We start from the raw sequence: 72,089 nt of genomic DNA on the forward strand, positions 1-72,089 counted from the left end.
ATTTAAAGTATGTCTGCATCATTTTGAAAATTGCTGTTGCACCTTTGCCTAAAGTCTTAATCCTTTTTTTGCGTAACTTTGTGCTTTACACATACTGCAATTATGTCAAAGCCAAAATTTGTGCTACTCAGTTATACGAAATTCGTGTTTGATAACACGAGTTCACATGCATATAGAATGCCGAAAAACTTTTACACTGCTACGGCACGATTTTTTAAAATGGTTTAGAAAGTTTTCCACTCTGAGATATTTTCGAACGGCTTTCGTCCGCTTTATATTCATAATCATCCAATTCCAGTTTTCTGCAATTGTTCAGATTGTTGTTTTTCAGTTTTCAACAGCGTTTATTCAAGTTTGTAAAATTTCGTTTTTTAAACGGCTCTGTATATACGAGGAAAAAGAATATACTGCATCAAGTTTTCGTATATCCCTAAAACCATTCACTTTATTCACTGAAATGTTTGTGTGTTTTTTGCATTAATTCGTGACTCGGCGGGACTTACATTCAAAAATTCAAATCGACTTTTAATACTATTTATCTATTCTATACCTACATACTCTAATATGTGTATTTTAAAATTATAAAAAGTCATTTCTGATGACGGGATAAACAAAAAGCACTCGTGTTATCATATCATAACTGAACTTCACCTCTTTCAACAATTCGTTTAAGTCGTTAAGAACCTCAAGTTTGCCAATTGTTTGAAAAAAAAACCTTTCAGATCTTTCTTACCAGCAACAAACATTTTTATCGTGCGACCTTGATGATAAAACTTTTGTCAGATAAAAGAAAAATCCCACAGCACGCAAACTTATTTGCGGGGAGTAATGATGAATAGACATCTAATGATTCACGTTCCAAAACAACCAACCACTTGTCTATTAGAATTACGTGAGGCTCATCGATTGGTTCAAATGATTTACGGTCAGATACCATGTCTTAATAAACTTCTGCTGAAACAGCATTAAAACTTTTTTTAACATTAATCAGGTAAATATTAATGAAATATTCAAGTTTGCTTGTTTATTTGAATGATAATGACTACAGGGCAAATTTTAATCAGTAATGTGGACGTGCTGACGTGACAGCACAGCACAATTTTGCTAACGTTGTGGTAACTGAGAACGCTCTTCCTATAGTCCAGGGGTGTGCAACCTTTTTCGTACGCGGGCCAAATATCAATAACCGGGTGAAACCGCGGGCCGCACCTACTTTTAACACAGGCTTTCTATTAGTTGCAGGCACAAAATGATGTCTTTTTGTTATTGATCTCATGTCATCATTGGGGGTCCTTGCAGAAATGATGAGTTGAAATGCATAAATTCCTTAAAACTGTAATTCAAATATACTGTCACACCCAATTTGAACGAATTCAGTGAGAAGTTTGTGGCTGGATTCTTTTCCCGACTACTTTTATCCAAATTTGCTTAAATGGAAGTGCTAGCAATTCTAAATGACGCTCATTTTAGAAAAAAAATATGTTACCGAAAAGTGCCATATTTGAAGCCATGGTTTTTTTTCAAATGTGGAAAGTTATTTTGATTGAGATGTTTTCTGTAAAATACGCCAAGATTCATTTCAAATAATTTGCTGTCAAATCTTATTCTAGGTTGGATTTAGACAAAATCAACCGAATCCGATAGATTGTAACCAAAACTCAGTTAGCTTTTGTATCTTTTAATATTATTTTTTTTAAACTGCTCTCCAGTTGCGTCCGCGGGCCGCACAATTTTCACTTGCGGGCCGCCCTTTGCACACCCCTGCTATAGTCCAAAAGAATTGTTGCGAAGTTCTTTATTATATTCAAACTCGCTGATATGATTCTAGCCAAATATATATTCTAAAAAATGTAGTACTTTCTCAAGGCAGAGACCTATATCAGCTGTGAATTGGAAGAAATAAAACGTCAAAAATTATACACACCCATATTATGCCTAACATACAACATTGATTAAAAATACAAGTTTGGTCCACCCCACATCAATGATACGAAAGTAATGAGCTGAAATGGACAAGTGTATTCAGCTCAGTTGCTATTGGCAATTTACTGATATGAAATCATCTTTAACAGTGTCCACTGACCAGGATTATGGTTGTCACAGTACCCTCTTCGGGTCCATTAGAAAAAGCCCAAATATTTGCCCCCGGAACGGAATCATACAGTGGTGGGGAGACGCAAGTCACCTGTAATCAGCCCAAAACACACCAAAGATGAATAACTCAAAAATATATCAGCCAGTTTGTTTCAGGTATTTTATTGCGACTAAAATTACCGAATTTGATTGGTTTTAAATGCCACAATAACTACGTCAATTATGTGCTCAATACGATATAATTATAATATTAACAAGAGAGCTATGCTCAAATATATGGACACGTAGAGTCACATAATTTTGATGACGTCATAGCGAAAAAAGAAGTAATAGCCTTCTGGAGAAAATTTTTATCTTTAACCACTAAAAATTACAAAGCAATTGGTCCAGTATTCGAAGAGTAAAGCGACTTTTTAAAAACGTGTCAAGCGGTACTGAGTTAGCAGCCAGGCAGCATCTTACCTGTACACTGTAGGCCATATACGGTAATTGATCACAGAACAGTTGTTCCCTTGCAAATTTTATGTTGTTTACACTTTAGGACAGATAATTGATCACAGAACAATTCTTCCCTTTCAAATTTTATGTTGTTTCCAGTAGACTCTCATCAAAATAAACAAATATAGTAGGCTACAAGTGCTACAACGCTTGCATTACTGCACTGGTAGGACCGTGAAAGAATAAGTTACGGTAATTTCATTGTGGTAAGACACCGGTACCGGCACCAGTATCGTACTTACGTACTGAGCTACCAGTACCGGTTAGCAGTCAGCCAGCATCTTACCTGTACACTGTAGGCCATATACGGTACCGGTAATTGATCACAGAACAGTTGTTCCCTTGCAAATTTTATGTTATTTACACCTTAGGACAGATAATTGATCACAGAACAATTCTTCCCTTTCAAATTTTATGTTGTTTCCAGTAGACTCTCATCAAAATAAACAAATATAGTAGGCTACAAGTGCTACAACGCTTGCATAACTGCACTGGTAGGACCGTGAAAGAATAAGTTACGGTAATTTCATTGTGGTAAGACACCGGTACCGGCATCAGTACCAGTATCGTACTTACGTACTGAGCTACCAGTACCGGTACCGAACCTGTAGGTCTGATATTCCGTTCCGCATACGATAGGCTATAAAACTTGCATTGCAGCATTAGTAATACCGCGGAAGGAATAAGTCAATTTCACTGCGTTACGGCACCGGTATGGCAACTTACCAGTACCGACCTACAGTAGCTGTTGTACTGAGCAAGACAATCGATCGCGAAACCGCTTGAAATAAGTGTAAAACAGTGTTCCCATGAGTAAAAATAAATACCGCGAAATTTTGTATGAAATATCATATCTCATAGGATTCATATAAAATTTAAGAATAAACAAAAGTAATAGCCTTCTAGCGAAAAAATTAATCTTCAACTACTGAAAATTTCAAAGCAATTGGTCCAGTATTCGAAGAGAAAAGCGACTTTTTAAAAACGTGTCAAAGAACAAGAACAACAACAAGAACAACAAGAACAACAACAACATAATATTGAAACGATCGTTATGTCCACTACGTGTCCAATTACTCCAATCGGTGGAAAATAATGACTCCGAGGAAAAATGCGATCCACGCCGTTGTGACTGCTTTTCTTTTACTTCCTGCAATAACTAAATGAAATAATTAGATGTTTGTTTATTTTGAGCAACCCCATACTATAAGGTATTTTAAGTGGTCTCTACTAGAAATATCTCAGCTAAGCAAAACTGCACAAACAAATTGTTGCGAGGGAGAATGTGCTCTGGGCCCTCGTGGGATCTTGAATCCCACTTGATTCAAATTTTAAATCCCGGCAATTTATGAGACCAATGGTATGTATATTGCACATGCATATAGAATGCCGAAAAACTTTTACACTGCTACGGCACGATTTTTTAAAATAGTTTAGAAAGTTTTCCACTCTGAGATATTTTCTAACGACGTTCGTCCGTTTTATGTTCATAATCATCCAATTCCAGTTTTCTGCAATTGTTCAGATTGTTCTTTTTCAGTTTTCAACAGCGTTTATTCAAGTTTGTAAAATTTCGTTTTTTAAACGGCTTTGTATATACGAGGAAAAAAATATACTGCATCAGGTTCTCGTATATCCCTAAAAACATTCACTTTGTTCACTCAAATGTTTGTGTATATTTTGCATTAATTCGTGACTCGGCGGGACTTATATTCAGAAATTCAAATCGTCTTTTAATACTATGTATCTATTCTATACCTACATATTCTAATATGTGTATTTTAAAATTATAAAAAGTCATTTCTGATGACGTGATAAACAAAAAGCACTCGTGTTATCATATCATAACTGAACTTCACCTCTTTCAACAATTCGTTTAAGTCGTTAAGAACCTCAAGTTTGCCAATTGTTTGAAAAAAAAAACCTTTCAGATCTCTCTGACCAGCAACAAACATTTTTATCGTGCGACCTTGATGATAAAACTTTTGTCAGATAAAAGAAAAAACCCACAGCACGCAAACTTATTTGCGGGGAGTAATGATGAATAGACATCTAATGAGTCACGTTCCAAAACAACCAACCACTCGTCTATTAGAATTACGTGAGGCTCATCGATTGGTTCAAATGATTTACGGGCAGATACCATGTCCTAATAATCTTCTGCTGAAACAGCATTAAAACTTTTTTAACATTAATCAGGTAAATATTAATGAAATATTCAACTTTGCTTGTTTATTTGAATGATAATGACTACAGGGCAAATTTTAATCAGTAATGTGGACGTGCTGAAGTGACAGCACAGCACAATTTTGCTGACGTTGTGGTAACTGAGAACGCTCTTCCTATAGTCCAGGGGTGTGCAACCTTTTTCGTACGCGGGCCAAATATCAATAACCGGGTGAAACCGCGGGCCGCACCTACTTTTAACACAGGCTTTCTATTAGTTGCAGGCACAAAATGATGTCTTTTTGTTATTGATCTCATGTCATCATTGGGGGTCCTTGCAGAAATGATGAGTTGAAATGCATAAATTCCTTAAAACTGTAATTCAAAAATACTGTCACACCCAATTTGAACGAATTCAGTGAGAAGTTTGCTGCTGGATTCTTTTCCCGACTACTTTTATCCAAATTTGCTTTAATGGAAGTGCTAGCAATTCTAAATGACGCCCATTTTAGAAAACAAATATGTTACTGAAAAGTGCCATATTTGAAGCCATGGTTTTTTTCAAATGTGGAAAGTTATTTAGATTGAGATGTTTTCTGTAAAATACGCCAAGATTCATTTCAAATAATTTGCTGTCAAATCTTATTCTAGGTTGGATTTAGACAAAATCAACCGATAGATTGTAACCAAAACTCAGTTAGCTTTTGTATCTTTTAATATTATTTTTTTTAAACTGCTCTCCAGTTGCGTCCGCGGGCCGCACAATTTTCACTTGCGGGCCGCATTTGGCCCGCGGGCCGCCCTTTGCACACCCCTGCTATAGTCCAAAAGAATTTTTGCGAAGTTCTTTATTATATTCAAACTCGCTTATATGATTCTAGCCTAATATATATTCTAAAAAATGTAGTACTTTCTCAAGGCAGAGACCTATATCAGCTGTGAATTGGAAGAAATAAAACGTCAAAAATTATACACACCCATATTATGCCTAACATACAACATTGATTAAAAATACAAGTTTGGTCCACCCCACATCAATGATACGAAAGTAATGAGCTGAATTGAACAAATGTATTCAGCTCAGTGGCTATTGGCAATTTACTGATATGAAATCATCTTTAACAGTGTCCACTGACCAGGATTATGGTTGTCACAGTACCCTCTTCGGGTCCATTAGAAAAAGCCCAAATATTTGCCCCCGGAACGGAATCATACAGTGGTGGGGAGACGCAAGTCACCTGTAATCAGCCCAAAACACACCAAAGATGAATAACTCAAAAATATATCAGACAGTTTGTTTCAGGTATTTTATTGCGACTAAAATTACCGAATTTGATTGGTTTTAAATGCCACAATAACTACGTCAATTATTTGCTGCAATACGATATAATTATAATATTAATTACTCCAATCGGTGGAAAATAATACCTCCGAGGAAAAATGCGATCCATGCCGTTGTGACTGCTTTTCTTTTACTTCCTGCATTAAATAAGTGAAATAATTAGATGTTTGTTTATTCTGAGCAACCCCAAAATTTTAAGGTATTTTAAGTGGTCTCTACTAGGAATATATTAGCTAAGCAAAACTGCACAAACAAATTGTTGCGAGGAAGAATGTGCTCTGGGCCCTTGTGTATCCACGAATCCCACTTGATTCAAATTTTAAATCCCGGCAATTTATGAGACCAATGGTATGTATATTGCACATGCATATAGAATGCCGAAAAACTTTTACACTGCTACGGCACGATTTTTTAAAATAGTTTAGAAAGTTTTCCACTCTAAGTTATTTTCGAACGACGTTCGTTCGTTTTATGTTCATAATCATCCAATTCCAGTTTTCTGCAAATGTTCAGATTGTTCTTTTTCAGTTTTCAACAGAGTTTATTCAAGTTTGTAAAATTTCGTTTTTTAAACGGCTTTGTATATACGAGGAAAAAAAATATACTGCATCAGGTTCTCGTATATCCCTAAAAACATTCACTTTGTTCACTCAAATGTTTGTGTATATTTTGCATTAATTCGTGACTCGGCGGTACTTACATTCAGAAATTCAAATCGTCTTTTAATACTATTTATCTATTCTATACCTACATACTCTAATATGTGTATTTTAAAATTATAAAAAGTCATTTCTGATGACGTGATAAACAAAAAGCACTCGTGTTATCATATCATAACTGAACTTCACCTCTTTCAACAATTCGTTAAAGTCATTAAGAACCTCAAGTTTGCCAATTGTTTGAAAAAAAAAACTTTCAGATCTCTCTTACCAGCACAAACATTTTTATCGTGCGACCTTGATGATAAAACTTTTGACAGATAAAAGAAAAATCCCACAGCATGCAAACTTATTTGCGGAGAGTAATGATAAATAGACATCTCATGATTCACGTTCCAAAACAACCAACCACTTGTCTATTAGGATTACGTGAGGCTCATCGTTTGGTTCAAATGATTTACGGTCTTAATAATCTTCTGCTGAAACAGCATTAAAACTTTTTCTAACAGTTTCTATCAGGTAAATATTAATGAAATATTCAAGTTTGCTTGTTTATTTAAATGATAATGACTTCAGGGCAAATTTTAATCAGTAATGTGGACGTGCTGACGTGAATGAAATAACCATCAGTGACAGCACATTTTTGCTGACGTTGTGGTAACTGAGAACGCTCTTCCTATAGTCCAAAAGAATTGTTGCGAAGTTCTTTATTATATTCAAACTCGCTGATATGATTCTAGCCAACTATATATTCTAGAAAATGCAGTACTTTCTCAAGACAGAGACCTATATCAGCTGTGAATTGGGAGAAATAAAACTTCAAAAATTATACACACCCATATTATGCCTACAACATTGATTAAAAATCCAAATTTGGTCCACCCCACATCAATGATACGAAAGTAATGAGCTGAAATGGACAAGTGTATTCAGCTCAGTTGCTATTGGAAATTTACTGATATGAAATCATCTTTAACAGTGTCCACTGACCAGGATTATGGTTGTCACAATACTCTCTTCGGGGCCATTAGAAGAAGCCCAAATATTTGCCCCCGGAACGGAATCATACAGTGTTGGGGAGACGCAAGTCACCTTTAATCAGCCCAAAACACACCAAAGATGAATAACTTAAAGTATATATATCAGCCAGTCTGTTTCAGGTATTTTATTGTCACTAAAATTACCGAATTTGATTGGTTTTAAATGCCACAATAACTACGTCAATTATGTGCTCAATACGATATAATTATAATATTAATTACTCCAATCGGTGGAAAATAATAACTCCGAGCAAAAATGCGATCCACGCCGTTGTGACTGCTTTTCTTTTACTTCCTGCAATAAATAAATGAAATAATTAGATGTTTTTTATTTTGACCAACCTCAAACTATAAGGTATTTTAAGTGATCTCTACTATGAATATCTCAGCTAAGCAAAGCTGCACAAACAAATTGTTGCGAGGGAGAATGTGCTCTGGACCCTTGTGGGTCCACGAATCCCACTTGATTCAAATGTTAAATCCCGGCAATTTATGAGACCAAATTGGTATGTATATTGCTAGCAACTATCAGCAGCAGTAATTGCATCAGTATAACTTATGAATCAATGAATACGGGATAAAAATAATTTTACTTTTGAATGGTTCCTGTTATATTCTGGAAGGATGTAAATAAATTCGCAAAAGGTTATACGGCATTAAATTTAAACAAAACAACAAATTTACAAGCTTCATTTTTTAATATATAGAAGATTGTTAGGTTATTATTAATGAATTTTTTATATTCGATTTTGATGATAACGAGGCCGGAATGAACTTTCTTTAAGCAAAGAGAAGTTGTCAAACTGAGTAAGGGACTTTTCTTATCAATAACTGGTATCAAAATAATTTCGGAACGGGATTGCGAGTCGGGCCAAATCAAATTTCGTCCGGTAGTCAGTATGCTTGTATTTAGAAAACATGGAACAGAAAAGCCAATCAAACGCATAATCAAATTTAATACCATTTGATATTTCACAATTATGCTCATCTAAATTTCACTTACTGAATGAAACAACCTATTAAAATTAAATATTTTATGGCGTTAGTTCTATTGTTATTAGTTGATCTGTACTAAAAACGAAACTAATCTGTACTGAGTAATCGTAAGCCAAAAGCAGACAGCCAAATGCAAAACAGGTTTCTCACCGTTTCCGCCGTCGTTATCATTACCACCATCATCATCAAATATCAAAACCAGCGCGTTTGAAATGGTTTGCGGAGAAGATTTTTTGGTGGTGAGAGGAATCTCATCGTCGTCGTCATCCTCGACATCTTGGTTATCACTATCATTCTTTGCTAAGTTAGCTCTAACAATAGAATCGTACTCTAGAATTGATCTGTCAATATTATAATGGGTATATAAGTTATATATTATGTAATACAGTAATTTGTTTTGTAACTTTAAGTTCCACATATTTTTCATGTGAATAATAATTATTGAAATATTAGGAATAGATTCAAATAGATCAAATGAAGGCAACAATAAATTATGGAATATTAAATGACTTATTAGCGATGTCTCGTGAGGAGAGCATGTCAGAACGAAAACATACACAACAACGCATTGTTGATGTATTATATGACGAAGAACATTGCAAGTACTGAAATGGCGTACCCAGTAGCAAAGCCGTTCACAAAACAAAACATTTACCTGTTGAAGACAGCTGATAGAATATTACTGGCCTAACAGATTGGAGCGCATTTTGCAACAGTCGTTAAATAAAAATGACATCGTCTGACGAACAACAGGAACAACAATGCATTTATTGAAACGTGAAAACTAGTGACATATCTTTTGTCTCTGAATGTTGAAGATACGCATCCTTGATAACATCTCGTAGTATTTGATAAATCACACAGAAGTACAGAACACTGAAAAAAAAATTTGACTGTGTTTAATCTAGGGAACAAAAAAGGTACAAGCACAGTTCCTTTTTTAAATTTCACAAACCTGTATATAAACTGCTGCATCTTCCTTCGAAGCAAGTAGTTTGTCTGCAAATTGAAACGCTTGTATGCTGAATCTGTTTTCAAGAGGATTATCTGATGAATATTTTTCCATCGTAGGATCCTCGAGACATCTGAGAAAATAATAGCCCACTATGTATGACGGAAACAGCTTAGTGCCTGTGTTATAAGTTTCATTCAATATAATAAATTTCAACCAAACGGCTGAATTTACAATATTTGCATAATAATTATTGACTGGTAATGAAATAAAAACTTCTTCCATCATTACTTGAATGATGAACCGCCTCAACCTTCAAATGATATGATCTTTGCATGACATAATATAAACCTTGTTCAGATATGTGCACTAAATGAACATTCACGAAATATATAAACAAATTACCCAGCTGATATAAAGGGATATTCTAAAGTTGTTGGAGTTATCGTCTCGGTTGAAAACGCTACGCATTCTTCTGTGAACAAAGTCAAATCGCCCCGCCCAACCGCTTGAAGTGCAAAGTATATGTCATCATCGATAGAAACTTCTACTGGGTATTCAGCTGGACTATAGGCTGTCTGAAAAATATGAAAAAAAAACGTTTGCTATGTCTTCGTGTAGAATTTGCAAGCTAAAAAATTGCGTTTGTATAATAATCTTGAGAATGGGACTCAATCTACGCTACATCATAATCAAGTACCAGCCTTGCACTCGTGTGTTCAGGTGTCTGTTGTCATTCGCAACTAAAATGTTGAGTCTGTCTGTGGGTTCATCTGACTCTCACAATAACTGATATGAATTTCTTTAACATATTTTTACAAAACTTACCTTGAAACTTTCTGTACGGTAAATATCAAACGAAAACACAAATGTTCCCATTCCTTCAATAGAAACCTCATTTTGTACATTATCACCAGTAATCGGAACTTCAGGTACAAAAGATCCGGTTAAATTTGATGATGCTGGTAAAGTACAAACAACTGATATCTGTACCCATTCACCTCTCGTTATGACAGAGCTGGATCCAGCAGTATCTTCTTTGTAGACATAAATGACGGCTGCATATTGGATGCCAGCGGCACTGGACTGCCAATGCAAATAGACTTTTATACTTCGAAGAAATGTTTTGAAGCCACATTAAAAATAATTGCACGGCTTCAGCATTAATTAAAAATTTGTATATTTTTTGATTGATTTTTTACAACAACCAATTGATATAGAATATAGATAGACTAAAACAAAGATATAACTCTTAGTGTCTAAATGGGAAATGCTTCATCTATATGTGTATAATGCAGTATACTTTTTCGGTATGTACAGCCTCTAATAATAATTTTTATTTTTGAAGTTTCTTCCCCAGTACGCTTTCACGAAGGAAATACTCAGGCTTGCAATATATGAAAACTCCATGTTTATTGTCGAAAACTTCTTTTGAATTTGCGTATATTCAAACATAAAGCATAAAGAACATATATATAGACGTCACATCAGTTTTACCTCAGTTGTCATTCCGCATTGCCCACTGGTCAATGAAAGATGCTGTTGGGAAGTTCCTCTGGTTGACTGACATTCTGAATTTAGATTATTGTGTTCTCCAGCAAATATAACTTCTTCTGATGCACAGTTTGCAATAGGTACTGATGTTCGTTGTAAGACCGTCACATTCCACCGTCGAGAAGGCTGTAAAAACGACAAAATGTCCTATACGATTTGACGTCACGCACTCGTTACCACATATTCCCGAACACTTGTAGCATGTGGCTTATTGCCGATAGGCGAAAATTTTGGTTGGGAGGAAGATCTAAACAGCAAACCTACCGCTGTACTTGAATTTTGTTTTCGCATGCTTGAACAAACTGGTTTAAACTAGGAAAGACCGTTACATATGGTGCGAATCTTCAGGTATGTCAGATCGCTTTAAATATCACACACCAGAGATAGAGTAGCAAGAGAACGTTATTCTGTCATTTGCTTTCTCACATTAGTTTACAATAACACAAACGATGAGTGAGTGAACAAAACTAATATAAGTAGGGTGTGGTTACATTATACAGCCTATAGATTATTCGAAGATATTATGAAATCACTTACGAAGACAAGTTCTGTCATTGTCGTGTATTGACCAACAATTTAAATCGCATAAGCAGCTGTGCGAGTTGGTATCAGTTATGCAAGTGTTACTGCACCCACCATAGTCGACATCGCATGGATCAATATTTACTGAATTAAAAAGAGCAATGAAATACCAAAAGATTACAATTCTAAAATTTTGTTCACCTACTGTTACTGGAGATATATTTTTACCAAAAACACTCACCAGTTACAGTTATAGTGAAACATCTTTGTTCAGAATGTAGCCTGAAAGAGTGTAAATAGAAAACTCGTTAGAATCAAATATGTATTTTGGCGTTATATCAAAAGGATTTATTTTACCCTTTAGAATCCACTGCGTAGTAGCAAACTGTGTGATCGCATGATTGATCGGATGTTGCATCCCAAATCATGTTCGACGAAAAAAGATCGTTTCCATGATCAGTTATCTCGGACTGGTGCAACCCCAGAGGCCCAATGACAACAAACTGTGTTATGCTGAATAGCGATTTTCGAAGATTATAAAGAGACGATTATAATGATTTCAAATGAAATATTGGACATCGAAAGTAGTCTTATTTATTTCAAGCATTGTGTAAATCATATTGCTCGTGTTTGCTATTAAACTATGTCATATTTGCTATGCCATATTGGAACATATCGCTTTATTTCTGAAGGACAATATCATCAAGATTTTTGTCAGTCTAATGAATTAGTCAGAATATATAAAAGTAGTTACATTTTTAACCAACCCATATACCAAACTTTAGAAATATTTTGTTCGAATCGAAAACATTACCTTCCTCCAGAACCGCTTGGGTACGCATAGAGGGTCTCGTTGAACGTTTCGGTATCAGATATTACGAAAGTTTCTCCGTCTTGAATAGAATATGGTGGATACGTTGGGTTTATGTTGCAAGACGCCGCCGATGATACTGAAAATCAAATTGTATATCAAATTTAATATTATCATGATCAAGGTTGATAATATTAAAAAATAAATCTTACTATCAATGATAAATTGTAGAGGAATTTTACTGAGCACATTTGATGTTGTAATGGTGCTTCCATCAACAGTTATTGTTTGTTTTGGATGATCCTCTACCATCAAAGCAATTGCGACCAAGTAGTATCCTCCACCTCACCTCCATTATACTCAAGTTTACAGGTTTTCTCAAAAACAAAACAAATGGTCTAAATTTACTTCGGTCAAATTGGATTACTTTAATGTATGGAAAATTGGGCTGAAATTAGAAGCAATACCACAAGTTACCAATAATATCGCATATAGCTCGCCTGGTCGTAACTTAAACTTGACCAATTTGCAGATGTACTTAAAACGATAAATAAGGAAAATTTCAAAAATGCATGCTTGTTCTAGCTAAAAAAAAAAGAATGGATTTATTCCTTCATGAAGGAAATCGGAAAGGAATACAGCCTCTTAAAAATATATCTCAGAGCAATGCTCAAGAATGAAAGATGCTGGTTTTTTGAATGATAAATTGAAGCCATCTTTCCGAAAATATCGAAACCATGCCGCTTAAGTCTGCGACTTAAAGGGTACAACAAAAATCAATTGAATGATCCAATCTTATGAACGACTGGCACAACAATAGAAAAAACTTTCAGCCAGCTCATGTCGATCATAAACTAACCACCCTTGTGTACAAGCAAGTAATACATCCATATGTGAAACACAGTATGGGTTTTTTAAATTAACTGCAAAAATTCAGTTCAGCCCGAATCTGTACTACCAGTAGTTAGCATGGTCGTGGCTTCTTCTTTGGACGATGAATCGTCTCCACAACGACGATATATAAGATGTGCGACACTGTCTTTAGAATTGCAAAAAAAGACACACGAGAAACACATTGTATACTGTAGTATAATCAGCCAATTATTTCTTATAAACAACAACTTTATATTTGACGAGAAACATTGTCTTCAAATTGAAGGAAGAGTAATGGAAGAGTAAGCCAACATGGGCATAACCTAGAACCATTGAAAAAAGGTCTATCAAACCACAGTATAATTGCCGCTTCATTGATGATCGTTTCCTTTTTTTATTACATGGCAAAGGAAAGCATTTATAATTTGTTACCCATGCACTGGGGTGGCAAATCACTGGTCCACGGGTCACGAAAATAACCCACCGTGTGATCTGCCAAGTCACGAATTAACCCCAAAAACATACTCAACTTTGAATCTATTCTTTTGAACAAATTCCTAGATATAGCAAGGAAGATGACTAAATAACAAGACAATAACGATTAAGAATTTTTCTGTGTTTAAGCAAAGCAAATATTTGGCGCAAGTTATCTAGCACTTTTCACATCCGCCTATCCTAAATTATGATTAAATGTGCTTAGCTCTATTTTGGTAAGCTGTCACGCGACACTTTGTTTAAACAACTTATCACAGTATTCAAATGAGTAAAAAACTTTTTAAGTTTTATGTGTTGAGTGTTTGAACTGAAAGATCGAGAAAGATCAATTTAAGCAGTGGGTAGTAAGTATGGCCAAGCCATAGACTTGCGTAAGTGTATTTTTCCATCCAAGAAATAGCAATGTACAATCACTCCCATGGATGGCAGACCTCTTGATTAATGGATCAAAAACTTTTTTTGTGTGTTAAAGTAAGACTGTAGGTAATGTATATTTGAAGTATGTCTGCATCATTTTGAAAATTGCTGTTGCATCTTTGCCTCAAGTCTTAATCCTTGATTTTGCGTAATTTTGTGCTTTACACATACTGCAATTATGTCATAGCCAAAATTCGTGCTACTCAATTATACGAAATTCATGTTTGATAACATGAGTTCACATGCATATAGAATGCCGAAAAACTTTTACACTGCTACGGCACGATTTTTTAAAATAGTTTAGAAAGTTTTCCACTCTGAGATATTTTCGAACGGCGTTCGTCCGCTTTATATTCATAATCATCCAATTCCAGTTTTCTGCAATTGTTCTTTTTCAGTTTTCAACAGCGTTTATTCAAGTTTGTAAAATTTCGTTTTTTAAACGGCTTTTTAGATACGAGGAAAAAGAATATACTGCATCAGGTTCTCGTATATCCCTAAAAACATTCCCTTTGTTCACTCAAATGTTTGTGTATATTTTGCATAAATTCGTGACTCGGCGGGACTTACATTCAGAAATTCAAATCGTCTTTTAATACTATTCTATTCTATACCTACATACTCTAATATGTGTATTTTAAAATTATAAAAAGTCATTTCTGATGACGTGATAAACAAAAAGCACTCGTGTTATCATATCATAACTGAACGTTACCTCTTTCAACAATTCGTTAAAGTCATTAAGAACCTCAAGTTTGCCAATTGTTTGAAAAAGAACCCTTTCAGATCTCTCTTACCAGCAACAAACATTTTTATCGTGCGACCTTGATGATAAAACTTTTGTCAGATGAAAGAAAAATCCCACAGCATGCAAACTTATTTGCGGAGAGTAATGATAAATAGACATCTCATGATTCACGTTCCAAAACAACCAACCACTTGTCTATTCGGATTACGTGAGGCTCATCGTTTGGTTCAAATGATTTACGGTCAGATACCATGTCTTAATAATCTTCTGCTGAAAAAGCATTAAAACTTTTTCTAACAGTTTCTATCAGGTAAATATTAATAAAATATTCAAGTTTGCTTGTTTATTTAAATGATAATGACTACAGGGCAAATTTTAATCAGTAACGTGGACGTGCTGACGTGAATGAAATAACCATCAGTGACAGCACATTTTTGCTGACGTTGTGGTAACTGAGAACGCTCTTCCTATAGTCCGAAAGAATTGTTGCGAAGTTCTTTATTTTATTCAAACTCGCTGATATGATTCTAGCCAACTATATATTCTAGAAAATGCAGTACTTTCTCAAGGCAGAGACCTATATCAGCTGTGATTTTAACAGTGTCCACTGACCAGGATTATGGTTGCCACAATACTCTCTTCGGGGCCATTAGGAGAAGCCCAAATATTTGCCCCCGGAACGGAATCATACAGTGTTGGGGAGACGCAAGTCACCTTTAATCAGCCCAAAACACACCAAAGATGAATAACTTAAAGTATATATATCAGCCAGTCTGTTTCAGGTATTTTATTGTCACTAAAATTACCTAATTTGATTGGTTTTAAATGCCACAATAACTACGTAAATTATGTGCTCAATACGATATAATTATAATATTAATTACTCCAATCGGTGGAAAATAATAACTCCGAGCAAAAATGCGATCCACGCCGTTGTGACTGCTTTTCTTTTACTTCCTGCAATAAATAAATGAAATAATTAGATGTTTGTTTATTTTGACCAACCTCAAACTATAAGGTATTTTAAGTGGTCTCTACTATGAATATCTCAGCTAAGCAAAGCTGCACAAACAAATTGTTGCGAGGGAGAATGTGCTCTGGACCCTTGTGGGTCCACGAATCCCACTTGATTCAAATGTTAAATCCCGGCAATTTATGAGACCAAATTGGTATGTATATTGCTAGCAACTATCAGCAGCAGTAATTGCATCAGTATAACTTATGAATCAATGAATACGGGATAAAAATAATTTTACTTTTGAATGGTTCCTGTTATATTCTGGAAGGATGTAAATAAATTCGCAAAAGGTTATACGGCATTAAATTTAAACAAAACAACAAATTTACAAGCTTCATTTTTTAATATATAGAAGATTGTTAGGTTATTATTATTGAATTTTTTATATTCGATTTTGATGATAACGAGGCCGGAATGAACTTTCTTTAAGCAAAGAGAAGTTGTCAAACTGAGTAAGGGACTTTTCTTATCAGGAACTGGTATCAAAATAAAAAAAATTAATTTCGGAACGGGATTGCGAGTCGGGCCAAATCAAATTTCGTCCGGTAGTCAGTATGCTTGTATTTAGAAAACATGGAACAGAAAAGCCAATCAAACGCATAATCAAATTTAATACCATTTGATATTTCACAATTATGCTCATCTAAATTTCACTTACTGAATGAAACAACCTATTAAAATTAAATATTTTATGGCGTTAGTTCTATTGTTATTAGTTGATCTGTACTAAAAACGAAACTAATCTGTACTGAGTAATCGTAAGCCAAAAGCAGACAGCCAAATGCAAAACAGGTTTCTCACCGTTTCCGCCGTCGTTATCATTACCACCATCATCATCAAATATCAAAACCAGCGCGTTTGAAATGGTTTGCGGAGAAGATTCTTTGGTGGTGAGAGGAATCTCATCGTCGTCGTCATCCTCGACATCTTGGTTATCACTATCATTCTTTGCTAAGTTAGCTCTAACAATAGAATCGTGCTGTAGAATTGATCTGTCAATATTATAATGGGTATATAAGTTATATATTATGTAATACAGTAATTTGTTTTGTAACTTTAAGTTCCACATATTTTTCATGTATATAATAATTATTGAAATATTAGGAATAGATTCAAATAGATCAAATGAAGGCAACAATAAATTATGGAATATTAAATGACTTATTAGCGATGTCTCATGACGAGAGCATGTCAGAACGAAAACATACACAACAACGCATTGTTGATGTATTATATGACGAAGAACATTGCAAGTACTGAAATGGCGTACCCAGTAGCAAAGCCGTTCACAAAATAAAACATTTACCTGTTGAAGACAGCTGATAGAATATTACTGGCCTAACAGAATGGAGCGCAACAGTCGTTAAATAAAAATGACATCGCCTGACGAACAACAGGAACAACAATGCATTTATTGAAACGTGAAAACTAGTGACATACCTTTTGTCTCTGAATGTTGAAGATACGCATCCTTGATAACATCTCGTAGTATTTGATAAATCACACAGAAGTACAGAACACTGAAAAAAAAAATGACTGTGTTTAATCTAGGGAACAAAAAAGGTACAAGAACAGTTCCTTTTTTAAATTTCACAAACCTGTATATAAACTGCTGCATCTTCCTTCGAAGCAAGTAGTTTGTCTGCAAATTGAAACGCTTGTATGCTGAATCTGTTTTCAAGAGGATTATCTGATGAATATTTTTCCATCGTAGGATCCTCGAGACATCTGAGAAAATAATAGCCCACTATGTATGACGGAAACAGCTTAGTGCCTGTGTTATAAGTTTCATTCAATATAATAAATTTCAACCAAACGGCTGAATTTACAATATTTGCATAATAATTATTGACTGGTAATGAAATAAAAACTTCTTCCATCATTACTTGAATGATGAACCGCCTCAACCTTCAAATGATATGATCTTTGCATGACATAATATAAACCTTGTTCAGATATGTGCACTAAATGAACATTCACGAAATATATAAACAAATTACCCAGCTGATATAAAGGGATATTCTAAAGTTGTTGGAGTTATCGTCTCGGTTGAAAACGCTACGCATTCTTCTGTGAACAAAGTCAAATCGCCCCGCCCAACCGCTTGAAGTGCAAAGTATATGTCATCATCGATAGAAACTTCTACTGGGTATTCAGCTGGACTATAGGCTGTCTGAAAAATATGAAAGAAAACGTTTGCTATGTCTTCGTGTAGAATTTGCAAGCTAAAAAATTGCGTTTGTATAATAATCTTGAGAATGGGACTCAATCTACGCTACATCATAATCAAGTACCAGCCTTGCACTCGTGTGTTCGGGTGTCTGTTGTCATTCGCAACTAAAACGTTGACCGTCTGTGGGTTCCTCTGACTCTCACAATAACTGATATGAATTTCTTTAACATATTTTTACAAAACTTACCGTGAAACTTTCTGTTCGGTAAATATCAAACGAAAACACAAATGTTCCCATTCCTTCAATAGAAACCTCATTTTGTACATTATCACCAGTAATCGGAACTTCAGGTACAAAAGATCCGGTTAAATTTGATGATGCTGGTAAAGTACAAACAACTGATATCTGTACCCATTCACCTCTCGTTATGACAGAGCTGGATCCAGCAGTATCTTCTTTGTAGACATAAATGACGGTTGCATATTGGATGCCAGCGGCACTGGACTGCCAACGCAAATAGACTTTTATACTTCAAAGAAATGTTTCGAAGCCAGATTAAAAATTATTGCACGGCTTCAGCAGTAAATAAAAAATTGTATATTTTTCGATTGATTTTTTACAACAACCAATCGATATAGAATATAGATAGACTAAAGCAAAGATATAACTCTTAGTGTCTAGATGGGAAATGCTTCATCTATATATGTTCCGGTCCCAGTACGCTTTCACGAAGGAAATACTCAGGCTTGCAATATATGAAAACTCCATGTTTATTGTCAAAAAATTCTTTTGAATTTGCGTAAAGAACATATAGACGTCACATCAGTTTTACCTCAGTTGTCATTCCGCATTGTCCACTGGTCAATGAAAGATGCTGTTGGGAAGCTCCTCTGGTTGACTGACATTCTGAATTTAGATTATTGTGTTCTCCAGCAAATATAACTTCTTCCGATGCACAGTTTGCAATACTGATGTTCGTTGTAAGACCGTCACATTCAACCGTCGAGAAGGCTGTAAAAACGACAAAATGTCCAATACGATTTGACGCCACGCACTCGTTACCACATATTCCCGAACACTTGTAGCATGTGACTGACTTATTGCCGATAGGCGAAAATTTTGGTTGGGAGGAAGATCTAAACAGCAAACCTACCGCTGTACTTGAATTTTGTTTTCGCATGCTTGAACAAATTGGTTTAAACTAGGAGACCGTTACATATGGGGCAAATCTTCAGGTATATTAGATCGCTTTAAATATCACACACCAGAGATAGAGTAGCAAGAGAACGCTATTCTGTCATTTGCTTTCTCACATTAGTTAACAATAACGCAAACGATGTGTGAGTGAACAAAACTAATATAAGTAGGATGTGGTTACATTATACAGCCTATAGATTATTCGAAGATATTATAAAATCACTTACGAAGACAAGTTCTGTCATTGTCGTGTATTGACCAACAATTTAAATCGCATAAGCAGCTGTGCGAGTTGGTATCAGTTATGCAAGTGTCACTGCACCCACCGTTGTCGACATCGCATGGATCAATATTTACTGAATTAAAAAGAGCAATGAAATATCAAAAGAGTACAATACTAAAATTTTGTTTACCTACTGTTACTGGAGATATATTTTTACCAAAAACACTCACCAGTTACAGTTATAGTGAAACATCTTTGTTCAGAATGTAGCCTGAAAGAGTGTAAATAGAAAACTCGTTAGAATCAAATATGTATTTTGGCGTTATATCAAAAGGATCTATTTTACCCTTTAGAATCCACTGCGTAGTAGCAAACTGTGTGATCGCCTGATTGATCGGATGTTGCATCCCAAATCATGTTCGACGAAAAAAGATCGTTTCCATTATCAGTTATCTCGGACTGGTGCAACCCCAGAGGCCCAATGACAACAAACTGTGTTATGCTGAATAGAGATTTTTGAAGATTATAAAGAGACGATTCTAATGATTCCATTAAAATATTGGACATCGAAAGTAGTCTATTTCATTTCAAGCATTGTGTAAACGGTCATATTACTCGTGTTTGCTATTAAATTATGTCGTATTAGCTATGCCCTATTGGAACATTATTACATTGTTTTATTTATTTCTGAAGGACAATATCATCAAGCTTTTTGTCAGTCTAATGAATTAGTCAGAATATATAAAAGTAGTTACATTTTTAACCAACCCATATACCAAACTTTAGAATTATTTTGTTCGAATCGAAAACATTACCTTCCTCCAGAAACGCTTGGGTACGCATAGAGGGTCTCGTTGAACGTTTCGGTATCAGATATTACGAAAGTTTCTCCGTCTTGAATAGAATATGGTGGATACGTTGGGTTTATGTTGCAAGACGACGCCGATGATACTGAAAATCAAATTGTATATCAGTTCTAATATTATCATGATCAAGGTTGATAATATTAAAAAAATAAATCTTACTATCAATGATAAATTGTAGAGGAATTTTACTGAGCACATTTGACGTTGTGATGGTGCTTCCATCAACAGTTATTGTTTGTTTTGGATGATCCTCTAACATCAAAGCAATTGCGACCAAGTAGTATCCTCCACCTCCATTATACTCAAGTGTACAGGTTTTCTCAAAAACAAAACAAATGGTCTAAATTTACTTCGGCCAAATTGGATTACTTCAATGTATGGAAAATTGAGCTGAAATAAGAAGCAATACCACAAGTTACCAATAATGTCGCATATAGCTCGCCTGGTCGTAACTCAAACTTGACCATTTTGCAGATGTACTTAAAACGATAAATAAGGAAAATTTCAAAAATGCATGCTTGTTCTAGCTAAAAAAAAGAATGGATTTATTCCTTCATAAAGGAAATCGGAAAGGAATACAGCATCTCAAAAAATATATCTCAGAGCAATGCTCAAGAAGGAAAGATGCTGGTTTTTTGAATGATAAATTGAAGCAATCTTTCCGAAAATATCGAAACCATGCCGCTTAAGTCTGTGACTTAAAAGGTACAACAAAAATCAACCGAATGGTGCAATCTTATGAACGACTGGCACAACAATAGAAAAACTTTCAGCCAGCTCATGTCGATTATAAACTGACCACCCTTGTGTACAAGCAAGTAATACATCCATATGTGAAACACAGTATGGATTTTTTAATTTAACTGCAAAAATTCAGTTCAGCCCGAATCTATACTACCGGTAGTTAGCATGGACGTGGCTTCTCCTTTGGACGATGAATCGTCTCCACAACGGCGATATATAAGACGTGCGACACTATCTTTAGAATTGCAAAAAAAGACAGACGAGAAACACATTGTGTACTGTAGTATAATCAGCCAATCATTTCTTATAAACAACAACCATATATTTGACGAGAAATATTGTCTTGAAGGAAGAGTAATGGAAGAGTAAGCCAACATGGGCATAACCTAGAACCATTGAAAAAAGGACTATCAAACCACAGTATGATTGCCGCTTCATTGATGACCGTTTCCTTTTTTTATTACATGGCAAAGGAAAGCATTTATATCTTGTTACCCATGCACTGGGGTGGCAAATCACTGGTCCACGGGTCACGAAAATAACCCACCGTGTGATCTGCCAAGTCACGAATTAACCCCAAAAACATACTCAAATTCAGTGATAAAATTGATGATAAACTCGGCTTTAATTCAAACCAACAACATACCATAGCAGTGGTTCTCAAACTTTTTAAGCCGCGCCCCCTTTTTTAGAGTTCTTATGGTCTGGCGCCCCACCTCAAAAACAACCAGCTAACAATAAGCAACAAATAACAGATAGTAAGGCGAAGGTATGTTTTATTCAACAAACACGTTGGAAATACGTGGATGGAATGTAAAGCGCAATAGCTCTCTACAATCTCTTAACAATAAAAACGTGTATATATCCAAAAGTAACGAGCAAGATCAAATCTAACAAATATTTTTATTTAGCTTCACGCCCCGTCAAAAAATTGTCTACGCCCTCTTGTGGGGCCCGCCCCTTCGTTTACAAATCAATGTACTATAGTATTTCAGTATGCAGCTACTGGCAACAATACTGTTACAACGTTTAGGACATAACAAAACAATTGATCTATTCATTCCTTGCAAAGTTCCCTTACGGAGTTAGATGAACCAGAGGGGTCCGCAGAATGTTTTGGAGGTATACATGAATTAGATACTACTTTGGAGTTCGTTTTTCACAGCGTTCAATGTCGTCAAACAACAAAATTGACTTCAATAAACGACCACGGATATCTAAAATAACAAAACCTATCGAATAATATAATTCTCTCAGAGTAGAAATATTTTGAAACAATGAAAGATTTGTCGTATCATTATAAGTGTTTTTGTTGATTTGTATGCATTTGTATGCGAACCTGTGTTTTGGCACGTGAGTTTCATAAAGTCAAATACGAGTTTTGACATAAATGCTGTACGCGTATGCTCAAAACTACAAAATACCTACCAAGGATATGACTCGCAGAAATAATGCAACAGCAAGTTTCGCAGTGAAGTAAACTGACTAAATATATATGGCCCACAGTCTTTTTATCCACATTTGTAACCCGTTAATTAACAGCGGTTCACTAAGGGTGCGCCGCTTTTGAATCACGTAGAATATTTGCCTCCTCTCTTGCTACGGTATCCTTGTATTTATTATACACATACTGGTTCACTAGCGCAAAAGCATAGTAGAAGACTAAGTAGGTTTTAATGACAATTCATTTTCTATTATTCTAATATTTTTTTTATTTTTTTATATCAATATCGTTGATCGGAGAACTATATGCAACTCGACAAATTTAGGACACTCCCTATGATGAGGTAGGTGATCTGCCTGCTTTATACAATGTACACGTGGAAGTCCAAAATCTCAAACTAGCAACGTCATATTCAGGCGAAATAGTACAAAATTACAGAATAATGTTTGTTAGTTGCATATTTGAGCTGGGGACAGCTGTTGTGTTGTTACAAGGAAAATGTAAACACAGAGCAAAGTACATACCTCTACTAAAGTAATATAAGGAAAACTTCCACATACATCTCCGCATTCGTCACTACCAGTGGCATACCTGCACGTCACATCATCATTGTCATCGTCAAGAGCTTGGATTATTATGGTACTGGGGCATCCCAGCTGTAACCTTGAGGGAGAAGAATTCAAACCTCAATGAGTAGACATTGAACAATTTATTGATGTAACTCAAGCAGAAACATTTATTACCTTACTATTGGTGCATTGAGAGTTCTTGGTGGATTGTTAACATTCCCAGTATCGCTTCTAATTCCGAGGTCTATTCCTAGCAGACCAACAGACCAGCGACCGTTACTTCCACGATATAAACCACCAATCCAAGCACCGCTAGCAAAGCTGTAAATGATACAAAAATGGAGGCTAATACCATAGAAGAGCACAATTTTTAGAAAATAATTCAACGCAGTTTTCTCAAACATCCGATATCATCCATAGCACTCATAATAATTTATGAACTTAGTAACTGCTTGTCTTAAGTTACTGACATCTGCATGACAATTGTATTTTTTGCCATAATTGCTTTGACAGCAAGGAAGACGTCTTCAAAAACCATATGTTGAAATTGAATCAGTTTTGATGTAGAGAATGTGACAAAAAATCTAAACTTAAGATGTAACAACTATAATTGTTCATAATGAGGCATATGAAAACTGCATTGTAACTTACATGATGTCAAAGTTCGATGACGATGTGATATTAGCGCGAAAGCTATTATAACCATACGCCCAATTTTCGTCAGGCTCATAAACAGTGCATTTGATTGCAGTAGAATGGGGGAAATCGTAACTAGATGCTCCATAAAGCGACCAACTTCCTCCATCATATGCTTCGACTTGACTTAAAATCATACCGTCGTCGCACACTGGATTATTGGAGTCTCTTCTCCAACCAAGACGATAATTCATTTCAATCTATGAAAATAAGGAGGATGGAGAATGAGGACTTAATTTATTTAGGTAAAGATATAATATATTAAGGCAGGGGTCGGGAACCTTTTTGGTCAAGAGAGCCATGAAAGGTACATATTTTCAATTGCATTTCCGCGCGAGCCATACAACAATTTTCATTACCTAATAATGTCTTGACTTTTTACTCAAAAGTCAACACATACAATGTCAATATATTTATTGCGACTTTTGATGCTGCGTGTTGTCGCTCAGGGCCTCAAACGACTTCTCACATGCAGCACAAAGTGAAATCAACGATACTCATCACCTTTTCTTTTGAGCATCTCCGTAGTGCTTAAAAAATTAGATTCGCTGGTCCAACCTGAATATTACAAATAAACAGTAGGCCTACAAACTGACGGAATACCTTCCTTTATCGTCCCGCGACTATATCGCTTCGTAATATGTTCCAGAATCCCCTAGTTTGTCACAATGTCTGTCTGGTATTCTCTCGCATAATATAGACATGTCCAGGGCGCGAGTTCTCAAACGTATTGGCAAATTTTCTACCAAATTTGGCTATAAAAATGTTTGAAATCTGGTAACAATAGTAAGCTCAAAGTCTTAGAATATTTAATTTTTTTGGGAGCCATGGGTTCCCGTACTTCCTTCCCGTATACAATATTCTGTCTCCGCAATTTAGGTTGCGATCTATGCGTCTACCTCCAATCATGGTTTCCTGAAAATAGAGCAAAATCTATGAAAATTAATTCTAACCTCATGATCATTTCCATTTGAGCTTATGAGCTTCCACGATGCTGTACCTCCACGAAAATGTGAACCTCCAACGACCGGGAGCGTTGTGCAAAGAATGGCGCACAAGATACCAGAAAGCATTGTATATTCTTCTAACATAAACAATTTAAAATAATATGTATTCTGCAAAATAAAAATGCTCGATATTAAGCGTGAATTAAGGCTCTTATCAATCAAATATCGCATGAATTCCGTTTCAGAAATTTCTATCTCATTTATCTTGAATATGTTTGAAAAGATGGTATTGATCTGACCCGTCCGATGGCACAGTTTGTAGAGCAGGATTGTTATTATCGAAGTTTTAAGATTTGTATCTCTGCCCTATTTTCAAGTGTTGCCTCCAAGATGACACAAAAAGACTGGAAGTTGCATAAAATTATATCAGAAATATACAGCTACATTTTGATATAAGCCAAAGCTCAAATCCCTCATTGTTCCATTCAGTTGATGGCAGCTGATGAGAGAAAAGTTGGATGCATTTTATTTTAAAATAATGCTAGATCACTTTTTAAATTTATATACAAATTCTATGTTTTCAACGTTGCGCATTTTGGATTGCTAAGGAGTCAGGTATCTGTCTCAAAGACAACGCAAAGTGAACTAGAATAAATTTGTATCCCGGATTAATATTGCCATTGAGGTATCAACTATACGTAATCCAACTGTAAAAAGAAAAAGTACTTGCCCCTTTTCTTATTCTGTTCTCGTTTTATTTCGAAAACTCGCGCAACTCCTGTGTAATCATTAACGTTAACTTTTGAAATTCACTCAAGATGTTTCAAGCCCATCTCGCAGTCATGCTCAGTTTACAAATAATTTTACTTTCTTTTGTTTTATACCTTAACACCTTTTTGAAATTTTTTTTATGCGAAATAAACACATGGCAAATATTTACAATTTTAAATTTTGGAACAAAAAATTAAATGAAAATATAGGAATAGCGGGCAATTGTTTTCAAGCTTTTTCAAATGATGAAATATTTTCATGCCACTGCAATTTTGGATAATTTTGATAGTATAATATATTTCCGGAAAGAAATTGGAATGAATGTACCAATAAATAATATTGTATTGTTGTCTTGAATACTAAGTAAGCTATGAGTTCATTTTATACATTGGCTCATAATATTATTTTATAAATTAATCATTAGACCAATGTTACATATGAATTATATACTTCAACTTGACAGGTTTTCACCTCATAGTCGTTAGGAGGTAAAATTAGCGTACTTATTGGTCGTGAATGAATCATTTTACTAAATTGTTGTTAATTTTTGTTACGATTCTTATTATTATTGTTGATGCTGTTCTTTCTCATTAATTCTGGATCAATCAATTTAAAATATTTCGTCTTAAAAATGGTATACACGTGGCTAAAAGCCAATTACTTTTTCTTAATTTTTTGCTTTTTCGTTTTAATTAAAGGGAACTTATTTTGACATTTGACTTTGGTATTCCCGAATATTAGTAGGCTAAGTCATTTTTCGACAAATCCGATGCTCAGCTACAGCATCAACAGCATAAATTGCTACGATGTGGACTTGATTTGTAAGTTTCGTTTGAATGATAAAATACCAGGTTTACTTGTATGTTGCATAAGCTACTGATGCACTGCTATTAGTTATTCGACTTTTGAGCCCATGAAGTTGAGCATTGCTCTCTTGTCTTTACAATAATCGAAATGCAACTAAGCAGTGAAGTTTCGCCTTTTTCCGAACTGTCATTATAGAAATAACAACAAAGATAGGTTCGAAAAGTTGTCGCTTCAATGCCATGTTTATTTTATTATCACTCTCGCATACTAGAGAAATAAAATCACACATATGATTAATAACATCTATATTCTCCATATTTATGTAAAGTAAACATTTGGCGCCAAAAGCTGTCTGGAACTGTTTACATCTTTCTTTTCTGATATTGATAAGATAGAATTTTTGTCCTCCTTCTGTCCTACAAAATCCTCGTCACGCGATACTACTTATATTTGCAATATTCAAATGAGAATCAAGGTTTGGAACCGGAGGTTGGCGATTATAAAAATCGTGCAATCGGCTGTAACTGAATCATGAATGGCCAATCTAAATTTCCTTCATATCATTTATCCATAGTAGTGCGGCTCAATGCACATTCACTTATACAGTTTAAGTTTTGAGAATATATAATATGATAATGGAAACAACATATATATTATACTGTATATGAATGGTAGAGTTGTAACACAGGGGAATATTTTGTAGAATGTTTTGTGTTTCAGCCGCACCCGCGTGGAATTGAATTCACCAGTAACCATATTTTGAACATGGTCCAAATCCTTAATTCTTCGATAGATATTGCATTGCTCTTATCTAACATGAATCAAAGGGAATTCTCATAATATAGATTTGATCAAAAAAGGTCAATAGCTCCAAGTTTACATTTAATTTTAATCGCGTTTGTCTCTACCATCTTCTATTCATGTTCCATTATATTTTGGTGTTGGCCTACTAATTTATTCGATGATGAACACAAAAAATTTGGATAATATTTATGTAACCTTTTTTGATAATTTTCCACACAAAGTAACACACACACAAAATATCCCAACCGCTGGTGAGAGGTTCACATTCCACATTTTCCCCGGCGGAAACAACAGTGAAGATCACCCTCTTCAGGTATCAACGGTAACTGGAAATTAAGCAATATCTTGAAAACAACTTCAGGTAGCATTGTTAAGCGGAAATTGGGTTGAAACGCAACATTCAGGTCTGAATTTTTCTGGTAATTGTCTTTTTCATTTGATCTTTATCGATTTTTTCTGACCAAGCCAAGCCAAGCCGGCCTACTTCAGGGCATTGGACCATTGCTTGAAAACTAATGGTCCATACTCTACATACCAAAAATGCTGTTTATTTGATTTTATGTTGTTTTATGACTCGGCGGTGTGGCGCATCGTCGTCATGTTCGAATCCCGTGTGGGGTTGATTATGTGCGAGAGAATTGCTAGACTCCTCGCCGTCGTAGAGTGGTTCACGTAACCGCTGGTCGATTACAGCTTTCTCCACCATCAAGTTCATGCATCTGAAAACTGGCTAACTAATCCCATACCCGACATGGACTGGTAGCCGGTCGAGAGGCCGTGGTTTGCCATATGAATAGGCGGTATTATCGGCTTTCCTCTCCCTCGGGATAAATAGGTAAATTCTATCTTATCATGGTTAGTCAAAAATGAAAATGTATATGTTACAGGTTTTAGGCTGTCTATACCAGAGTTCCTTAAACGACATCCGTTAGGAATTTCCAAGCTTTCTGCGACCCATTCTTATTCTCATATATATATATATATATATATGAAAAAGGATATGAGATGAATGTTGATTGTTGGTATTTTCCATGAAATCTAAAAAAGTATATATATATATATAGGGGGTTTTAGATTTTATCATTTCCGCAATCAAGCGAGTTAATGGGACCTCCGTAAAAAATACAATAATCTAAAATTAATAATATTGGTGATAATGATAATGCATTTTTATCAAACTTTCAAACAGCTCGTGTTAACCCCGCTTCATTGATCAAAATAGTTTATTTGGTAAATGAAGTGGATAATTTCATTTTAAAAATTTCAAGTGCCACGTTTATATAAAAAAAAGAACCACTCAAGTTCTCTATTCCCAGTAATAAACATCCTTATCGCCTGATATTGATGATAAAAGTATTTGTCTGATAAAGGTTAAATTTAATGACAGGAAAAATGTTTGTAGACAGAGCTGACGAATTGACAACTCACGTCCACGTTGATCAGAAAGAACGTTCATTCACTTGCATTTCAGTGTATGTTGTGATAAAGTTTAAGGCTCGATGCCATAAGCCAGAACGTGGTACGCAGTTTGGTAAGAATGTATTTATAATGAATCCTAATTCCTAATAACTCACGTTTATATCGAAATGAACTAAATCAGCATGTTCATTCACATAAATGTGTGCCAAACTTCGTGAAAAATTTTTTCGGAACCAAAGTTGACACTCAACTGAAACGTCTGGAATTGAAGTCAAACCAAGTTTTGCATGACGTTTTTCGCATTCCACGTTTCCCAAAATTCATTAGAGTTTTACATTCGCCTCCAAGGAGAGAAATATCCAGTTTTGTTGTGAAATGCAAAAAATGGTATGCACATTTACATGATTTCATTTTTAGCGACTAACTTTTTAGTTATTTTCAAACTCCAAATAGTATGGCAACGGAAAAGAGTCTTTGGTACTCCATGACTCATGAGTGGAGAAATTATGTCCAATATTATATAAAGGCGTAATTAAAATAGGCGGTTATGGATATAGTGGAACCATCAAAAGGTAATAAGAATAATTATCCACAATTTAAGTGATTAATTAGTCATCAGAGAAATATTTACTCAAATTATCCAATATTTGCCTGTTTAAGTGTCATTAGGGAAATATTGCAGTCATTTAAAATGAGTCATCTATTTTATGTCTATTTTGAACATTTTCATCGCGCAACGGTGATAATACTATTTGTTAAATATAAGTAGAATGCTAATATATTTGCCCAGACATTGCTGACGTAGGAGTTCACCATGTTCCAATAACATGAATGGATGAAAGACAGTAAACACTTCAGTAAGATTTTAAACACGTACAAGGGCGTAATTGTCTGGGTCAAATATTGTTTCAAATGTCAGTAATAGACTCCATCTCACACCGTAGATTACAGATGTGCTTGAGTGCAAATGTAAGTTGGTGCAAATATCTGTGGGTGCGAATGTCCGTCCGTTGATCCAAAGGTTCAAGGTTGCAAATGTCCGTGAGTTCAATTGTACGTAGGTGCAAACGTCCGTGGGTGCGAATTTCCATGGGTGCAATATGCAAGTAGGTGATAAAATCTATGTGTGCCAGTGTCCACGGGTGGAATATCCGTGGGTGTAAAAGAATATAGGTGCAAATGCCTGGGTGCAGTTTGCGGGTGCAAATGTGCGTGGGTGTAAAGATAATAGAACTATCTTGCAAATACTGAATCAGGCGAAGGGTGCTTGGAGAAAAAAAGCTGCAGTGACCAAATAGCTACATTGCCTGGGCATATTTCTTATGATATTTGAAAATTTACGCTATGCTATGAGTCGGTAGGAATTTTCCCATGCCCGAACAATTCTCATTAATGCAGCATACACGCGGCATTTTAATGAACTTATAGCAGGGGTGGGCAATTACTTTCCTGTGTGGGCCGGTTCCAGATAATAGATTTGGTTACCGGGCCAAAGGCCCATAATACAATATGAAACTACGAATAAAAAAAAAATTCCAGTACTGAAATTGACGTACCGGACAAAAGGAAGGAACAAATGTTGCAGCATTTACGGCCGCACGAAAAAATCCTCGAAGGTAGCTCTCTGAATGACGTAATTTGCAGGCCTAAATGCTGACATATCAGGCAGACATATCAACCTAATCTTTACCGACTGTTGGTGACGAATGCCATTGTGGCGTTAGTGTGACGCCTCAGTGAGCTCCCAACAGTGTGGGTTGCTGGTCGTCTTTCAGTTATCTTTACTGCAAAACGATGATTCCTGAATTTGTGTAGAACCACGAATATTCGCTGAATAACGATTGAAGGTCACAAATGGACCCGATTGGTAAAAACGCGATCGGATTTGATTTTAAATTGGGTCTCCTAAACCAATCTTTTCCCGACCTATGGGTCGCGACCCTAAACTGGATCGCCTCAAAATATTTGGTATTGAGGTGCTGTTCGATAGTAATTGTATAGCTTTGTGTTAGCGAACACCCGACATGTTTTCGTCCATTATAATTTCTCAACAAGTTTCTACCACAAGCGATGAATGCTTCCTTCGAGCATTCTCAACTTGCTTCTTCACTTCCGTTGTATTGACTAATTAGACCAGTGTTTCCCGAGTCCGCGGAGCGTTTGAACAAGTCCGCAACGAGCCAGAAATTCACTGCGGGCCGCAAACGTTTTAGCGAAACTTAATCATCAGCTGCGTTACGATTTACGTTAGAATTTACATAGAACATAAAAAAAGCAAGTTTATTCACATAACATTAATCGAGTCAAAAATTAATGGATACTGAGTAAGGCTGAGCATATATTCGAATATTCAATTCCAAAATTTTGTAACATGTGACGCGACAGGTCACATGCGCGTCGCTTAATCAAACGATTGGATTTCACAACTCACTTGCGGATTTCTGACAATAACACGAGTCGGCACGCGCGTGGATAGATAGATACCTAAGTGGTGTTTCTCGCGAGCTCGAACAACGGGAAGTAATTTTTTTCTGGTGGGTGGCAACCTTAATTTTCTAAATTGAAAAGCGACAATACAAAATACTAAAAATGAAACTGAGAACACCAAGTTTTGTTTCAAAATAAAAACGGCTTTTTAGACATTGCAAATCGCAAAATTTCGGGTGTTACTGTATAGTATACGTGTATCAGGGCATTTAACCTCACTATTTTTTGCTTTACTGCCTCCACACTGGTAGGTACAGTACCGGAGCGCCGTAAATGTTTTACGGACAGCTCAGATTTGTCGAATTCACAAAAATACGAATCAAAAACAAAATATAATCGGGCACCACGCATTTTTGTGTCCACTGATTGTCATATTTTTAAGTATGATTGCTTTTATTTCGTCAACACAGCCGCAGATTGAAATGATCAAAATTAAATTAATATTAAAGCAATGCGATATTTTTTTTTTGATTTACTAATATACTTAATTATATTTTTAATAAATTCTGAATCAAGCTGTACCTCCTGGAAATTTATAACAGATAGTAGGATTTTTCTAACGGCGATAACAAATTCGCAAGATCGCAAAAAATATGTATATATATATATATATCAAAACTAAATATAATTGGGCAATATATTCTCACATTATTATGTTCGCGGATGGCCGTGGAATTTTAAAGAAGTAATGCTTTCATCTTGTTATAAGTCGACGCGACCGCGAGTGACCACGAAGTTTATGACAACAACAGCATTTAACGTTCTATTTGAAAATATACAGCAAATATTTATTATCGGGATTTCATTCTCGGAGTTTGGAACTGGAGTTTCAGAGAACTGGGTGTATGGACGTGTCTAACTTCCTGCTGCCCGAGACGAGTTTCTGATAATAATGCCCCTATTCCTCCCATCTTCACCAATTATTTGGGGGATGAACAAATTAAAGAAGTTGTTATACATGAGGGGGGGGGGGGGAGGGATGTCACATGTGTTGAAGTTATAGTTTCGTTGCTTAGATCAGGGGTTCTCAAACTTTTGGTGTCACGGAGCCCGTGAAGAGGTTGACTATTATTCACGGAGCCCCACAAATAAGTTTCAAAAATAAAACTGACAAAAACACATTGTTGCTTACCGATTAATGTTCCTGAGTAAATTAAAATTACTTTCCTTAATTTAAAACTGCTATTTAATTGGGTTAAAACAAGGCATGAATAAATCTGAATTTCACAGATAAACTATATATCATGAGGCCGTAGATTTGACACTTGACAAACACATTAATAAATTCGTTGTCCAATTCCATTCCTTTTGATAATTTTGGAAGGCTTAGAAAGTCGCTGATAACGTGCGCGACTGCATTTCGTTAAAATCGCCAATTGTTTTCGTCAGCGTGGCGTGTTTTTAAGACTGTAAACATCTTTACGTCGGTGTTTATATTCCCAAATTTCCCCTGGCTTAGGCACGTGTTGTTCCACGAGGACGACGATTTTTTGTTCTCGTACGGAATTGTGGGTTCATTGTAAAAAACTTTAGTATACTCATATAATCATTAGCAACGAGATGCCGAAAATAATTAATGAAGAGGTGAATCCGCAACCCTAATTTCGGCATTATAAAGTATTAAAACTAAAATCGAAAACGGAAAATAACACCATAAGTTTTGTTTGAGCAGACCTGCGACAGACTAAAAACGATTTTTCATACATTGTAAATCACAAAATTTGATGTTATGTTGGGTTTTCTTTGGAAATCATACAATAGTCACTTAAATCGAAACACAGTCAACTGTGCGCGCGATGTCCCTTTTTATCCATTGTGAAACTACCGCCAGGGCTGCATGCGCGTTTTTCGCGGTATGTGACGACATTTCAGATACTTAATGAAATGTATTTCACTCAATTTTTATTGTAATAAAATTACATTCAACCCAATTGAACCAAAACAAGGTATTTTAAATATGCCCGCATTCTTCATGGATTGCGCAATTGTAAATATTGAGATATTCGTAAGGGCGATATCTTGATTAAAAATAGTCTTGAGTGCTGAACGAAGAAACCCTAATACGACAAATCCTAATATTGCAAAATGCGATCTAATCCATTTTCAGTTGGCAGTTTAGCACTTACTTTATGTTATTTTAGAATAGTAATCTCTCATTTTAGTAATCGTAATAGTAATTTCGACTCAAAGGCGAGTAACGATGAACACAAATAAATTATTATGACAATACATTATAAATGTTCGCATCGGCCACGGATTTAATATTATACGCAACAGAAAACTCGTTATCCAATAAAAAAGTCTTTTTTTAAAGAATGACCTAATTGCGAAGTATGCTCCACGGGAATTTCTGATTCCAATTCTAAACCCTCTCCTCCTTTTTAAAAATCCTAGCTGCGCACCTGCTTATAGTTAATGTCATATTTGAATTACCGCCTCGTTGCCATATTTCGACGCTACTATTGTCAAATTTTATGAAGACTTCTTTGAAAAGTTACAATATTATCCGAGTCAGTATTTTAAAAGTTATCGAATAGCTCGCGGAGCCCCTACGTTTCTCTCACGGAGCCCTAGGGCTCCGTACGGAGCACTTTGAGAACCTATGGCTTAGCCTTAGATGACTTAATTGAATAATAATAATACATCCATTTCACTTTTACTTGGCCTTCATTCTCATGTATAACAACTCTATAATTAGTTTATCTGCAAAAAACTCGTCGTCATGGATTGAATATTGTGCGACAGAAAAGGCCATTTATACACTAAAAAAGTCGGCTCGTTTAACAAACGCTTAATTGCGGCGAATTTTCGATTTTAAAATTCTGTTGTGTTTGGTTTTATTATTTCTTCACACAGAGTAAGTGCGGTTGCAATAAACGCACGTTGGGTCCGCAAAGGTTTTCGCCGGTGAAAAAATAGTCCGCGACCAAAAAAGGTTGGGAAACGCTCGAAATTAGAACTAATGTCAACGGTGAAACAACATTTGACTCGCTTTCGTTTTCTAGCAATTAGTCTTTTTTCTTTCGAAATTTGGGAGTGACTAAAAATAACCCTATGATAACTTTTTCTGCACAAGCCTTAGTTTAGACCCGATCGGTTCTCCAGTCCCGCACAAAACCAATTACGAACGTTTATTTACGTTATACGCAAATACTCTTATACAAAACGCGACCACGATAGATAGACAATGTGGAAGAATTTTCAGAACTCAGCAGTAATAAAATATATTTATATAAAAATAGGGTCCTTTAGCGAAACACCAAGTAAAAATAATTTCAAACTTTTTGATTCATATATGAAGCAGTTAAAATAGAAAGTTTGTTTAAAACGTGCTAACATTTAATATTTACAAAACTAATGCCAAGAATGAAATTCACAATTTTAAAAAAGTTTTAAGGCAAAACTGTGATATGTGACTGAGCCCTGGATCACTATTTGATCATGATTTAGGACTTTCAATTCAACAGATTCTTTGTGACCAGCATGGAGTGGAAGCATTTGATCAGACGCTGAAAAAAAACTTTGCCATTGACTATAAGTTTTTCTTCAATGCTAAAACACCGATGATAACAATAGTCTCAGTAATTGCTGGAAGGGCACTGTAAAAAAAAAAATTGACAGAGCAATGGAAATGGATTTTGTCACTGAATAAAATTATAATAAAACTCAGTGGCTACCATAAGCTTGTTTCTCTCAATTTTGGTAAATTCAGGAGAATTAAAAAGACGGAAAAAAACAATCATATTTTCAAACAAATATTGTTATAAGAGACTTAAACGTAGAGATTCTCTCACAACAATGTTGTTGGGCATTTTGTTACAATGATGCTACTTATAATAACTGGAATTTTTTACATTTCATATACATTCAAAACCTCCAACAGGTCTTTTTAAACTTACAAACTGTATTCAACAGAACTTAGAATTAGTCACATATCAAGAAGTCTCGAAAATCAAGAAAAACAAGAAGATCGACAGTGAAATGACTTAGGGCCTTGGAGTATACAAGAGTGGAAAATATATTGGTCATATGATGCACCATTATTTTAAAATATTCTGTGGCTTGGTCTGATGAAAAGTATATGAGAATAAAAGTTTTGTTGATAATTACTAACCTACAGAATGCAAAAATCCACCAATATAAAGAGCAGCTCCAAGAATCAAAAACGAAAAAGGCGAGAGTGACACTGGCCCCTGCATGAGCCGCAATAGCTGAATAGTTCAGTATAAGGAAGTTGAGGTAAACAATGTGAAATCTCAATTACTAAATACAAATTTTGCTGAATCCCACTTGAGTTCAACCTGCCTTCATAAAAAAATTTGTTAACGTCTTATTCCCCAATAATCTTACATTGAAGATATAAATTAAACACTATTTCCATTTATTGCAATTCAAAATCTTTTTTTATAGAATTAAATAAACTATTTGTTAAAAAGGATACAAAATAGAGACTGCGTGTGACTGAACATTGAAACTCCACCAATAAACCCTCCAAATTCAACCAAAAAGAATGCTAGTGTTATTGAAAGGCCAATAATAAGTTCAGTGTCTCTGGATGAATATTCTGCAGCAGTGTAGTTAATTGGAAGACATGCTTTCACATTCAGATCCTGTAGTAATATTGAACACTTCATGATTTACTCAAAACTAGAATAGAATATAACCAAAGGCACGCACTATTAATTAAATAGGTCAAAAAACTAATACACATTTAATTTGAGGTTTTCTGATAAAAGAAATATTTAAATCAACAATTACGGTAGTAATTTCTGGTGTTTAAAGCTATACATGTAAACATGATGGTCCCAAAAAACTGTGCTAAGAGTTCTGGTGCATGGTGCTCTGAAATACACTTTAGTTGCTACGTTTGTCATAAAATAGCAATTGTATTTTATATACAATATGATAATGAAAAAATACTCACCCTTGACCAGAATATTGATATGACAATCACCAGATGTGCTATGAGAACCAAGAATCTAGTTGGTACCAAACCACTTACAGCTCTCATAATTTTAATATGCGGCGGATTGAATCAATTTACAGGTGACGGTAGATAGGCTTACCCCTGTGAAAACAGAAAATATTCCATAATAAATCTGTGGTACAGCAAAGACAGTTATAGGTGTATATATTGGGAACATATTTATCCTTGGGGAGAGCAAAACGTTTGCCTAATCATGTTGAAAACTACTGCCTCTTGTCCAATTATCAGTTCATCAAGTATAGGAATACATAACTAGAGTGTTTCTTTCAGTTCATGAACTTGATGGTGGCAGGGTAGAGGAAGCCATAACCAAACAGATGATACAAACTTACTGAACCACACTACGATAGCAAGGGATGAGCCTTGTCATAACCGGACAAGGTATTTACACAAGTATTCTAATGAATGAGGTGAGCCAACCCAATTACCTAACTTATTTGCAATACTGTCTGAATATGGTACTAGAATACCGGCACCAAAATCATGAAAATAGTCTACTAAATATGGGATACCAGTAATGGAAAGTAACTATACCAGTAACTATATTTCCATCAATAGTCTTCTATTACTGTGTTATATACAGTAGGCCTATATAAGTTTATTTTGAATTCCCCGATGGGCAACACACATTCTAGCATTTGCTGGATGAGTCTGACAGTTGTACTGGCACCATAATATTGCAGTAAGACGGGAGATAGGCTACAAAATGAGATTAAATCTGTGAATAGTCAATGTATCGTAACTGTAGTACGGTAAGTTTTAGTTATGCACCATAGGCTAACCGGTACCGATAACTCTTGAGATCTAGGACAGTGATACAGTTCGATACCGGTAATAGCATTCTGACGTCTTTGCTTATGCCCCGGTTAAACTTAAATCGCGCATAGACTAGGTACCGTACCGGTATATCTGTACGGTATCGGTATAGTCTAGTCTAGCTCATTTGAAACGTAGGCTATCAGATGATAGTGTTAACTCTCATGAGCACGATCAACCGCTCGATTTAATGCGTAACCAACCCCGTCGCTGCATATGATCGTAAATATATACTACTACGATATGATCGCTAAACTTCTGATGAGAGATGTCTGTACCACTGTACTACTTTATCGGATCACCGAAGAGCGCCGGTATTGAAATTACCGTCAATATATATATAAATTTCATTGAGTGGGTATCTATTAAATATTTACCTGTGAAACGGTGTTTGCAGAGAACAATATTCGAATCGGCGGTGTGGCGCATCGTGCTATACGTTAAGAATACGCTTGCCATCGCACATATGATTAACCTGATTGCTTTAGTCAATATTCATATAAAACTTGATCCTCGTAAAAAAAATCATGTTTATTTCAATTGCTAAAAAAATTATTTTTAAACAAACTTCGAAAAAAAATTAATAAACCCTGAAGGGGATTTAGGATTTTGGTACCGGTACTCGTTGAAATAAGATGATTGTAACAAACATTACTTGCAATGAGAATAAAAACGTTGTGGTCACAATTGGTGATCTGAATTTCATTTATTATTTATAACCGATCATGTTTTTTAATCCTGGGAATATATTTGTGAGTACATAGCATATATCCCAATTATGTCTACCCAAGAGATTGGTTTTCAATCGTTGGTTGTAAATTGAAGATGAGGTATTCCTAATATATGATAGTACTTTCCCCCACCACAGGACGACAGATTTCTTCTATTCATGCATCCATGCATAAAGGGAACAAATAAAACACCCCAGTGAACATATGGATTTTCATATGGGTGGTTGGCTTCTGGGATATTGGGTGGTTCACGTAACCGCTGGTCGGTTACGGCTTCCTCCACCACCAAGTCCATGCTTCCGAAAACAAACAATACAGTAAATCTAATCCCATACCCGACTTGGAATGGTAACCGAACGAGAGGCCGTGGTTCGCCATATGAATAAGCCGTCTTATCGCCTTTCCTCTCCCCCGGGATAAATATGTAAATCCTATCCTATCCATATTCATACTTGACGTAAACTCGTAAACGGTCCCCGTGCGTTGGTTGCTTTCCTAATTTTGTGATCAGTTTTGTCAAATATTTAATCATTATGCTAATTAGAAACTAAAATGATAAGCATATGAATAACCGTATTTCGGTTCTATTATATCGCGAAACATCCTCTTGCTTGTTTTCAACCGATTCCAAAATTTTTGACTCTAAACACTACAATACCGACAACACGCTTGTTCCAATTCCTACACTGCTGTCAGCCTTTAGTATTTGAGTATATTTCAATTTCTGAGCTAACTTAGGCAAAGGCAGTATGGCTACGGTACGGTACCGTACCGGTGCGAAAGTTGCCAGACGATAAGTTGAACAGACCTGGGCATTAATTGTCAACCATTAAGCCCTAAATGACTTTTTCATAGCGTGTTTTTAATAGAGTTCTATACCGGTATGTTTAAAACACACTCCTAAAATAATATTTTTTTATGCGACAAAATTTCTATTGAACAATCTTGAACTTGCGAGATTTTGTGTCTAGTAGAGGTTAATTAATTTTTATTTCAACGTTTTCTTGTGTTATTTTCCAACAGAACAACACCAAAACCACTATTATAGCAAGAATGGATACCGGTACTCTAAAATTCACGATTGTATTTACAGAATTTTCAAATTCAAGGCTTCAATTGACAATTTTGATGATGTCATACCTCTAATTATTACTGCACAGTTTATTGTAATTTATTTCCTGTCTGAGTCACTCTAACGATTTTACATGCCACTCAATGTATCGAACTAGTATTTAAAGCGAAGCTAGAGTCCCTTTTTCGTGAAACATACGACTCTACTATAGAACATTAACTGTAAAAGACCATTATTCCAGTTGGTTAGGCTTGAATTATACTGTGTACATGCCATCCCCCATAGTATGGTTTAAACATATTCAATTGAGTTTTGTTTTTGTTTTCCTCTCTGTTAGTTTTGTTAATTTATTTTCGGTGTATGCTACTTCAGCTCAATTTCGTTTAAAAAATGGTAATTTTATATTTTTTTAAAGGCTGTGACTGACTCGATGACCTAACGGTCGCTTCATCACAGCCTCGTCACAATGCCTTGGAAATTAATTTTGAAATGTTGTATTTTGATTTTGACATTGTTGACGAAATAAAATACTACTACTACTGACATGACCATTCTCGTACTGTTGTCAGTTAGCGTTAGCTAGGTGTGGCGCTTAGTTAGATCTAGAGATAGGAATACGCTGGCCACTGTATAGTATACCCTAAATTTATCGCGTTTTATTTTTACTTAAATAACTTCTCAGTGGTTGTGTGTGTGTGGCTGGTGGGTGCATGTGAACGTGTGTGAAATAACTTAATAATTTTAGGTGAGTAAACACGTACCACTTCCTCTTGGCAAAACCTTCCATCTTATATTTTGTACGTTATAAACCTTATCTAAGGTTTCGCTTGCTCCCCTGATTTCATAATCAGTTTTTATCTGTCGAATGTATTGTTATGCTGATTATGGAGTTGAAATAAACTTATACCGAATCAATGTTTAGCGTTGGCGGGTTTGCCGTGTAAATCCTGTGATGTGATAATGATGTGCGAGAGGATTGCTGGACTCCTCGCAGCTTAGGCTGTTTCACGTACCGTAATCGCTGGTCGGTTACAGCTTTCTCCACTCTGCCACAGCCAAGTTTGTGCATCTGAAACAAATAACTGCTGAACTGACTAATTTATCCTATAACCGGCATGGACTGGTAACCAGATGAGAGCCGTGGTTTGCAATACAGCAATATGTTTAGGCAGACTTATTGGGTTTCCTCTCGATAAATAGCCTTTACAGCTTTAAAAATCTCAATTCTATTCATCAAATGATAGCCTAGCTTGGATGGTTAAATATCGAGCCACTTTTCTATTATGACTAGAATGAATTTGTAATCATAATGTTTTGACTCATTGGAACTTGTTAATGCCGCATTGTAAGTTAATATTATATGCAAATTTACATCACTGCATGATATTGTAGTAATATATATTGAAACCTCATTGAAATCCTCAGTGCTTAAATCAATTCTTTGTACTCTTTAACTCTGCAGTTAGTATATAATATACAAACTGCATAATGCGCATTGAAAAATGTTACTTTTGTTCTTCTCCAATCTATCCTGGACATGGAATCTGTTTTGTACGAAATGATTGCAAAATGTTCAGGTTTTGTCGGTCAAAGTGTAAAAAGTCTTTTAAGAAAAAGAGAAATCCTAGAAAAGTCAGATGGACCAAAGCTTTTCGTAAGTCACACAACAAGGAACTTACTACTGATGCTTCACTTGAGTTTGAAAAGAGAAAAAATTGTCCAGTCAAGTACGACAGGGAATTATGGGAAAAGAGCATCAAGGCAATGAAACGGGTTGAAGAAATAAAAACAAAGAGACAAAATCAATTTATAATGAATAGACTGAAGGTTGGCAAGCAGCTTATGAAAGAAGCTGATTTCCGTGAGGTTAAACAAAATATCAATCTGATCAAATCACCAGCTGCTACCACAAAACAAAAAGAAGAGGCGATGCTGGAAATTATCACTGAACCAGATGAGGAAATGCTGGAATGTAATTGATTTGTATATCGAAATAACAATGAATTCGGGTACAATATTATTATGCCTTTTTTCCAGATTACAACGGACATAGTTGTATGCGATTCAATGTCAAGCTAACTTTGAAATGTGTAAATATTGCATATATAACAATAGGTTTTCTGTACAAGGGAACAATGCATAATTGCTCATCAATTATCCTGATATCTCATAATTACGCAGCGTTCTCATTGTATGTTTATATGCATGACAGAACTCTGGTAGTAATTTGCAAGATTTGTTTGGTGCAGGTGCCTGTTACTGCCTTGATACATTAATTCATTGCAAAAATATATAACGGTGTGGTTATACATGGATGTAGAGAGTGCACAGTAAAAATTTAAGGGTGAGGAGTATTTTTGTTAGCTTGTTTTAAACTGACAGCATGCCTGGATATGACTTACATATTTATCCGGGGGGGTCAAGAAAAGCCGACAAGACGGCTTAACCATATGGCAAACCACGGGCCTTTCATCCGGTTCCGGATTAGTTACTTATTAGTTTGACCAGCGATTACATGAACCACCCCCACATGGGATTCGAACCTCCGAACCCATGCAAAGTAATCGAAGGTGCGGTGGGCCACAACGCCGCGCTAAAACTAGTTAGTTCTATATTGGAGTTTCAACGAACCAAATTGTTGGATGTCAACATGTTTTGGGATAATACTGGTAGAGAACTTCTTCCGACAAGCTCCACTCTTCAGTTCTGGCAAGAACAGCAGCAGAAAATCCAATACTTGACCAAGGCCAAACTAGTCTTTATTTGTCAATTTTATCTGATCTGGGTTGTGAAAATTAAACTCAAGGAATAACAGCATTATTCCATAACGGAGGTGGCCCAGTTACAAATAATTAGACTTGGCTGGAGGATCAAAACTCAATAAGAAAAACAGGTTAATTTACAAAAGATAGGATAACGTTTATACAATAAGAATCACAATGTAGCAATAGTTTCATCGATATTTTCAATGCGTCAATTTATATCCATAAAAATTATAGTCTTAATTTCAGCAGACAGATTTTGCCCACTGCTGTTCTAGGACAGGGGTGGACAACTCAAATGGGGACACAGGCTAAATTTTCCAAAATAATCTTGTTGGGTGCCATGCACAATCGTTGGTATTATAAATTAACTCCCGTAAAACACACATCAAACAAATTTCAATAACAAGACATAATAACGGATATCTATTTATTGAAACAATTTAATGTCCTGAAAAACTGCTGATTTTGATAGAAACGTGATATTTTAATGCATATCATAAATACAATTTTTATTTTTACAAAACCATTCGCGTGCCACGTGCCAAATTTGGAACGTGTGCCCTGTGTTGTGCACCCCTGTTCCAGAACATTACTGCTGAATGTTCAGAACACACATTCAAGCTAGAATGCTGGCAAATTCACAGTCGTAACAGCATCTGTATATAATCCAAGATGTGAACCCCATAATCCAAGTAATCTAGTTTATTGCCAACAGTAAATCACCACTGATTCATAAATGGAAATTGCAGAAATGCACTCTTGAGCACTATGTTATAAACTATAGTTGATGCAGGACAGAAAATGCAACAATCATTGTACATAGAACTTTGAACACTCAAAAATAACCACTTGCCTATCAAAAGTAGTTTTTTATCCAGCTGTTTCATGCATAAACGCTTTGAGAAACTGCCTTCATTAAATTTTATCGGTTCTAGCTCATATAGGCTGGTTGTTGCATTTTCATAAAAAAACAAAATCTGTATCACACTTAATGAAAATTTTAACTATGTACACTGTCAAAGTTTGTGCTCCCTTTAATCTTGTATTCAATGATTTCAAGGAGCTCATCAACCCTTGGTATTCTTCCAGATTGCAATTTTGACCAAACAGTTACATCATTGAGCACAATTTCAAAAGCTCCGGTAGATACCAGCTGAGTTTCAATTGCGTTGCATAAAAAAAATGTCATCATAGCAGCATAAACCATATTTTCACGTGCCCACAAATAAAACTGTGGGGTGTCCATGCCCATATGAGGAAAAGGATTCAATCCAGTAAGAATACAACCAATAAAAATAAATTTGAAAATTGAGATAGCAGATGCAATAGCTTGATAGGCTTTGGGAGGAGGGTAATTTGATGCCTCAATCTTGATGTCTGAGTAACGCTGTGAAATTATTTGCGCATATTCCTCAGATGCACGGCGATACCCTCAAGAGACACATACCAAAAACTTCAAAACTGGGGTTGTAAATTTTGTTTTAAGTCCACGTACAGGTGTGTCTTCCACGCTGCTTGCTTCGACTTCCGAAAGATCCATCCAAGTTATGGCAGTAACTAATATAACAACACTACCAATGAGAGCAAGACGCCCCATCTCCAACCTGTTGCAAAACTTCGTAGAACTTCCTAGTCAGATTATCTATTTATGATAAACAATCGAGTATCTAAAATAAGAGTTGTCAAGATAACGCTTTTAATGGGGAAAAAGCCGGTAAGATCATATGGCGTATCTTGGTCCCTGCTTCCATGTCAGGTACGCGATAAGTTGGCCAGTTATTTGGTTAAGATGCATGGACTTGGTGGTATCCGGGATACAATAATAATGAGAGAAAGTACGCTATATACCACTGTTAAGCCAGTAGGCTTATCGATTTTTGTACTTTTGATTGCTCTTGTATATATACTTCAAAACTAAAATGATTCATTCCAACTTTCAAGAGCTTTTCAAAAACATAAGTGGTAAATCGAAATACTAAACTGCTTTATGCATGTTTTACTACTTATCAGTAACAATTTGACAAACTGTAGTGTAAATCTTTGCCACATGAAGCATAAGCAATGCTACAGTTGAATCAATATTGATCAAGATACAGTACCAAGATAACTACAGGATTAAACATACTGACATACCATCTAAAAAATCAATGCAGAGACTCCATGTTCAATTGGAATTTTTCAACCTCCCAGTAGACCACTCAAGTGAGTATTTTAAGAAACATACATCATTATTAGGATCTGGTATAAGTAGGCTACTTCTAGTAGGCAAAACTCAAACAACCCCACGCAGCCACGCTGCATGTGCAGATAAGGCATATAATTCACAATTATTAGTGCTTCTGTTCACTCGGATTATAGTTTATTCGATTTTATCTCAATACAAATTATCCAATAATCAGATGATAGAAAATTACCCACGCAAATTTCAAGTGATTTCTCTATTAGCAGATTATGATAGATAAGAATGAAAAAACATTTGAAAAATTCCTAAACCAGTACGATACCGGTACTGTACTAGGTCTATTCTGCTCTCCCTACTATCTTGGTCGTTAGTGAAATCTATTAGCAAAAACTGGATATAAACTTAAACTACACTGACTGGTCATTATGACACAAACAGACAAATGTTTCCTACATCCTGACATCTGTCACTTCTTTGAGCAGATAAGGTGAAAGAAATAACCAACACGTTCAGGTATCGAAAGCAAATTATTATTAAGTTATGGCGCTTTTCTCTACTGGGATTATGTGCGCCAGTCTGGGGCAACCCTAAAATGCGGGAAACGGGAACTACGGGAAATGCACTAAAATGCGGGAACTGCGGGAACGACGGGAAATTGCAAAAACTAAAATGCGGGAACTACGGGAATGACGGGAACTACGGGAAATTTCACTAAAAAGCGGGAAATTTCACGAAAAGCGGGAATGACGGGAAATCGCTTTAAGGTACGGGAAATATTCATTTTGGGGTATGTTTAGGGGAAATTGTTCTAGAAAACGAAAGAAATGGTTAATATGCGCTTGGGGGTGTATGTACGTGAAAATTTATCTAAAATGCGGGAACGACGGCAAATCGCGTTAAAGTACGGGAAATACTCATTTCAGAGTATGTTTAGAAGAAATTGCACTAGAAAATGGAAGCAACGGGAAATATACGCTTGGGTTGTGTGGATACGGAAATTTCACTAAAAGATTCTAATAATATTCGGATTCGGATAATATGTATTCGGATAGTATGTATGTTAGTACAATTACCCCGTACATGCACACTCAAGTATAAACGGCACTCCGAAAGTATGTGCAACAAAATGACGCACAATCTGAACTCTAACCTGGTATACATACTATGTTCAGGTTGTGCGTCATCTTGTTGCACATACTTCGGGAGCGACGTATAAACTTGCCGTTGCTTTTGCTATTCAATGCAAAATTGCCCCACACATACTCTAAAATACTTATTTCCCATACCCTAAAGCAAATTCCCGTCATTCCCGTCTTTTGTGAAATTTCCCGTAGTTCCGGCAATTTCAAATAGACAAATTCCCGTCGTTCCCACAGTTCCCGCTTTTTAGTGCATTTCCCGGCGTTCCCGCAGTTCCCGCATTTTAGGGCCCTAAAATGCGGGAAACGGGAATGACGGGAAACGTTAATAACAAGCGAGAAAATGTTACAAAAAACGGGAATGACGGAAAATCGCTCGAAGATAAAGGAAATACGTATTATAGTACGATTACTACGTACATGCACATTTAAGAATAAACGGGACTTCGGAAGTATTTGCAACAAAATGGCGCACAACCTGAGCTTTAACCTGGTACACATACTTGGTTCAGTTGTGCGCCATCTTGATGAACATACTCGGGAGCACTGTATAAACTTGCCGTTACTTTCGCCCTTCAGTGAAAATTTACCTCACACATCCTCTAAAATACATATTTCCCATACCCTAAAGTAAATTCCCGTCATTCCCGTCTTTTGTGAAATTTCCCGTAGTTCCCGCAATTTCAAATTGACAAATTCCCGTCGTTCCCGCAGTTCCCGTTTTTTAGTGCATTTCCCGTCGTTCCCGTTTCCCGCATTTTAGGGCCCTAATGACGGGAAAATTTACTAATAAGCGGGAGAATGTTACGAAATGCGGGAAAGAGGGGGAAATTGCTCTCAGATAGGGAAAATATGCATTTTAGAGTGTATGTAGAGGGAATTTCACTAAATAGCGGGGAATTTCACACAAAGTGGGAATGACGGGAAATAGCTCTAAGATTGAGGAAATGGGCATTTTATTGTGTATGTACGGGAAATTGTACTAGAAGGCGAGAGCAACGGGAAATATACACTTGAGTGTGTAGGTACAAGAAATTGTATTGAAAAGCGGAAATTACGGAAAATATTACTCATGAGTAGGAACTATGTGATATTTTGGGAAATTTCACTGAAAATTGGGTGGGTATAAGGGAAATTCTCTAGATAAGCGGCGATGACGGGAACAACGGTAATTGATGGCGATGACGGCAATGAAAAGCGAACGTATTGACAAATGACGGGGAGAGTCGGAAGAGTAAGAGCATCGCGTAAAAATAAAATAATATGTAATTAGCTGTTTTATATAGAAAATTACAACAAAATATGTAAGTATTGAAAATGGCGGGAAGAGCGGAAATTGGGGAAAGGGCGGGAAGAGTAAGAATATCTCGGGAATGCGGAAAATAGGTATTTAGGTGTTTTATATAGAAAATTGCAACAAAATACGTGAGTCTTGAAAATGGTGGGAAAAGAGGAAAATTGCGGAAAAGACGGGAAGAGTGAGAATATGGCGGGAATGCGGAAAATAAGTATTCAGGTGTTTTATATAGAAAAGGGCAAAAAATACGTAAGTATTGAAAATAGCGGGAAGAGCGGAAAAATGCGGGAAGAGTAAGAATATCGCGGAATGCGGAAAATAAGTATTCAGGTGTTTTATATAAAAAATTGAAACAAAATACGTAAGTATTGAAAATGGCGGAAAAGGCGGAAAGAGTAAGAATATCTCGGGAATGCGGAAAATAAGTATTTAAGTGTTTTATATAGAAAATTGCAACAAAATACGTAAGTATTGAAAATGGTGGGAAGAACGGAAAAGGCGGGAAGATTGAGAAAATCGCTGTAAAACAGGAAGTTTATATATAGGTGTTTTTTATACAGGACATTACAATGAAATGCGAGATTCGGGAAGAACAAGAAATCTATGTACAGCATAAGATTCCTGCGGAAATCGTTTTTATTTCCACAACAGCAAGAAAAGCATCTTATAAAGTCAATTCATATGTAGCCTGCTAAGACATGGCAGGCTGCGCTTTCGAAATTGTCCAAGCTATGTAGCGCGCGTTTCATCTATCACGATTAATAAGTATAAGTTTATTTCGACTCCATAAATAAATAAAAACCGATTATGATATCAGGAGAGCAAACAAAATCTTAGATAAGGTTGAAAACGCACAGAATATAAGATGGAGGGTTTTGCCAAGAAGAAGTGGTACGTGTTCACTCACCTAAAATATTTCACACACGCTCACACACACAATCATACAGAAGTTATAAAGTAAGAAGAACATGATAAATTACATACTGGTAGTTAAAAAATATAAATGAATAAATGAAAAATCACTGGCCACACCATTTTAATAAATTTATATTGTTTTCCACTGCCGAATTGATCGATTCTATAAATAGGAGTGAACAGTAAAAATGAATTTTTATGAAAAATATATCGCCAAGCTGATTATTGTACACTTTTGTGGACATAACGATCGTTTCAATATTATATTATTATTTTTCTTTTGCTTGGTCATGATAAAATCGCTTTTCTCTTCGAATACTTGACTAATTGTTTTGATATTTTCAGTGGTTAAAGATTAATTTTATCGCCAGAAGGCTATCACTTTTACTTATTTCAAAAATTTCTGTGGACTTCAAGAGATTCGTTTTTTATGTGTCAGAATAAAAAATAGCGACACCTTGTGACGTGTCCATATATTTGAGCACAGCTCTCTTGTTATATTTAATTTAGGGTAGGGCGATAGGGTAAAGGAATATATTGGTTACCAAGATAAGGTTTTTTTAATTTTTAGATATTGACTTCTGCAAGGATAACGGAATTAGGATTGTTACTTAACAGGATCATTTCTTCATTAAGTTATTATGACGCAATTGATGTCAATTCAAATTTATCGTGGATGAGACATCAGCGAATTTTGTTGATGTAGACACCATTTATATTCAATAAGCTAGCCAATGAATTGATCATCACGAAACGACCTGAAAAACGGAAAATAAATCTGCGAGTAATAGAATATTAAGGGTTACATATTAGGAAACAACACTACCCTATCTACACTTTTGTTGAGAAGAAATTATTATTTTGAGTAGATATTGATCATTAATTATTTATCTTTAAAACGCTAGTTGAAAGGCATGAGTTGAATTCTGGTTGGGATACGGGGTAAATTTCTCGCAAACCATACAAAAACTCTCAAACCAAACTAACCATTTGCATGTTTCGTGAACTTTAACCACTTCTAATAGTCATATTTTACTGTGAACTTATCAGCGTAAACTTGGAGGGAGCTGACTCCGATGACTGCATGATCGTATCACTCCTTCCAGTCTATACCGAATAAAGTGTATTTTTTCTTTAGCCATTATTTATTGTTATGAATGCTTTCTCTGGTGCGCGAAATAAAATCTCTCTCTCTCTGTTGGCCTTCACGTTCATTTCACAGCAGAACCTTAACCTAGAATAAAATTTTGTATACACACAAGACAAATCATAGAATACCACAACAAATTAAAACCAAGGGGATAATCCAATATATCTCTACTGGTCGCCTAATTACAATAGGAGGTACAGGAGCTAAACTATACCGTCTACAACCCTCATAAGGTATTACACCGCCCAAATAGAAACAAAGACCATGCATGTGTGATGTTAAAAGTTGGTTCATCGGTTGATTCGTTTGAAAAAGGGATTATTGATAGCAAGCCGGGGAACGTCCGGTTTTCAGTAAATCGTTCAAGAATATAGCACATTGACGTTGACAAAGTCGTAAGAATTTATGTATCACTGCAAATGTCGCCAAATTGCATTTCAAAAAATGTTGAAAGTTTTGGGAAGGGCCCATGGAATTTCGTTTCATCGCATATAGTTGCATCATTGATTTAAGTGTATTTCACTATCTGTTGTTCGGAACAATTCAATTCGATCGTACAACTTTACACTATATGAAAATTTTACATTACAATCCATTGCGTTTCTATTTGATCTCTGAGGGTATTCGGTTAATTCCACTAAAATACCTTTAAAGAGAATCAGAAGGAAGATTCAGATTATAGGGAGCATTAAACCTATACTTGCATAAGACAATATTGGGCAACACCCTTCACACAAATAAAACAGCACTGAAATGATGCTAAGTTAACAGGAAATATCAATTCACTGAATAACAAAAATCTACAAGTAACACTCGTAATAAATTACGTAAAACAATGGAAGATGGTTTAGATCGCCAGTTAAAAAACAGCTAAATACATATTATTTATTTTTTACGCGATGCTCTTACTCTTCCGACTCTCCCCGTCATTTGTCAATACGTTCGCTTTTCATTGCCGTCATCGCCATCAATTACCGTTGTTCCCGTCATCGCCGCTTATTTAGAGAATTTCCCTTATACCCACTTGATTTTCAGTAAAATTTCCCAAAATATCACATAGTTCCTACTCATGAGTAATATTTTCCGTAATTTCCGCATTTTAATACAATTTCTTGTACCTACACATTCAAGTGTATATTTCCCGTTGCTCTCGCCTTCTAGTACAATTTCCCGTACATACACAATAAAATGCCCATTTCCCCCATCTTAGAGCAATTTCCCGTCATTCCCACTTTGTGTGAAATTCCCCGCTATTAAGTGAAATTTCCCCTACATACACTCTAAAATGCATATTTTCCCCATCTTGGAGCAATTTTCCCTCTTTCCCGCATTTCGTAACATTCTCCCGCTTATTAGTAAATTTCCCCGTTTCCCGCATTTTAGGGCCCTGAATGTATAGGCCCTAATATGTATTTTAGAGTATGTGTGGGTTAAATTTTCACTCAAGGACGAAAGCAACGGCAAGTTTATACAGTGCTCCCAAGTATGTTCATCAAGATGGCGCACAACCTGAACCAAGTATGTGTACCAGGTTAAAGCTCAAGTTGTGCGCCATTTTGTTGCAAATACTTCCGAAGTCCCGTTTATTCTTAAGTGTGCATGTACGTAGTAATCGTACTATAATACATATTTCCTTTATCTTCGAGCGATTTTCCGTCATTCCCGCTTTCTGTAACATTTTCCCGCTTGTTATTAACTTTTCCCGTCATTCCCGTTTCCCGCATTTTAGGGCCCTAAAATGCGGGAACTGCGGGAACGACGGGAAATGCACTAAAAAGCGGGAACTGCGGGAACGACGGGAATTTGTCAATTTGAAATTGCGGGAACTACGGGAAATTTCACAAAAGACGGGAATGACGGGTATTTGCTTTAGGGTATGGGAAATGTGTATTTTAGAGTATGTGTGGGGTAAATATGCATTGAATAGCAAAAGCAACGGCAAGTTTTTAGGGCGCTCCCAAAGTATGTGCAACAAGATGACGCACAACCTGAACATAGTATGTATACCAGGTTAGAGTTCAAGTTGTGCGTCATCTTGTTGCACATACTTCCGGAGTGCCGTTTATACTTGAGTGTGCATGTACGGGGTAATTGTACTAACATACATATTATCCAAATACATATTATCCGAATCCGAATATTATTAGTCTATTAATCTTTTAGTGAAATTTCCGTATCCACACAACCCAAGCGTATCCTATTGCTTCCGTTTTCTAGTGCAATTTCTTCTAAACATACTCTGAAATGAGTATTTCCCGTACTTTAACGCGATTTGCCGTCGTTCCCGCATTTTAGATAAATTTTCACGTACATACACCCCCAAGCGTATATACACCATTGCTTTCGCTTTCTAGAACAATTTCCCCTAAACATACTCCAAAATGAATATTTCCCGTACCTTAAAGCGATTTCCCGTCATTCCCGCTTTTTGTTAAATTTCCCGCTTTTTAGTGAAATTTCCCGTAGTTCCCGTCATTCCCGTAGTTCCCGCATTTTAGTTTTTGCAATTTCCCGTCGTTCCCGCAGTTCCCGCATTTTAGTGCATTTCCCGTAGTTCCCGTCGTTCCCGTTTCCCGCATTTTAGGGTTGCCCGCCAGTCTGAAAATAATTTTCTATACAATACTGCAATACGGTACATGTCCTGAGGTCCACACCACATAGCAAAAAAAAAAACAGAGAGAAATCAGAGGTGGCCTTGTCATGATAATCATCATGATGACATCATTAAGCTTCATAAAATATTCTAAGCTTTAGAAAATGTACCGGTTTAGAAAACGACTGAACGTTGTCACCGGACTGCCAGACAAAGCGCTCTGCTGTTTTGTAACAATCATCATTATTTCGGGCAAATGAGTCAGCGTTTCACGTGATCTTTACTACAACTCAACTTGGACTGAATGTTTTGGGGCTATTTTTTTCTAATTAACTCTGTTCAAAATCGGCATAGTCCTGTAGTCGGGATTTGAATAGACAAAATGGTCTGCGGCAGTGATTTCCTTCACCCCCCCCTAAAATTTTAAACACCCCCCCTAATTTTGAGGAGCGATTCAACACTGTAATTCCGAACTCAAGTATACTTGTAAATAAATATATAGGATATGGCATAATTATCAGTGTAGATCAGCGGTTCCCAAACCGCGGGTCAATTACGGCCCGCGTAACGACTTAAAATGGCCCGCCGAACTTGAGTGAACTAATACGTTCAACACTTTTTGTGTTTAGCCTACCCTTTTTGCGTTCTAAATACCGTCAATTGTTGCACCATTATCCAAGTTTAAGCACGAGTATATCGTAACAATTCAACTACACCAGTATCTTTTGCATACGTACCAGCATTAGGATTACATACGACAGTATTTTAAGCATCAGGCGTATATTAAGAAAGCTTAAAGGAAAACTAGACACTGAAAACAGACGTTTTTTAGATTAATGGCAGCGTTCTTATTTCTTTATTGAATAGAATCAAAGCTCAGCGATTTGTCTTCCTGGCCAACAAAATATTCCAGTTCTGATGGAAAACAACATTAGCCGTCATTACGAGACGAAGCATTCTTCCGAAGTAGCCATTTATACGGGGCCGCATGCAAGTTCAGCAAGTAACTTCATTAGTCACTATTACCGGTAGTTGCAAATTTATTGTTGAAAGTCGTGCTGGTTATTTATTTCTCGGGTATTCTATAACCTAACTATTATATTTATTGATTTTATTACATAACAAACTGCGATGCTAGGCGTATCTAAAATCAATCTTGCAGCCTGTTTTAGTGCCTATATTTCAATTTTTCTCCGGCCGCTTGAGCGCGCCCTGAACCCCAGCCGTGCCGTCGCGATCTTTTTGCCGCTCCCTTTTCTGGCCCATGATTATTCTTCTGCTTCCATTTTTGGTCCGAGATCAATCAACTTTCAACCTAAATTTCAACTCCCCCCCCCCCCTAAAGTGAAAAGCTGGGGAACATACCAGTCCTCGGGACGCCGGGCACGTACCTTATTTCATATGACATGATGACAATAACACGAATTTTTTATTTGACCTATTCGATAACAATAAATCTCTCCCACGTGTTTTAAATGATTAATAATCTAAGTTTTGCTGTTATTTTGAATAAAAATGTGTTATAATGGATATCGGTTTTCATATTTAGGATATTTGAAAATCTCGTAATTCTCTACTTTGTAATAAATTTTTGATAAATGAAAATATAAGACATCCCCCGAAAAAAAGCTCTAGTGTTATTTGTCAAAAAGAAATTCAAATGAGACACTTTCTCATTTTCAGCGAAACACGGTAATCGTCTTCAGCAAACGCTTTTCGATTTCATTTCATACCTGTTGCTAAAATGTGCAGCTATTTCGTCGACTGCCGACAGTTGACAATTTCGTGATTTTTTTCAATCATAGTAATAATCCGTCATACAATTTTTGTTTGTTTTCCGATAGGTCATATCGGCCAATCGCTTTGTTGAGATTCATGGGGTGAAACTGAGTCAGAGTATTTATTTACGGTCATAGCTTTATAAGATTACGCATCAGATCATGCTGGCCTTTATCGCAGAAACTGATCGAAGCTGAGGATATCATGAACAGACAAACATCAGAAGTAACGATATTTGATGATGGATTACATGAAAAGGACTGCTTACACATGGATTTTGATTAAAACTCTGGAGTTGGAGCGCCAGGGCGTAGAATGCTTTTGTCATATTTCACTTCGTTTGTTGTTATTGAACACGTCAGTGGACATAACGATCGTTTCAATATTATGTTGTTCTTGTTCTTTGACACGTTTTTTAAAAGTCGCTTTTCTCTTTGATTACTGGACCGATCGCTTTGAAATTTTCAGTAGTTAAAGATTGATTTTTTGCCAGAAGGCTATTACTTTTACTTATTCAATTTCTGTGGACTTCAAGAGATACGTTTATTATGTGTCAGAATAAAAAATAGCGACACCTTGTGACGTGTCCATATATTTGAGCATAGCTTTCTTGTTAACTTTTACGCTGCTTTTATTATTGCTGTTTATCGTCCAGTAGACTATTAGTGTGTTAGTTGAGTGCGTTCTTAATCACATTAATTATCACATAGTATAGGATTTAAATATTTATCCCGGGGGAGAAGGAAGACGATAAGACGGCTTACCCATATTACAAACCACGGTCTCTCGTCCGGTTGCCATTCCATGTCGGATATGGGATTAGTTAGTTATTTGTTTTCGGAAGCATGGACTTGATGGTGGAGGAAGCCGTAACCGACCAGCGGTTACGTGAACCAGCTTACGGCGCCAAGGGAGTCCAGCAATCCTCTCGCACATAACCATCCCCGCATGGGATTCGAATTTGCGAACCCACGCAGCGTAATCAGAGGTGCGGTGGCGAGCGTATTTCTAACGCTTAGCAAGACCGCTTTTTTGTTTGTTATATTCTACACGTCTCGTTATTTTCTTGTACGGATATAGTAGAAACTGTAGTCTATAATTATAGCCCGAATTATCTTTTGGGTATTTTTTTTACTTCAACTGTGTTGTTTGCTGTTTTGGGTAAGTGGGCAAGTGCATCAGCACGTCTTAAATCTTTTTTAGATGTTGCCCACTTTCCTGATTTTCCGTATATTTGTTTGTAATTGCCATGTAATGTTTTGTCGTATCGGGAAATCGAAATAAATACTTACTTACGTGTAAAAATGTCGGTTACTGATTTAAAAATTATTTACGGATTTCGAAAAAGATTGGTAAAGTTGACTCGAAACTGGCTTATGGAGCAAATTACCTTGTCCATTAAATATGGATTCTGTTTTCAAATATATTTACAATGAACTTTTGCTCCCCCAGAGAAAATTTTATGCGATCTACTAGATTGGTACGGTGGCGCATCTATGATCTGCTAATCCGTTGTTGTAGTGGAGCTTGACAACGAAAGTTTCATTGCAAATTGCATTAAAATCTTATTTCATAGGCTATATATATATATGCATATTAAATGCGCCGCTAAACGATATTTTTATTTTTCCTCATTATCACCCCGAACTACTTAAAATCTTTGTTGTTTTCATTTTACACATACATACCTACTAAACCGCAATAATCTGTTCCAAATCTCGTGAGACTGCGCATTCGGAACCACTGACTACGGCTACGCTGCATTGGTGTGTGAATAATTTGGTGATATTAATCAATGGGTATAATTAATACATCGTACGTACACGCTGAAACAAGTGTGCAGTCAGTCATTAATATCTTTCAACCTCTATCCGGCAGGAAACAATGAATCATGTCCTATCTGCGCGCGTGAGAACAGCAAAAAGTGCCGATAACCACTAAGTATAACTGTTGTTACATACTGGATTCCTACGTTTGGGATCAATTTGGAATCTTTGGAATGAAAACCCTTAATTCCAAATGCTTATAAATCCGACATTGAATCTAATTTCAGAACTATGGTCACAGAACTGTGACCGTGTCAAGCCGAAAAGAGTTGGAGACCGTATGAAAACGAAAACAAATACAATATGTTAAACTAATATATAAACCGATGGATCTGCCTAAATGGACTACGGAAGTTTCAAGAGAAATACAAACAAGTAACCAGAACTAACAGTTGGGGTTACGTGAAACTAACTACCTTTCCTTGCCCTATGCCTTTGCGCAGATGGATCCGTATGCGTATAACGCAAGATGCTATAGCAAGAGTGAAAATAACTATTCATTTCAAGAGTCTTGCTGCACACTTACACAAATATATTTCTGTAACGTTTCGTCTGACCGGGGTCAGACCTCTTCAGACAAGCATTTTACAACTATCAAAATCAGACTAAAATGCTTGTCTGAAGAACAATCAGACTGCAACAATCAGACTGCCTTCTAATTTTGGTATTTTCATGTAGCAAGTATGCCTGTTCCAGTGTTTGTTTGTTTTGTATTCTCTCCAATCACTTGTAATCAGTAGTGGGATTCAGCTCGTTCGCACCGGTCCTATAGAACCGTCTTACGGAATTTTATGGGATCAGCGAACCGGTCAGCATTACTGGTTACTGTCAATGATTTTTTGTAATAGAACCGGGTGAAAAATATGACTTTTGTGATGGAACCGGGCAACCGGTTGACAAAAAAATTGAATCTCATCACTGCTTTTAATTATTATCCAAGTAAGTTGACATGACTGTAACGCCATTGCGACCGATACACCTTGTACTTTGTCGTGTTTTTTTCAACTTATGCGCGTGCCTCAATTTTCTATCGTACGAAACGCCCGACAAGCTTCTTACTGTTGCTCATCGAGTCATTGTATAAATACTGTTATGTGTGTTATTTTGGTGCGTTACACGTTATAATCTTTATTTTTAAGTTTACTCGTTTTTCAGGCAGTTCTGTTATATATATATATATATATATATATATATAATTTGTTTGATTCATTGTGGGTTGTGTTTTTAGAATGCCGAAATAAATGGTCTTGTTTTCTTGATTAGCCCACTACCAGCCCCAGCACTAACTTTATGAACGTCAGATATCATCCTACAAGAGCCTAAAATCAATCAGGTACGAATTCAAATGAATTGTTATCTTAGTTGTTACATGCTCGTTCATACACGAATATGCAAAGTAATGTAAAATTACTAAAATATTGTACTTAAAATAATTAATATTCAAGACAACGGCAGTCGCACAATATTAATACATAAGTTACAGTAAATACAATAAGGTTATAATTGAAACTGCAAACAAATAATAATTTGTAGAGCGAAAAAAAACGATATATATATGCAAAAAATATAATTCACACCATATCGGTTATAAAAGTATATGTACATCAAAATCCATCAAGCAAACTTGGCTTTGTCGCCTAGTTCATCTTAAGTTCTTTATTAGAAATAAAATTGAAAATATAAGTCATGTAATATTGAATTGGGGTGCTCTGGAGCAGTGGTTTACAACCTTTTTTTTTTATATCTCGGCACACTATTGAGAACTTTGGATATCCAGATTATTCCTGTAAATACAACATACCCTCTATTTGGTACCAGGTATATATTATTAATGGGAAATGTCAGTAGGAATGCTATGCCTGGTGCTTTTTTACTACGCTGCAAGTTGTCGACAAATGTAAGGGAGACATACTCATAATTCTCTGAGTGAGACACGCTCCTAACGCGGGGTGCGGCCCCCAAAATTTCTTCTATATATATTTAAACACATTGTATTTGTATTTTTTCACATTGTATTTAACACACATTGTACACATTATATTATTATATTACATTGCATCCGCTTTACAAAATTATCATTCCCGAAAATTGCGATAGTCGAGCACGAACAAACGATTAATTAATAATGTACACGAGAGCGCCTTCAGGGCACTTCAAATTATTGTAAAAGATGCGCGGCCGCACGGGTAATACGTGTTCTCCAAACGCACCGCCGATCACGCGCTTCGGTTTTGCTCACCCTTCCACGTTACGCCCTTATTATTGTCGCAAGTATTCTCACTTTTGCACAACCTAATTCTTTTTTGTTACAATTTGATATGTCTCTCTCATTGCCAAAATCATTCAATAGTGTTATTGTCGGCACTTACAAAAGAAATGAAAACGGCAAATAAACTGTATTTCAATACAACAGTTAATTATTATCGATAAAAACACTAAATGGGTAAAACCGCTCGGCGTATCTTTTCGCGTTATGAATTTCGAATTGATGGCAATGATTATAGGATTTACTATGTCGAAACGCTTATTCGGGTTTTCAGACCGCCTGAAACTATTCGAAAACTGTAACCGTTTTTGTGTTCGAGATATGAAATAATCGTCAATTCCATCACGGTTTCGTGAAATAATGCAATTTACTAAATTTAATGAAAGTTTTATCAAGTTTCATTGCATCAATGTTTGGACTACCATGCACGCGTTTTGCCAGATTACTGGCGTGATTACATATCGCAAGGGAGGGCAAAATACAATATTTTTATCAAATCGAATATTTTAAACGAATTGTCGAATATTGTTATTTTTAGCATATATATTTATATATACGGTATATATATACAACAGGCACCCAGAACGCTAGACACTCCAATGTTGGTAAGCTATTTCCACCCAACCTATTTTTTACAAGGACCAATTATTACAAAACGGCGAACGTCGAAGTTTGGCTTTATATTCCTGGAAGAACTATATATGAGTTCTTATCGGCGACATATGATAAAGACAGCTAATAAGGACTGAATTCGGGAATTTGTTCGGAGTTTTATCTTTTGCGTCGGCTTTAATCTTTCTCACCACTGTGTGTAAATTACCTGTCTCAAGTTTAAGCTAACAATATTATCATTTTTTTTTTTTTCATTTATGCAGATCAGAATTTTTCCAGAAGCTCGGATCAGTGTCTTAAAGACACGTCATATCCGAAGTCATATCGGTATAACGCTTCATAAGCATGCCACTGCGTAAGCAGCAGTCGTATACTTATGGAGGCTTCAGTATTTGCTGCGCCACTGCAAAACACAAACTTCCACCCCGGGGTTCGGCATATGCTGTATGTCACAGCATTGCTTTATTCCGGGGCTTCCGTCTATGCCACGCAGAGCGCAATACAACTTCTGCCACCCCCGGCTTCCGTACATATTGTGCGAACTTACAACATAGCATGACATCCACCGTGAAGCTTCCGAAGCTTGGATCAATTCTGGCACCCCGAAGCGCAATATTCACTGGGGACCACATCCGCTAAGTGGGAGATGGTATTTCTTAGTGTTTAAAAGGGCTAAAAAATTGCAATATGGGGTCTGCAATTATGCTACTGTTCGTGGTGGTTCGAGATTTTTTATTCTACAAGTTAGTTAGGTTCTTTTGTGGGAGTAGATCATGTGGTAGAGTATCCATTAAGGATCTCCTTCCAATTTGTCTTCACTCCTAGGAATTCGATGTTCTCAAACTTCTTCTCCATTAAGAGGAGGAAATCGAAAAATTTCGTTTTGATGGTTTGTGATAAATTTTGGTCGGTGGGGGATGCAAATGTGTTTCCTATATCGAGAGTTATTTTTCTATTTATGATGGTCTTTTTTAGGATGGCGTAGCATTTTATCACCGCTGTTTCATTTGGTCCTTTATAACTGTTGTATAGGATCTGGTCTTTGGAAATTGAAATTGGGGTGCTCAGAATGTCGTTGAGAAATTTATTAGTGTCCATAATATATTTGGCTATAGGATTACAATGTAAAAGTAGATGTTTCGTGTTGTCTCGGGGGGCTCTGCAGAATTTGCAATTCAGAATTTTAAGTTCGCCAGTTGGACCAAATCTAAGGCTCGTGCCGCGCATTCGATCACCGAAAAAATAGCCGTCTCTAGCTATGCGGTAGGAGACTATCCGTTCCGTATTTGTTACAAACCTGGAGGTGTTTCCCAGCAGAAGTACATCCTCCCAGATGATGTTATCTTGGGGTTGAGTATGGTGTTTGCTCTTCAGTTTTGCGTATATATTTTTATGTCTGGCAGCCTGCCATTCTTCTGTCTAGATTTTCATGACGTCCTTCCAGTATTCTGTTAAGGTTGGAGCGTGGGGCATAGAATTGTTGTACAGGTCCTTATTTATCTCTTTAACCCTTGAGCCCAGAGAATACTTCAAGAATACTAGTGCTTCAATGTGCCAGAATTGATCCAAATTTTCGCCTTTCACCAAAGCTTTCAGTTTCTCTACCCGGCAAGCTGCCATTTTTTCTTTGATGTTTAACATGTTTATACCACCTCCGTCTCGTGTTAGTTGTAGATTTGCCCCGCTGATGGCTTCTATTTTGTTAGGATGCCATAGAAATTTAAATATCTCGCTGTTTATATCTTTTGAAGTTTTTGGGGAAATAGGTTTCACCTTGGCTTGGAACATGATTATTGACATAATTAAGGAGTTTATCATAATTTGCTTGCCAAACCACGTTAGTTTACGGAATTTTATGTAGTTCAAAATTCTGGTTAGTTTTATTTGTATTTCCTCCCATGTTTTATATAGGGGTTTTTGTCCAAAATTCATTCCAAGTACCTTCACGTCTTTCATAATATATCGGCTGTAGGGAGATTGATAAATCGAATTATATGATGATTTGGTAATACACAGGATTTGGGTTTTTTCTCTGTTAATTTTTTGTTCGGAAGCTAATTCGAAATTGTGAAATTCGTAGAAAATTTCAGTGATGGAAGATTGGTTTGAAACTGTGAGGGTTATATCATCTGCATATTGATCGAGTTTGTGCTCCTGTTTTGTCAGTTTTATTCCACGTATGTTCTGATTCAGCTGAAGTGACCTAGCTAAAGGTTCAGCGCTTAGTGCATATAGGAGCATGCTTAGTAGGCAGCCCTGTTTTATTCCGCGTCTAATCTCAATTTCCTGAGTTAACTTCCCGTTTACATCAATACAGCTTTTGTTATCGAGGTACATGTTTTTGATAACGTTCGAAAGCCGATTCCCGATCCCTATTTTGTCCAGTATGTCAAAAAGAAAGTTGTGATTAACATTGTCAAATGCCTTCAAATTGTCAATAAGTATTATCGTTGCGGGTATATTTTTTATTTTACAGTATCTGATTATTGCGTCCGTATTATAATGTATGTCCGACATGTTTCTTTGTGGTACTGCGCATTTTTGAGTAGGGCCAATTATATGAGCTAGAGCGGGTTCCAATCGTTTGACAAGTATTTTCAATATAGTTTTATAGTCCATATTTAGTGTGGATATGGGACGCCAATTCTTCAGTTCTGTTTCATTACCTTTTTTATATAGAAGTTTGACTTTTGCTAGTTTTGAAGATTTTGGAAATTGTCCAAATGTCATAATATTGTTTACCAATTGCGTAAATTGCGGTTTTATTGTGTGCCAAAAGGTTACGTAGAACTCTCTACTTAGTCCATCCATGCCGGGCGACTTATTGTTTTTCATGAATTTTATAGCGGTATATACTTCTTCAGCCGTTACGCGTTGTTCTAGGGCGTCTTTCTCTAGCTCTGGTATTGTGATTGAACGCATGAGGGAGAGATAGTGGTCTTGATGTTCTTTGACAGTTTCACACGCAGATCCCCACAGGTTTCTATAGAATTCTTCAATAGTAGCCAGAACTTCCTTCTCACTTTGGACCATACAGTCGTTGCTATCTTTGACCCTCTCAATTGTTGTCTGCTTTGCCCTCTTTCTAATTCGTTCGTAAAATGTTCGGGTGGGTTTTTCGCCGTCTTCGAGATTTTTCATGTTTGCCATTATAACGTCGAGCTTCTTCCTCTCGTCCAGCATGAGATTCAATTCTGCCTTTGAATTTTGGATCTTAAGTGTGTTATCTTCCATGCCCTCGTTTATGAGTTTATTTAGTTCATGACGGAGTTGGGAGATCTTGTTCTTTTTATTTTTTACTAAATTTTTCGAATAGGCGACTGTGACTTTTTTGATTTTTTGTTTTGTACTATCCCACCAATCCAGTATTGAGTCACTATTTTCTAGTTCGAGAAGGGCCAAATTGTATGAATTTTCTATTATTTCGATGTAGGTCTGATCCCCGTAGAGTGTGGTGTTATTTCGGTACCTTTACCCCAGCGGATTTTCTTTGTTTGTTTGAGCTTGATTTGAGGGCATAGCAAGTGGTCCGAAATTGTATTTACTGTGTGGGTGATGGTTGATATTGTACTGTATAAGTCGAAAGAAGAGTAGATCTGATCAATTCTTCGTCCCTGGGTTCCGAATTTGTATGTGAAAATCTGTTCATTGGGGTATTTGGCCCTAAAAGTATCCATAATGTTGTTAGTTTGTATAAAGCGGCGGAAAATTTTCTCGGGTGGTCGTAATTTAAAATTTTTGTTTTTTTGTGCGTCAATCGGTTCCAGAATGATATTAAAGTCCCCAACTATTATTAAGTTTCCTGTATTATCATTTCTGACGCCGGAATGCGGATATCTGTGAAGACGATAGTTTACTTCCATATATATATACATATATATATATATATATGATTTTACTTTTTTATTATGTCTGTTTTATTTTCACATTAGGTAGTGAATAAAAACCAGGCAAAGGCATTGCGTGAATCCCTATTAAAAAATAATGATTCGATAAATCGTTAGTAATGGCATTTCTACTAGCCATTAATAATTCCTTGGTAAAATTTGGGAAAAAATTCGCACAATAATTTATCAACCTCGTTTGACATTTTCAATTTTACGAAACGCTGTTGGTGCGTTCATGCAAAACTTAGAATTGAAACAATACCCAAATACGACTTCTCAAATTTGTCGTTTGTTTGTTAGCAAAAGCCGTAGGGTAATTCTTGCGAAATTTGATGGATTGGAAATTGGAATAAATTCAAAAATGAAATTTTCTTGCGGCACACCAAAATCATTTCGCGGCACATTAGGCACGGTGGTTGGAGTATACAAACTCTTGAACCCAGTGTAAAATCACTGGTAATATGCACCACGAAATATGCTTTTGTATCGAAAACTGGTTTTAAAATATTAATACGGTTTTCATACTAATACTTCAGGTAATGATGAATATGCAACTCAAAATATTGTTGTACCTTGAAAGTCGTTTAAAACTCGGCATGGTGTATCAGTCTTAATTTGGCCAGTGCGAAGGCCAATAACTCATCATGCGGTAATATATTTTATTGATGATATTCGCTGATTTCGCAGGGACTACTTTTAAAAAAAGCCAGCCAAATAAATAAATATACACATAATAAATAGAGCCAGTGCTAGAATTCAGAATTTTAGGAACGGGTTCTCTTTTGTGTCGAACTCACAGCCGGTTCCATCAATTTAGAAAATGTATTTATGAAACAACGTAAGCCACATTAACAGAACGTGCTTTACATATATCTGATGCATAACATTAGAAACGACAAACATAAAACGCTAGTCGTCGTTTGCATGTATGTTGGCATTTGTGTTCTAAGGTCTAAGACAAAAATCATAGCCTGCGACCGGAAAAGTCTAAAATTGCGTGAAAATATTTCGTATATGTATTCTTCAAATGAGCCTTTAGTTTAAACGATATTTTCAGATCCGACCAGTATCCCTTGCGACCGTAACTTCCATAGTAAACTACGCTATTTTTAAGTATGTGGAACCTACCAATCATCAAGAATCTGGTTTGAAGCCCACGGGACCAGTCTAGCAACCGCTGTTAAAACTTACACGAGTATTTTACATACCGTGACAGGTATACCACCCGCCGTTTATTAGATAAATCAGACATGATCCCACAACTGCACGTTTAGCCCAAGACCAATCCAACATAATCAGCATAAATACTTATCCTGTTTGCCATATGCGTTCATACAATAATATGCAAAGTGCTATAGGAGTAATTGAACATTATACAGAAAATAATTAATATTCATGGCAACGGCAGTCGCACAGTATTAATACAATTTGAACTTGAGTAATCCAGATACAGTAAATAAAATAATCATACAATTGGAACTGCAAAAACCTAACATAGCAAGAAATGAAAACGAGATATATAATTTGAAGCACAAGATATAATTCACACTATACTGATGCTAGAATATGGACATCACATTTTAGGAGTTCTCCAATCAGCTCCAGCAAACTTGGCTTTGTCACCCAGTTCTTCCTCAATTCTGTATGAAAAATTAACATTTATATATATAAACATTTAAATATATAAACTCATTATATATATTATTATACTATATGACTCTCAGGTAAGAGCAAATGCCTCTCACCTCAAAATCTGATTGTACTTTGCTAGTCGTTCGGATCGGCAGGGTGCACCAGTCTTAATTTGACCAGTGCAAAGACCAACAACAAGATCAGCAATGAAACTATCTTCGGTTTCTCCAGATCTATGGGAAACCATGACTCCCCAGTTACTCTTTTGTGCCAGTTTGCAACTGAAACAAAATGTCAAAAATGTTCTATCTGTACTATAGCCAATGGTAATCAAACAAAACTTTTTCTACTTACGCTTCAATAGCCTCAGACAGAGTACCAATCTGGTTTACTTTGAGTAGGAGGGCATTGCATGCCTTTTTATTCAATGCTGTGTTGATACGAGTGGGATTAGTGACCAGAAGATCGTCACTGGAAATAAAAATGCATATCATAATAGAAGATTGAGAATTTAAAGTGCAGAAGAAAGCATAAACAGCTTACCCCACAACTTGTGTTTTTTCTCCAACAGCTGCTGTGAATTCCGAATATCCTTCCCAATCATCCTGATCAAATGGATCTTCAATTGATACAATTGGGTATTTACTAATGAATGTTTTGTACAACTCTCCCAGTTCTGCAGGAGTTTTCTGAAAGCAGTATTGAATAATTCAATTGCCGATTGGAAGATCTATTGAATTAGGGTAATTCTTTTTCATTGTTATCACATTTTACAATTCGAATCATTTATGAAAATTGATACAAGTTGACTAAATTTCCAATGACATCCATTTTCAACGAAAACATATTCATAAAATTTACAGGTCATGTTTTACTTATAAACCTGTATATAAATCTTTTCAAAAAAAAGTAATTACATATCTCTCCGTATCGGACACATCACCATCACAGGAGTTTTTGAAGTCAAGGTCGTATCTAGCTTTTTCTTTGTTCCAAAATTCAGACGCAGCAGTATCCATGCAAATCTTAATTTTTCCCTCGTATCCTGCTTGTGAGATGGCCGCTTGTATGAGGTCTAAAGCCTGAATATTTGACATCGAATATTATACATATATCATTTGAACACAAAAGTATCAGATTACAAAATAAATAATCTCAGCTAAAAAATTAAAATTGGAAAAACACAATTAGCTTTATTCTTCATTGCTTTCACACACCTACCTCAAGGTTATTCATGATGTTAGGAGCAAATCCGCCCTCATCCCCAACATTGGTTGCATCTTGTCCATATTTCTTTTTTATTACAGATTTGAGGGTCTGATAGGTTTCTGCTCCCATTTGCATCGCTTCAGAAAAAGTGGAAGCACCACAAGGAAATATCATGAATTCTTGCATTGCAAGTTTGTTACCAGCATGACTTCCTCCGTTGATAACATTGAAAGACTGAAAAGGGAATAATAGTCTAAGGCAGAGTTATGGTATATATTTTACTAATAACCACTTTGATATGTTGCTGTATGATTAAGCAGTCTTATCAAAATTACTATCCCAGAGGTGATTATATTATATCTTTTCCCATCTACAAAGTTTATACGGTATACCATTAACTATTTTTTGATCAGGTGATACTGTAGTAATGGTACTGGAGAAATTAGTCATTCATCGAAGCAGTGAGCATGCTAGAAATATAACCGTTAAGATCAGCGTAGTTTGCTTCTTTCTTAATTTCTCATAACCCATACAGAAAATACAGTTTCATGATGGGAAGTATGAACATCAACTCAAGCTCAACAACAATAGGAACCTATGCAATACCAAAACACTTTCAATACTCAAAATAGTAATTCATTCTTACAGGAACTGGCAGTAATACATTCGCATTTCCAGCCAGATCCGCCAAATGTCTGTATAATGGAACACCTTTCTCGTGTGCTGCAGCTTTCGCTACTGCTAATGAGACTCCCAAAATTGCATTTGCTCCAAGTTTTGCTGTGTGATAAAAAGAAGATTTAATGATATGCATATATCATCTTTTGATATATCATTGTTAAAAATTGAAACTTAGGAATAAGGCGCTGTAAAATGGTTTATAGGTGAGTGTCTTATAACAAAATAAAATACATTTCAAAATAATGAAGGATTCGCAATTATGATATGGTAATTTTAAACATATTATATATTCAACATACCCACATAAAATCTATGATGAAATAGAGCAAACATTTGTTTATTTGACAATTTCTACTGTGAAAATTCATTGTGTGAATACATCACTTATTATTTAAATTTGTCAATCAAAACAAAACTATTTTCTGAAAATGATTCATCTTTACACCTGCTGATATGCTAAAATATCAAAATTAAATGATGAAAAAATAATACAAATTAATAAGATAAAATGCTATTACAGAACTAAATAGTAAATATTACCCTTGTTAGCAGTTCCATCAAGATCTAGCATAATTTTATCTACAGCTGTTTGATCTGCTAGATTAAGCTTCTTGCCAACAAGTGCAGGTGCAATGATTTCATTGACATTTTTAATTGCTTTCGAAACACCTGAAAACAAATCAGCGGCTTAAATTTTCTATTTCATACACTTTTATTTATAATCCTAAAAATATAAGTAACAAATTTGTAGTAGGCCCACTAATTTGTAAAAAGATTTATAAAATAGTAGAAAACATTGTACTGTTGCACCTTTTCCTAGAAATGCTTTATCTTTATCTCTTAGTTCCAAGGCCTCATAGATTCCTGTTGATGCTCCACTGGGAACAGCTGCACGAAATGATCCAGACTGGGTATCAAGATCAACCTCAACTGTGGGGTTTCCACGGCTGTCATAGATCTGGCGAGCTCTTATCTTGGTAATAGTAGTCGACATTGTGAATTAGTTATCGCAACTTAATACTGTAATAAACTTGATTAAACTAAAAACGGTAAAAAAAGACTTCATAAATTGATGATCAGGAATAAAATATTCTGGAACTATTTGACCAGAAAGGGCACAGCGAACTACAACTACACTTAGAAGCTTAATTCACGGTAACGTACCATACCTCTAATCTACCGGTATTCTACTACAAGATCTCTGTATCTTTAGGCAGTTGGAGTCATTGAACAATTCACGAAATGCTGATTTGTAAACAAACTGCAAATATCGCTGTCATTGTTACGAAATAATAACTTTTGTCCAACCTTAGCTATTCGATTTTAATAATGATAGTAAGTATACTGAATGCAGACGGGCTTATATATCATTGAAGAGTCGCAACTGTAACACCGCTGCCGGCAGACGGTACGTGACCTACATCACGTCGAGACTTGATAGAGGGCAACGCGAAGAGCGCACCTCAATCGATGTGGTGCAAATCACCGACTGCAGAGGTTAAACCGTAGTAGTATCCGTAGTAGTATATGTTTACGGTAGTATATATTTACGGTTAAACCGCACTTCTCCGTTCGCAACACGCATTTTATTTAAGCACATGTTTGGCAAATTTTTGTCACATTAGACGTGATAGACCACATTTTTATTCATAATATTTGAATTAAAATGCAATTTAATTGCCATTCGTACATCCGAAAAGCATCATTCAACTCGGATGCAGAAAACACGACCTTATGTCTGTGTTGTGAGGCTCAAATCCTCAAATGAACAGAGAATGCTTGAAAATTTCTATATCTGCATGTGTTAATCGCCGTGGCGTGAAATTGCTATTTTATTATTCAAATTTATTCCTCATATTTACTTCCTCTCCTTCTATTACTATTGTAATAGTTGAATGTTCGATCCGTTAATCAAGGTTTACGCTAAAGATCTTCCGTTTATCGCAATATCACAAACAAACATTCAATTAACAGCGTACTGCTGGCCTATATTGGTCATTATTACTGCAACAGCTTAGGTGTTTCAAAAGTATAACAGCCCGTAAGTTCAATACATTCGAGTATCTTTTGTTTGATTATTTCTGGCCCAAGCCTCGTTTTTACTAGGTTTGTGTTTTTTTGTAATTTATTTTTGTGTGTGCGCTGGTGGGCGGGCACATAATATCTCTCATGTTTTTAACTTTTTTAAGGTTTTGCTCGCCCTCCAGAATTCTCCATTTTAAATTTGTGTATATTATTGAGTATTCAAATAAACTATCTATCTATCTATTTAAATCGCAATGTGGCTGAATTTCTGGCCCGTTGCGGACTCATTCAAACGCTCCGCGGACTCATTTGAGACCGCGGACTCGGGTTGGCAAACACTGCTCTATCCATATGAATATAAAAATAAACTCATACGAACAAATAAACGAATACGAAATAATACACTAAAGTGAACTACGTCGTCTCTACGTCGACAGTTTCGTTACATGAGTATATGCCTTGAAACTCCGTGACGATAAAATAGGGTTTTTATTCAATAAAGTATTTGCAAACAAACTCAACTACAATTGGTTCTTGTGAGTGAGTTGCCGATCATGGTGGTAGGATGGTGTAAGAGCGCCAGAGCGGTGTCTTCAAAATGTCGTGTCCCACGTGTACAAGTGGGAAACTCAACTACACGTGGGACGGTTGGGACACGACATTTTGGAGACACCCGTGTAAGAGTTCATTTGAAACGCTGGCGAAAAGTTACGCTGTGTCTCTGTTCATTTAGCGACCACGGTATCATCGTCTCGTCTCACCACATCCATTGAGTTCCTCTTTTTGTTTTCATTTTAAAAGACGAAAGGCGGTGTCTCGAAAATGTCGTGTCCCAAGTGTCCCTCTCGCCTAACGCTGGGACAAGTGTCACACGACATTTTTGAGACACCCCGGATTCCGTAGTGATTTATTACGCACATAATCAAAGAAATTTTAAAATGAATACATGCACCTATGAACATTGTACTTATCTTGAGCAGTTTTCGGGTTTAATGCAAGGCGGTTTTATAGCTACACTGACGCCTGATTGTTACCTAATAAGGATATTCCAATTAGAAACAAGCATTAAACAATGTCGTTCAATGATTAATTGATTATTTTTTGACTCAGGCATTGTTGAATTATTTGATACCGAGAAAAAAGTTCAATCTGGTTGATTCAAACTTCGGGAAAGTAGAATCGCATTATAAAATTCGCGAAAAATTTGTAAAAAGTACCGAGGAAATACGTCAGAAAAGTTTGTCATGTGGACTATAATTCTGCAATTTGAAATTACTGTATTCGTAGATGTGAGCAGAGGTAGAGGTCGCATTCTTTTTTAATCGCTTTTGCATTTAAATGTGTTAAAATATTCCGATATATATATATATAAATGTTAGGACTGCATTGCTCTCTCGGGCCAAGGTTCTATCGGGTAATACACACGTCGTTGATAAGTACACGGGTTAGGAGCCGATTCCAGAAAGTAATGTACCGATCGATTATTTCAAACCGGGCGTCGGCAATAAGCGGGCAAGTTTGAATCTAAATTCATTTGCACACCACCCTTCAAAAACACTTATTTACACAACTCGAAGGTCCAACTCCACTGTATAACACAAGCGAATTCGAATGTTCGTTATTGATAATTCTTTGAACCCTAAAAGCCGGATTTACTTTGTGTGGGTTCACAGGTTCGAATTCCCATGGGGGGATTCCTCGTCTCCGTAGGGTGATTAACGTAACCGCTGGTCGGTTACGGCTTCCTCTATCATCAAGTTCATGCTTCAGAAAACAAATAACTAACTAATCCCATACCCGACATGGAATGGTAACCGGACGAGAGGCCATCGTTAGCCAAATGCTAGATTACGCAGTGGGGCATGTTGTCGTTCACAGTTGGAGTTTCGATTACGCTAGTATCATAGCCGGCCGCGGTTGAAAGCTGTATATTCAAACAAATCCTGATTGAACATAGATAATAATTGATAAAAGCAAAGGTCATGATATATATGTTAGTTATCTGATTATGGGACGTAACTAAATGGCCAAACCAAATAATTGGAACCCCGCGTGTTTATGCGGTTCCGCCGGAAACATTAAGGCTGATTCTTCACTGTTGGATATCATTAAATTACAAAAGAGAACATCGGTCAGAGACCGAAGACTTATCGATTGAAAGTTAGGGGATCCTCCAAAACAGCGCTCTTACTCCATAGTGACACCTTGTGTCCCATCACTAATTAATTGATAACTCGCTAATTATACGACATAATTCATCCAAAATCAATAGGCTTCTGGTCCGATATATGATGAATGCACATGCAAAATCTGGAGCAGATTTAATCTCGCTTTCGTGAGATATCGCGTGCATCTAACAGACAGACAGACAAATACCTATCAACATACCTACCGATTAAAATCGATAAGTAACAAGTTGTGGAGAACATGATGGCGTCGCTGAATCACCTGGTAAATATTTTACATTTTCCGACGCAAAAGAATCGAAATATCCTCCCGATAAGTCGATAAGAGCTGTAACACCAGTCGTGGCGACTGGTCTTCAAATTTTGTACGTTATAACGTACAACTTGTACGCATTGATGGAATTCATGAGGCCGCACAATGGCATAGCCATGAAACTGTTTACATTCTGTAATTATTGGAGCAACTGTGGGAACACCTCGTTCGAGTTAGCAAATTTTTCGCGAGAAAGTTCGAGCATTTCATCAGCTCATGGAATGAATAATGTAGAAAGCGGGATTTAAAGTTCCAACATAGTGTGAACCCGCTTTAAACGTATGCCATTCGGTTAATGACGTTACACACTTGCGAGGGAAAGTGATATGCGTTTTTCATGAGAAACGCAGAGCTGCTACGTGGCGACGTAATTGCGTAACGAAGTAATTGAGGAACGTTGATGTTTTTGTCAAGTTGGCGCAGCGGATATGAGACGAAATGCTTCGAATCGCTTCTCGTTCGCAATAAACCTTTCGAAACCCCAAAAATATTGATGACTTGCCCATAGTCGCCTCCCTGAGGTGCAGCGCACAATGCGTCCGCCAACGTGGTTGGCGGAGAAAGACGCAACCGATAAGCCGTTACGACATTAGGTGAATTACTCTACGACGGCGAGGAGTCCAGCAATCCTCTTCCACATCTCTCATGGGATTCAAATCAGGGTCAATGTTTACAAATTGTTTGTGACGTCATTGTTATAGAGGAGTCTCACAATTATCATAGCCTGGAGTGTCTCATCGTACAAGTCCTGCCCCGATTCGAACCTTGGTAGGTTGCGTCTTCCGAAGTATATACTCCATTATTGTATTAACGTACTTGTTTTGCCAAATTTGGGCAGTAAGCGGGCCCCTTGTACAACTGCTTTTGGATTGTAGTAGTAGCCCGTGAGCTATGTTTCATGGTTTTTCTTGCCTTTCTTACTCAAATCGTCTTTCTGATATCGCGGATAAACATTCCTGTTTGAATCTTTTGACTTTGGTGTAGGTACTAGAGATGTACCGATGTATCGGTATCGGCAATATCGGCCATTTTTTCGGTATCGGCCATGTATCGGTATCGGTTAGATTAAGGCCGATATTTCCGATATATTTACCTTTTTGATATGGTCCAGAATGTTTTAAAAGATTAGTTGGAATACTACTTTTTAATTTATTTTTTGTCTGGAGAGATTGTGAGCTATGAGCCATACATGTCCTCACCCCCGTGAGAGAATATTCACGTGTTTTTAGCTATTTATCAGCCAAACTAGCTCAACTAATTTGGATATTTTCGCTGTCAAATTTTTATATTGACATTTTTAATATTACATAGTAATTATGAAGAAATATATCAACACAGCACATAAGAAAAAGCAATCAGGCGCCCGGTTTTAAATCATACAGTGGAATTGGGGTCCTTATTAACGGCACATAGACTTTTGGCACGGGTATAAATTCTGACTGTTTGTCGTCAAGTACGAGTGTCATTTAGTCCGTCGACATCGATAAACTAAATTCCGACACAATTATCTCTCTACGCAGGTATTAATTTTAATAATTTTGTTTAACTACACAACTACTTTATAGGTATATTGACATGACGGCCTAGCCCTAGACTGTCTCAAAATATATGATTGCAATTGTAAAATATTAAAAAATCTATTTCGTTGGAAGAGATCATGTTATTTTTACTAAAAAAACCTCCCCGACAGTTATAGGTAGGCCTTCTTTTTGTTGGTGCTGATTGATATTCTTTATTCATGTTGGCTTTGACTTATTGCGTCGACGATTACGATTAGCCACGAAATACAATATTTGTAAAATGCTTTTAATTTGAACGTAGGACGGCGGCGCTAAAATATGTGGGTGATATTCGATATGCTTTTAAACACGAATAACGATATTCGAAGGTCGCGATATTAACATTAAATTCAAATTTGACATCCCGGCTTATGAGTTTTCTTATTGAACACCGAGATTACTAGCGTTATTGTACAATGTATCTTAATCAGTTAAAGCAAACTCCAAACATTAATTTCATATTATGTGATATATCTTTTTTTTCGATTTGAAATAATGTGTACTATGAACAACGCTCAAAGACCATTGTTTTAACCCGTCTACCCTACACAGCACCCCTAATTAAGTAATAATTACATAGTATCGGAATATCGGTAATATCGGCCTTCTTATAGTATCGGCGTATCGGTATCGGCGTTTTTAGCTGGTATCGGTATCGGTATCGGCGACTAAAGTGGTATCGGTAAATCTCTAGTAGGTACTGACTTGGCAATAAAGCTGGGCGATAACAGCGAAGTCGAAAAAAAAGGTTTTTTCTTGGCGTAGTTTCACGGGTATGCAAGAGGTATACCAATAAAGATACAGAAAAAATTTGATTCAAACAATTAAGCTGTTTTTTTTATAATTGATGAAAAACAAAACCCTATTTTTGAAAACATTGGTGGATTTATAATCGAGATTGCTCTAAATTTATTGGCGTCCTACCTACAACAGTTACATTGGATATACCGTTGGGACAAGCAGTTTGAATAAAACAGTTACATTGGATATACTGTTGGAACAAGCAGTTTGTAACAGACTGGGAGAACTCAGCAAGTCACTTTTTGATATTAAATATTTTGATACTAAAACCCACAGATGACATTTTTCCAAAATACATTTCTCCATTAGCATACTTTAAATTAACTTTCCAAC

General features: G+C 36.2%; 6 protein-coding genes and 1 long non-coding RNA gene across 8 annotated transcripts; 1 reads left to right on the plus strand and 6 right to left on the minus strand.

Annotated features, from left to right (window-relative positions):
• Nucleotides 1–7,909: 7,909 nt before the first annotated feature.
• Nucleotides 7,910–9,109, minus strand: LOC144425036 (uncharacterized). The gene is made up of 2 exons (XR_013477210.1): nt 8,946–9,109; nt 7,910–8,094 (listed from the first exon to the last, which is right to left on the minus strand). It is a non-coding gene; the product is annotated as an uncharacterized LOC144425036 (long non-coding RNA).
• A 373-nt stretch (nt 9,110–9,482) lies between these two features.
• On the minus strand, nt 9,483–11,782 carry LOC144425204 (oncoprotein-induced transcript 3 protein-like). Its single transcript, XM_078114687.1, has 5 exons — nt 11,245–11,782; nt 10,576–10,833; nt 10,153–10,325; nt 9,751–9,880; nt 9,483–9,671 (listed from the first exon to the last, which is right to left on the minus strand). Exons 1-5 carry the CDS (start codon nt 11,254–11,256, stop codon nt 9,483–9,485), a joined length of 762 nt encoding a protein of 253 aa, XP_077970813.1. The 5' UTR covers nt 11,257–11,782.
• Nucleotides 11,783–15,887: 4,105 nt separating this feature from the next.
• LOC120328850 (uncharacterized) lies at nt 15,888–25,175 on the minus strand. Of its 2 annotated transcripts, XM_078114576.1 has the most exons (16): nt 25,052–25,175; nt 24,054–24,298; nt 23,577–23,723; nt 23,358–23,496; nt 20,805–20,964; nt 20,595–20,730; nt 20,126–20,281; nt 20,010–20,050; nt 19,784–19,912; nt 19,192–19,370; nt 18,606–18,863; nt 18,186–18,358; nt 17,784–17,913; nt 17,626–17,705; nt 16,987–17,177; nt 15,888–16,124 (listed from the first exon to the last, which is right to left on the minus strand). In XM_078114576.1, the coding sequence occupies exons 1-16, from the start codon at nt 25,169–25,171 to the stop codon at nt 16,048–16,050; spliced, it is 2,361 nt and encodes a 786-aa protein (XP_077970702.1). In that variant the 5' UTR covers nt 25,172–25,175; the 3' UTR covers nt 15,888–16,047. The 2 variants fall into 2 exon arrangements, with proteins under 2 accessions (XP_077970702.1, XP_077970703.1); XM_078114577.1 differs by lacking the exon at nt 19,784–19,912.
• Nucleotides 25,176–34,541: 9,366 nt separating this feature from the next.
• On the minus strand, nt 34,542–36,401 carry LOC120328069 (transmembrane protein 107-like). The gene is made up of 4 exons (XM_039394465.2): nt 36,258–36,401; nt 35,775–35,943; nt 35,448–35,544; nt 34,542–34,932 (listed from the first exon to the last, which is right to left on the minus strand). Exons 1-4 carry the CDS (start codon nt 36,342–36,344, stop codon nt 34,866–34,868), a joined length of 420 nt encoding a protein of 139 aa, XP_039250399.1. The 5' UTR covers nt 36,345–36,401; the 3' UTR covers nt 34,542–34,865.
• Nucleotides 36,402–40,377: 3,976 nt separating this feature from the next.
• On the plus strand, nt 40,378–41,246 carry LOC120328355 (putative ribosome biogenesis protein RLP24). The gene has a single exon (XM_039394818.2). The coding sequence runs from the start codon at nt 40,428–40,430 to the stop codon at nt 40,917–40,919; it is 492 nt and encodes a 163-aa protein (XP_039250752.2). The 5' UTR covers nt 40,378–40,427; the 3' UTR covers nt 40,920–41,246.
• An 868-nt stretch (nt 41,247–42,114) lies between these two features.
• LOC120328353 (thioredoxin reductase-like selenoprotein T) lies at nt 42,115–43,402 on the minus strand. The gene has a single exon (XM_039394817.2). It carries the CDS (start codon nt 43,299–43,301, stop codon nt 42,705–42,707), a length of 597 nt encoding a protein of 198 aa, XP_039250751.2. The 5' UTR covers nt 43,302–43,402; the 3' UTR covers nt 42,115–42,704.
• A 19,243-nt stretch (nt 43,403–62,645) lies between these two features.
• Nucleotides 62,646–66,040, minus strand: LOC120328239 (alpha-enolase-like). The gene is made up of 9 exons (XM_039394675.2): nt 65,683–66,040; nt 65,413–65,541; nt 64,838–64,971; nt 64,204–64,425; nt 63,900–64,064; nt 63,526–63,671; nt 63,337–63,453; nt 63,096–63,263; nt 62,646–62,990 (listed from the first exon to the last, which is right to left on the minus strand). Exons 1-9 carry the CDS (start codon nt 65,864–65,866, stop codon nt 62,924–62,926), a joined length of 1,332 nt encoding a protein of 443 aa, XP_039250609.2. The 5' UTR covers nt 65,867–66,040; the 3' UTR covers nt 62,646–62,923.
• Between the last annotated feature and the right edge of the window lie 6,049 nt (nt 66,041–72,089).

The sequence above is a fragment of the Styela clava genome, chromosome 7 (assembly GCF_964204865.1).
Source record: "Styela clava chromosome 7, kaStyClav1.hap1.2, whole genome shotgun sequence".
NCBI lineage: Eukaryota > Metazoa > Chordata > Ascidiacea > Stolidobranchia > Styelidae > Styela > Styela clava.

Excerpts from the sequence above, each read along its gene's own strand:
- LOC144425204 (XM_078114687.1), bottom strand. Across the intron at positions 9,881-10,152 it reads TATCCCTTTATATCAGCTGG|ATGTCTCGAGGATCCTACGA; the intron begins GTAATTTGTTTA and ends TTATTTTCTCAG. Across the intron at positions 9,672-9,750 it reads ATGCAGCAGTTTATATACAG|TGTTCTGTACTTCTGTGTGA; the intron begins GTTTGTGAAATT and ends TTTTTTTTTCAG.
- LOC120328850 (XM_078114576.1), bottom strand. The coding sequence starts at position 25,171 with ATGCTTTCTGGTATCTTGTGCGCCATTCTTTGCACAACGCTCCCGGTC. Across the intron at positions 20,731-20,804 it reads TCTACAATTTATCATTGATA|TATCATCGGCGTCGTCTTGC; the intron begins GTAAGATTTATT and ends TTTGATTTTCAG. Across the intron at positions 17,178-17,625 it reads TCAACATTCAGAGACAAAAG|ATCAATTCTACAGCACGATT; the intron begins GTATGTCACTAG and ends TAATATTGACAG.
- LOC120328069 (XM_039394465.2), bottom strand. The coding sequence starts at position 36,344 with ATGAGAGCTGTAAGTGGTTTGGTACCAACTAGATTCTTGGTTCTCATA. Across the intron at positions 35,944-36,257 it reads TATCAATATTCTGGTCAAGG|GATCTGAATGTGAAAGCATG; the intron begins GTGAGTATTTTT and ends ATATTACTACAG. Across the intron at positions 34,933-35,447 it reads TGGATTTTTGCATTCTGTAG|TGCCCTTCCAGCAATTACTG; the intron begins GTTAGTAATTAT and ends TTTTTTTTACAG.
- LOC120328355 (XM_039394818.2), top strand. The coding sequence starts at position 40,428 with ATGCGCATTGAAAAATGTTACTTTTGTTCTTCTCCAATCTATCCTGGA.
- LOC120328239 (XM_039394675.2), bottom strand. The coding sequence starts at position 65,866 with ATGTCGACTACTATTACCAAGATAAGAGCTCGCCAGATCTATGACAGC. Across the intron at positions 65,542-65,682 it reads TAAAGCATTTCTAGGAAAAG|GTGTTTCGAAAGCAATTAAA; the intron begins GTGCAACAGTAC and ends ATTTGTTTTCAG. Across the intron at positions 64,065-64,203 it reads ACATCATGAATAACCTTGAG|GCTTTAGACCTCATACAAGC; the intron begins GTAGGTGTGTGA and ends TCAAATATTCAG.